Source organism: Mobula birostris, chromosome 4, assembly GCF_030028105.1.
Source record: "Mobula birostris isolate sMobBir1 chromosome 4, sMobBir1.hap1, whole genome shotgun sequence".
Lineage (NCBI taxonomy): Eukaryota > Metazoa > Chordata > Chondrichthyes > Myliobatiformes > Myliobatidae > Mobula > Mobula birostris.
Window position 1 is genome coordinate 181,809,685 of NC_092373.1, and position 72,089 is coordinate 181,881,773.

At 42.6% G+C, this 72,089-nt stretch overlaps 1 long non-coding RNA gene across 1 annotated transcript; it reads left to right on the forward strand.

Annotated features, from left to right (window-relative positions):
* Nucleotides 1–2,161: 2,161 nt before the first annotated feature.
* On the forward strand, nt 2,162–39,794 carry LOC140196087 (uncharacterized). The gene is made up of 3 exons (XR_011885613.1): nt 2,162–2,233; nt 6,809–6,893; nt 39,703–39,794. It is a non-coding gene; the product is annotated as an uncharacterized lncRNA (long non-coding RNA).
* The last annotated feature ends 32,295 nt before the right edge of the window (nt 39,795–72,089 follow it).

Here is a 72,089-nt window from a genome sequence, read left to right on the forward strand (position 1 = left end):
GGCATGAACATTGATTTCTCTAACTACCACTAATGCCCCTCCTCCCCTTCTTACCCCATCCCCTATTTTATTTATTTATTCATTTATTCTCCCCCCCCTTTTTTTTCTCCCTCTCTTTCCCTCTCACAATCACTCTTTGCCTGCTTCCCATCTTCCTCTGGTGCTCCCTCCCCCTTTCTTTCTCCCGTGTCTCCAGCTTTGTTTCCCTTTAGCCAATCAACTTCCCAGCTCTTGGCTCCATCCCTCCTCCTCCTGTCTTCTCCTATCATTTTGGATCTCCCCCTCCCCCTCCCACTTTCAAATCTCTTACTCACTCTTCCTTCAGTTAGTCCTGACAAAGGGTCTCGGCCTGAAACGTCGACTGCACCTCTTCCTACAGATGCTGCCTGGCCTGCTGTGTTCTACCAGCATTTTGTGTGTGTTGCTTTATTATCACTGACATATTTTGTGATATGTGTTGTTTTGAGGCAGCAGTGTAGCCAGATACACAAAAATTGGAAATACACAGTATGTCAAAAACTAAATAAATACTGCAAGATAGTGAGATCGTATTGATGGGTTCATGGACTATTCGGAAATCTGTTGATAGGACTCCAAGCCAGCAATATGATTGACTGCTAACAAGAAATGGTCACCACCAAGTTCAGGGACAAATCAGGTTGGCCAATAAATGCCAACTTTACTTTGAATGGATAAATTAAGCATTTCTGAAGAGCAGTCATGGTTATACAGCAGCAGATGTATTGCTTTTGTGGAGCAAGAAAAGATGATAACTTCTCAAGCCTGATTGGCTCTGCTCTGTGATACAAGTTATCTCATGGACGCATATTTATCTGGGAGTTCCTGATGTCAATCCCCACCCAGTTGCGTGGGAGACTTCTGTCTGTCCTGATGATTTTTCAACCTGAGGAACACTTCCCGTACACTAAAGGAAGTGCTTTTGGCCTCTGCAATGCTGAACCAGAGCTTGAGACGTTGTGGTAAGGCTCGGATCGGCCTAAAGATTTGAAAATGAAAGGATATCCTGCTAATTCACCCAGAATCACAGCATGCAGGAGATCAAGGTCCGTTTGAGAAATAACTTCACATATCCCTGTTTCTGAATTTAGAATTGATTTTTTTCCCAATTCTGTACTCCTGCTTGGTTCCATCATAACACCACTGGTAACACCACTGTCTTGCAGTATACGCTGGTCATATCATCTGAGCTTACTGCAAGACATCACTGATTATTCGCAAATAACTATGAAACTCCTTCTCTAAATATTTCTATCACTTTCCCATGCTTTCCAAAGTGCTAATGTCTAAAAGCTTTTGGCAAGTATCCTAATGCCACCTTACATTGTTGACTGATGGTTGTAGACTGATAATGGTTCTGTGAAGACTATAAGATCGTAAGACGTACGAACAGAATTAGAACATTAGGCAAATCGAGTCTGCTCCTCCAGTTGATTAGGGCTGATTTACCTTACCTTCCAACTTCATTCTCCTGCCTTCTCTTCATAACCATTGATCCCTTACTAATCAGGAACCTATCAACCTCTGCTTTAAATATACCTAATGACTTGCCCTTCACAATTGTCTGTGGTAATGAATCCCATAGGTTCAACACCTTCTGGCTAAAGAAATGTCTCCTCACCTCTGTTCTAAAGTGATGTCCTTCTATTCTGAGGCTGTGCTCCCTGGTCCTAGGCTCTCCGAATACCCCTTTGGAAGTTTTACCACTTGAGAGGAGTGAGTTGTGATTGTTTCACTTGCTTCAATATGTTTTTCATATGTAAATGCTAAACTATGGCCCACCTTCCGGAAACCTTCGGAGGGGTTGGAAGGTAAAGTTATTCATTCTGCAAAGTCCATAACTCAGGATGTTGCTGGAACAAATACAAAGAAACATGCAACAGTTGTATAGCACATGTGATTCAATTTTCATATTGTTTCTTAATCATATTGTAACCTGGGCAAACCAGACTGGTAAAAAGGAATTTGGTGAAGGAGTTTAACAAATACATTTGTGACTGGTTTCTTTCTACATCACATGTAAAAGAACAAACTAGGAAAATAGCCGATTTTAACTTAATGTTGTGTGTTAAGTAGAGATACATACACTTATTTATTTTTTTGTTTGTTTATTTATTTAGTTATCTACCTATCTATCTATCTATCTACCTAAGGGATTCATTCATTTCCCAGAGAAGAAGGATCCTCTGAATAAGAATGAAAACCAATAATGGAGGTACAGAAGAATGAGTTTACTGAAAAACTTCTTAAATATTAGCTTAAAATGTATAGTATCATACAAAATTGAAGGAAGCCCCCTGGCCTATATGTCCTAAAACAATTGTTGATACTGATCCTGCATTCCATATTTCACATCCATAACTCTCTGGTTATGGTAATTCAAGCTCTTATCCAGGAACCTCTTAACCAATAATGGTTGTTTTACATGACTACTCCGACAGGCTGTGAGCTTCAGTCTCCCCAAACTTTAGTGTTTGAAAAAGCTTTTCCCCAACTTCCCTCTAAAAAATCACACCAGGTGTAGGCCAGTCAGCCCTTCCAGCTTTCTTGCTGTCCAATAAGATCATGGTTGATTTGATTTTGGCCACAACTTCACTTGGTGTACTTCAATTCCTAAATGCTTAATCCTTTGTTTATTTTTACTTTCAGTCTGTGCTCCTGGTTATTAAACTTCCTACCTGTTCATTTTACCCAGGATTCTCATAGTTTGATACAACTATAATCTCTCCCCTGTTCCTCTGTTGTAAAGACCCAAAGCCTAACCAATCTTTCCTCCTTACAGAATTATGTGTTTTGTTGGAGAGGGGCATAATTCATTTGAAACTAGAGGTTAAAATTATTTAAAGGTAATTATTGTTGGTGAGAGAGAGAAACGGCCTGAAATAGAATTAAAAAATTAGATTAAAAGATTTGGGAGTAGATAAATAGTTAAAGAAAGTTTCTCAAAAAAACATCCCATTGAGAAATGAAAAAAAATCTCTGGACAACTGATTTTATCAACCTTGGAAGGTTAAGAGAAGCGTTAGATTAAAATAACAGGTTATAACGTTGTCAGGAAAAGCTACAGACTGAGAATTTGACAATTATTAGGAAGTAGCAACAGTTGTCCAAAATAAAGAAGTTCTAAGGGAGAAGATTATGAGTCAATTAGCAACAATATGCAAAAAAAATCTGAAGAAATTCAACACCAAGTAGAAAGCAAAAAATAATTATGGGTCTCTCAGAGACAAAGGCAGAAGTGGTTGTCATAGGAACAAAAAATGGCAAAGCTACTAATAAATAGTTGAATCTGCTTTCACTGCAGAAGACACATTATATCTAACAGAAATTCTGAGAACCAAGGGTCTCATTGCAAAGAGGGACATGGTGCCTTTAATTTCAATGAGGAGGAATTATAGAGTCAAACAGTCCGAAAACTTAGCATTTGGCTCACCATGTTGACATTCATCTTCATTAATCCTGTCTCTGGCTCTTGGTCTGCAGTCTCCAATTCAAAGGCTATTCAAGTGCTCACCTCTCCACTTCTTAAGTGCCATTAGTAAATCTGCTTCCAATGCTTCTTCACTAGTGCATTCCAGGTGCTCACAGCTCCCTGGCTGATATGGTTCCTCCTCAGTTCCTCTCTAAATTTATATCCTCTAGTTCTATTCATATCTGCGAAAGGGAGAAGTTTCCTGCAGTCTACCCTACCCATACCACTCATAATTTTACATACAGTATGTGCTTCAGTCATATTCCTTCTTAACCTCCTTTCCTCCTAACCTCCTTCCCTCCAGGGAATACAGATGCAGCCTCTCCATTCTCTCTAACTGAAATGCTCCATCTCCTTTGGACACTCACCAGTATTATAATACCTTTCCTACAGTATGATGTCAGAACTGCAGGCAATACTCTAGTTGAGGTCATACTAATGCTTTATAAAAGTGGAGCAAAGCGTCCCCTCTATTGTTTTTAATGTCATTCTAATGTCCTTCATATGTGTTGTTAATCATACCATCTGCCTGCTGTCACCTTCAAGGATCATTGGACATGCATGCTAGAATCTCTCTGTCCTCAATGCTCCCTTAGACTTTACCATTAATTGTGAATGTCCGAGTCTTGTTAGTAATTCCATAATGCATCATCTGACATTCATCACAATTAAGCTCCATCTGCCATTTCTCAGCCCATTTCACCAACACATCAAAATTAGCTCGTCACCTCAGACCATACCATCAACAACTCCACCAATCCTCATTGCATCTGCAAACATACTGATCATGTCTCCTAAATCCACATCCAAATGATTCAACTATATTACAAACATCAAGAATTCCAGCACTGATCCTGTCATAGGTGTCCAATTACAAGAACCATCACCCTCTGTTCCTTATTCCCAAGCAAATTTTGGATCCAATTTGCCAACTTGCCCTGGAGCCCATGGATTCCAGCCTGTTGGAAACTGTCTCCCATATCAAGGTCAGAGTCCAGGTAAATTTACTTGCAAAGTATGATATGTTACCATATACTACATTGAGATTCAGTTTCTTGTGGTCATTTACAGGAAAATACAAATACTATAGAATTTATGAAAATAAATAAAGTCTGACAAACAACCAATGTGCAAAAGAAGACAATGGTTGGATGAGAGTAAACAGTTAAAAATGCTTCAGTGCGATTTCCTGGCAATTTATCTGCACCTTATCCCATTCACACGCAAGCCTCTCCATTAACATTGGACCATCCATTCTGTCTGCATTATTTCTTCTCTTCTTCAAATCTCTCCTGAGTATACATCCAAACCTACATTTATCAACGTTACTGTTCTGCTTCCTTCCATACCTCCTCTTTTCCTTCTAAATGTTTTTCATCTTGATTGTTTATTTTCCATTCTTGTCCATGTAACAGTCAGTTGCATCTGTTAATGCCCTGAGGCTCAGATCCTCCCATGAAATAATTGCTTCCAGTTCCACCAGTTACTTCACACACTCTGCACATTTCCATCATTGTTTGCTTTCCTTTTTCATATTATTCCTTTCCCATGAATTTTTGCCTAAATTACCAAATTCCTTTAATTCTGTCTTTGCTTCACTTTTAATTAATGCATCCACTTTTGTTCCTGTATTCCATTGACCTTTTGCTGCATTGAATTGTGATTACGTACTCTCTCTCTCTCTCTTTGACATTATCCAACAGGAAAATGTCATTGTACTTTTCTGATCTTCAATTCTTTTCTATGCAACTGTCTCAACATTTCTCTGTCTAACTGTTACCCTGGATCATTAGCACTCTCCTTCTGTTTCTTTTGTCTCCACTGCCAGAACAGTAATCCAGATGATAAATCTGTTCATCCATTATAAATCTCAGCTGATGTTCAAATCCTTATTTTGGGTAACTTAAGTATCAAATCCTCCAGGTCTGCAATAAAAAGCCACCTATTGATTTCCACACTTAATGTCATCCTTCCCTTTCCAGGTGCTTGGCTGGGGACATTAACCACAGTCAGTGCCATTCAGAATAACAGCCCACTTGATGGCAACCATCAATCACACTAGGCATTCATTTAAGCAGACCATCACTTAGCAATGATTTTGTATTTCTTCAAGAAGGCTTTGAGAAACTACTCCGAACTCCTGCCGAGTACTAACAGATGGTACAGAATTTTTTTTTTAGAACTAGAGCATTGTAATGGGCCCTCCCAGCCCAATGAGTCTATGACACCAAGTACACACCCATGTGCTCAATTAGGATGTGGGAGGAGACCAGAGCACCGAGAAGAAACCCATGAATTGAATCAAATTGAATTGAATTAACTTTATGATATACATGAAGAGTAAAAATCTTTACGTTACGTCTCTGTCTAAACGTAAACGGAGGGAAAGATGTGGGTCCAACATATTATTCTCCGTAACTTCCGCCACCTCCAACGGGATCCCACCACTAAGCACATCTTTCCCTCCCCGCCTCTCTCTGCTTTCCGCAGGGATCGCTCCCTACGTGACTCCCTTGTCCATTCGTCCCCCCCATCCCTCCCTACTGATCTCCCTCCTGGCACTTAACCGTATAAGCGGAACAAGTGCTACACATGCCCTTACACTTCCTCCCTTACCACCATTCAGGGCCCCAAACAGTCCTTCCAGGTGAGGCAACACTTCACCTGTGAGTCGACTGGGGTGATATACTGCGTCCGGTGTTCCCGATGTGGCCTTTTATATATTGGCAAGACCCGACGCAGACTGGGAGACCGCTTTGCTGAACATCTATGCTCTGTCCGCCAGAGAAAGCAGGATCTCCCAGTGGCCATACATTTTAATTCCACATCCCATTCCCATTCTGACATGTCTATCCACGGCCTCCTCTACTGTAAAGATGAAGCCACACTCAGGTTGGAGGAACAACACCTTATATTCCGTCTGGGTAGCCTCCAATCTGATGGCATGAACATCGACTTCTCTAACTTCCGCTAGGCTCCACCTCCCCCTCGTACCCCATCTGTTACTTATATTTATGCACACATTCTTTCTCTCACTCTCCTTTTTCTCCCTCTGTCCCTCTGAATATACCTCTTGCCCATCCTCTGGGTCCACCCCCCCCGTCTTTCTTCCCGGACCTCCTGTCCCATGATCCTCTCGTATCCCCTTTTGCCTATCACCTGTCCAGCTCTTGGCTCTATCCCTCCCCCTCCTGTTTTGTCCTATCATTTTGGATCTCCCCCTCCCTCTCCAACTTTCAAATCCCTTACTCACTCTTCCTTCATTTAGTCCTGACGAAGGGTCTCGGCCTGAAACGTCGACTGTACCTCTTCCTACAGATGCTGCTTGGCCTGCTGCGTTCACCAGCAACTTTGATGTGTGTTTCTCACATAAGCACCTTTCTTCTCCAGATGTGTAAGGACGGTGAGTAGAGCTGTGGCGATTGCGTCATCTGTCGATCGGTTGTGTTGGTAGGTAAATTGTAGGGGGTCTAGTGTGGATGGTTGCATGCTGCAAATGTAGTCCTTGACCAGCCTCTCAAAGCATTTGCTTATTATTGAGGTGAGTGTGACAGGATGCCAGTCACTCAGACACATTACTTTGGTCTTTTTGGGTGCAGGAACAATGGTGAATGTTTTGAGGCGGGAGGACACTCTATACTGGGAGAGGGAGAGATTAAACACACCTGCCAGTAGTGCATACAGTCATGGGGAGAACATACAAACTCCTTAGAGACAGCACTGGAATTGAGCCTGGTTTGCTGGCAGTGAAATTGCGTTACACTAACCACTCCACTACTGTCCCACCCCAGTTTTTCAGTGCTTCACTTTTAGGTTTCCTCTAATGTAGTTGGTTAGTTATTAAGTAGAACTGGTCAAAGTCTTGATAATGTTAAGCCCCTCCCCCATTTGTTTATGCATGGTGATATTAGTTACTTCTTCCTCAACCCCCAATAAAAACAAATTACTATTGAAACATAAAGCCATTTAGAACAAACCCAAAATACAATGATATGCAAAAGACATTTTAACAAAGCCCTTTTGCTGCATTGACTTAAGATCATAAGACGTAGGAGCAACATTAGGCCCTTCAGCCCATCAAGTCTGTTCCAGCTGATCTTGAATCCCACTCAACCCCATACACCTACCTTCTTGCCATAGCCTTTGAATGCTTAGAATGCTTAAGTTAAGTACTATTTTTGGATGAAAATTATCTGTTGAATGGATTTTGTTTTTAATTGGTAAGTGGAGAAGGAGTAATATTGCTGAGTTTTTAAGCATTTAAGTCCAACTGAAATATTTGTTAGCTTCATTTCTGGTCCATCCAATTAAATCTGCCACTTGCTGATATGCCAAGGTGATCAGTGTACTTGCCAGAAGCACATAGTTCAAAAGCAGAATTTTTGATGTGTCTTGCAATTGTATATAAAAAAGTTTCCACAAAATATATTTTTTCCTTGCTACCTTTTCTGTTATTATTAAGTTATTTCCTATTAATTTTAGTTCTGTTTAACTGTTTACTGAGTTTCTGTCAGAGTGGTTTGAGGTGCTTCCACAGATGCTGTACCTACATAACTTACAATAACTCAGCTGCCCTTGTGTAAGGTGAACTACCTTTAATCTTCTACACCCTTCAGTTTCTCTGTCTATCTTTCTGTTGAGATAATCAATGAATTATGTTCGAGCTTTTGGCTTCCTTGGTATCTGCTTTCAGCCTGAAAACAAATCTTTCTCACTGGAGAAACATTTGTTGTGAATGATTTTGGAACTTTGAAAATGAAGTAAATGTCTGCCCAGCTCAACTTGTTGACTCTGGTTATTGTATTCCTTGATTTCAATGTGCTTGACTTTTTGTTTGGATCGTACGGGGCAAAGACACATAAATGTACAATCTGTTTTGCAAATATCTTGAAATATCTTCAAATTGTTGCACTCAGCTACTCAAGGTTCTGCTTCAGAAAAATATTTAAAAGAAAATTCCTAATATTAAAGTGTCCACCAAATTGGCTTGAAATCCTGGTTTGGTCCATTTAATATCTGCAGTGGAGTTGGTTGGGCCACCCGGGCAGCAAAATTCTGGTTTATTTTAGGCTCTTTTTGTATTCTTTCTTTGGTTATTACTCTTCTACAATGTGATATTTTTACTTGATTGTTGTATTAATGCATCAATAACATATTTGTTCCATGTGAGAGATATTAGCTGCATTAGCTGACATAAAAGAGATCAAAAGTTTGGTGGCTAAGAACTAAGGCTAATGCATCCCACCTTTAACTATTGCTTACGGGGACACAATAAGCAAAAATAAAAATATCTTTACGTAATACAATCCATCTATACAAGACAGAAAATGCAGGAAAGGCACTGAGGGATGACAACATCCAGAGCTGCAGATACGTTGGCATCCTTGCACTGCACACCCTTGAAGAATGAATGAGCTATACCTTGAACATTCATTGTCACGTGTGACTGCACGGCCAAGCACCTGAGTAATCTCATTGTCACGTCAGAGGTGGGACTCATCACCAACAATTATAAGATGGCCTACAGAGAAGAGGGAGAAGAGCTCGAGGCCTGGTAAGAGGCAAATAACTTCTTCCTCAATGTCAACAAGACAAAAGCAAAGGTTATTGACATCAGGAGAGCTCGTACCATTCACAACCGTCCTTACACCAGTGATACAGCAGTGGAAACTGTGAGCAGTTTTACCTGCCTTTAGAGTGCATATCTCACACAACCTCTCATGGTCCCAGAACACATCCTACACAAACAAGAACACTCACCAATGTCTCAACTTTCAGAGCAGGCTGAAAAGTGTTGGACAATACACATTAATACTCAAGACCTTCCACAGATGTACAGAAGAGAGCATCCTAACAAGCTACATGAGGTACGGATGCTACAATGCGGTGGCAGAAAGGCTCTACAACAGGTAGTCAAAACTGCCCAAAGCATCACCAGCACCAGCCTACCTGCCATCATGGACATGTATACAAAAAGATGCTGGAAAATGGCCAATGATCCCACCCACCCTGCTCATGGACTGTGTATCCTACTCCCATCAGGGAGGAGGCTATGTAGCATCTACACCACAACCGCAAGCCTCAAAAGCAGTTACTTTCCCCCAAGCCGTCAGGCTGATCAACACTTCTACCCACCACCACTATTTTATCACCTTATGTACAAACACTCCTATGCCTAGCATCACTTTATGGCATACAATCAATATATATAAGTATTTATATTTATTGTTTTTTTTAATTGTTGTGTTCCTTGTCTTTTTGTGTATTTTTTGTGCTGCATCAGATCCAGAGTAACAATTATTTTGCTCTCCTATACATTATTCCTTCTTTTTCCTAATACTGTATTTACTGTATAAACCTAACATGCTGTGAAGCTACCATGGAACCCTATAACTCTGTACTGTCCCCTCCAGTCAGCAGAGAAACTGGTGTTGGATCCTGTTGCTTTTGCAATCCAAAGACCATTTGGAAGAATGAAGCATAAAACCTGTTACTTATGATGTTTTATTAAGAAGAAGAAGCAAAGTGAGAAACATAGGAAAGAGACTAAAAGGTAGTGCGGTCTTCTCATACCAGACTACTGATAACAGGAAATTCCGTTGACAACAGTTAAGCAATAGGGTAGCCAGATTTAAGTAATATGGGAAGTAATGAAGAGTTAATATTTCTGGAGAAGACCCATTTCTGGTGAAAAGGAAGGGGGAAAAGCCTGAATAAGAAGGTGGGGTGGAGGGGAAGGAGTTAAAGCTAGAAGAGGCAATACTTTTCTACGGCTGGATAGTGTGCAGGTTGAAGAGGAACTATTGACATTGCCATTCATGATCTGGAGATCACACTTTTGTGATGAGCAGTGATGAAGTGTGGTGGAGTTGGTGTTGGTTGAGTGGGCTGCATTTGTCTGGATGGTGTTTTGAGCTTAATCAGAGTTGTGGAAATTGCAGTTCTGTATGCAAGTGCTCTATCACACTCCTGACTTAACCTATGTCTTGTTGACGCTCAAAGAGCTTTTGGATTTCAGGAAGTAAGTCAATTCCTGCAGGAAATTCCGACTCTGATCTGCTCTTTATTTTATTTGAGGTTTATTTAGAGATGCAGTGTTGAATGGGCCCTTCCAGTCCAACAGGCCACACTGCCCAGCAACCACCTACTTAACACTAGCCTAGTCACAGGACAATTTACAATGATCTATTCAGTTATTAACTGGTAATTCTCTGGACTGTGGGAGGAAGCTGCAGCACCCAGAGGAAATGGACAGTCAATGTTGCAGGCCAAAACTTTCCATCAGGACAGATGAAGGGTCTCAGCCCAAAATGTTAACTTTTCATTGTCATCCATAAATGCTGCCTGTCTTGCTGAGTTCCTCCAGTAACTTGTGCTTGTAGCTATTGTGTTTGCATTCATGATCTAGCTGAGTTTCTGGTCAATGTCCACACTTAGATATTGTTGGGACAAGAGGTAAGGAACTGTAACAACCATGCCACCAAATGTCACGTGTGAATGTTCCAGTAAGATAACAATGTGCTCAGATGCATTGCTTCTATGGGGCCAACCAATGATGTTACTGTTTTTTTAATGTATTTTTATTAACACAAGACCCTGCTGGACCTTAGGAACTTAATGTACTGTGATCTACCTCATTAGCGAGTTTTTCATTGCTGGAGAAACTGAAGGAGCTGCAATTGGTGCAGATCATGCTGCTGCCTGTGTCAGAGAGACATCAGATTGAGTACACAGGGCGCTGTGCAGTATAATAGGGATTATTTTAGTCACTTTCCTTGTGATTGCAAGACCCTCTTGGACATTGTTAATGTGGAACACTGCAAGTTCAGTTCACTGGTGTATTAGTGAAGGGCAGGGAAGCTGTGTGGCCTCAGTTGTAGCGAGGACTGGGTCTCAAGCTGCCTTGACGCCTGCTTGCAGCGGCCCAGAAGAGGGGCATCGGAGTGTGTGCTCTCTGCAGGAGTGCTGGAGGTGGTGTGGCGCTGCATACATGCTGGAGTTTATTTGGTGGTGTCCTTTATTGCTCACTTGGCAGAGACAAGGTCTATTGTGTTTGACTGCGGACTGCTCCAACATTCATGGACTCAGGGATGGACTATATTTTTTGTGTGATTATATTTTAATATGTTTTCCTCTTTATGTCTTATATGCGCTATATGTGCCTGTGCCTAGTATGACTGTTGGTATTGTCCTTTGCACCTAGAGTAATGGTGTTTCATTTGGTTATATTCATTGGTATTCGTGTATGATTGAATGATAATTTAACTTGAACTTGAAGAAAACCCTCTTTTGAATTTTCGATGCATGAATTTAATTTGCCTTCTACTAGTCCATACCAAAATGTTGCATGAAATCACAGATTGTGTCAGATTCTGAGAAGCTGAGATGATATAAACATTGTACAATTATCACTGAATGTTCCCACTTCTGACCTTATGATGGAAGGATTGCAAAGGTCATTGACTTCCTCACCACAGTAGTGCAAAAAGAGGTAGTGTCCTTTGTCCATTCAGAAATATGATGGTGGAGTGGAAGAAGCTGTTCCTGAATTGTTGAACGTATGGCTTCAGGCTCCTGTAACTCCTCTTGATGGTAGCAATGAGAAGAGAACACAGTCAGTGCAGGTTGGAAATAACATCTACTCCTTGCTGACAATCAAAATTGGTGCACCTCAAGGATGCATGCTTGGTCTACTGCTTTACTCTCTCTACACATGACTGTGTGGCTAGGCATAGCTCAAATGCCATCTATAAATTTGCCGGTGATACAACTTCAGATAGTGACGAGGAGGCATACAGGAGGCAATAGATCAGCTAGTAGAGTGGTATCACAGCAACAACCTTGCACCAAGGAACTGATTGTGGACATCAGGAAGAGGAAGTTGAGGGAAGGCACACCAGTCCTCACTGAGGGATCAGCAGTGGAAATGGTGAGCGGTTTCCAGTCCTGATTGGCTACATCTCTGAAGATCTATCCTGGACCCAACATATTGATGCAATTGCAAGGCAGGCATGTCAGTGGCTATGTTTCATTAGGAGCGTGAGGAGAATTGGCATGTCATCAAAGACACTCAGATGTAACGTGGAGAGCATTCTGACTAGTTGCATCACCGTCTGGTATGGAAGGACCACTGAACAGGACCAGAAAAAGCTGCAGGAAGTTGTAAACTCAGCCAGTTCCATCATGGGTGCTAGCCCCTCCAGCACTGAGGACACTTTCAAAAGTCAATGCCTCAACAAAGGTGGCATCCACCATAAAGGACCTTCTTCATCCAGGATATGTATGCTCTCTTCTCATTGCTACCATCAAGAGCAGTTACAGGAGCCTGAAGACACGCACTCAACATTTCACAAACAGCTTCTTCTCCTCCATCTTCAGATACTGTATCTGAATGGACAATGAACACTTGAACGATACCACACTATTTCTATTCTCTTTTTGCACTACTTACTTAATTTATACACATACTTTATAAATATCTATATGCTTCTTATTGTAATTTATAGTTTTTTATTATTATATATTGCAATCTATTGCAAAACAAAAGATTGAGGTTGAGTTTAAGAGCCGAGAGGTAATGTTGCAGCTGTATAGGACCCTGGTCAGACCCCACTAGGAGTACTGTGCTCAGTTCTGGTCACCTCACTACAGGAAGGATGTTGAAGTCATAGAAAGGGTGCAGAGGATATTTACAAGGATGTTGCCTGGATTGGGGAGCATGCCTTATGAGAATAGGTTGAGTGAACTCGGTCTTTTCTCCTCGGAGTGACAAAGGATGAGAGGTGACCTGATAGAAGTGTACAAGATAATGAGAGGCATTGATCGTGTGGATAGTCAGAGGCTTTTCCCCAGGGCTAAAATGGCTAGCACGAGAGGGCATCATAGTTTTAAGGTGCTTGGAAGTAGGTACAGAGGAGATAACAGGAGTAAGTTTTTTACGCAGAGAGTGGTGAGTGCATGGAATGGGCTGCCAGCGGCGGTGGTGGAGGGGGGAAACGATAGGGTGTTTTAAGAGACTCCTGGACAGGTACATGGAGCTTAGAAAAATAGAGGGCTATGGGTAAAGCCTAGGTAGTTCTAAGGTAGGGTCATGTTCTGCACAGCTTTGTGGGCTGAAGGGCCTGTATTGTGCTATAGGTTTTCTATGTTTCTATTTTTCTATGTCACAATGCATGCCAATGATATTAAACCTGATTCTGATTCTGAAGTTGATTGAGCTTAGGGCAGTGGCAGGGATATTTTGTGGCAGGATCAATTTCCAACAGCCACAACTAGCTTCTATTGTGTGAGGTCTGACTCCAATATTTAGTGTGTTTTCCTCTTAATTCCCATTTCAGTTTGCCTCCAACTACTTAATGCTACATTTGGTCAGATGGTATCTGGATGTCAAGAGCTGTCACTATCACTTGAGAATGAACTCTGGAATTAAGAGCATTGGTCAATGCTTGAATAAAGGTTGAGAAAGGGCCTGGAGAAGAAAAAAAAGTGCTGGTATTGGTGAGCAGGCTAGTGGTGATTAACATTGCTTCAACACACTGACATCAAATTCTAATACGTTGCTGATGATTGCAATTGAACTGACTGGGTAGAACTATTCTTCTTTTGTGGACTTGATATAGCCAAAGCAATATTCCACATTGTGGATTAGATTCTGATATTGTCATGGTACTAGAACAACTTGATTGGAGGCTTGGGTAGTCCCAGAACACAAGTCATCCTTACTATAGGTGTTGTCTGTTCCTAGAGCATTTGCCACATTCAGTGCTGTCAGCCTTTTCTTGGCATCAAGGATGAATTGAGTTGGCAGAAGGTCCACCCATGTGATGCTGGACATCTCAGGAGAAAGCTACGGTGGGTCATTCACTTGACTTTTCTGACCAAGCATGGTTATAACTGCTTGCACCATTGTCAGTAACACTTTCAATATATGCTGAACTCTGTCATTGTTGAGGAGGGGGATTTTCTTGGAAACTATTCCTGTCATTAGTTCTTTAATTGTCTACCACCAATCACAATGGGGTAGCGGTTAGCATAATGCTACTACAGCGCCACTGATCAACGATCAGAGTCCAATATCCACTACTGCACATTTTGTATGTTATCCCTATGATTGCATTGGTTTACTCCAGGTTCTCCGATTTCCTCCCACAGACCAAAGACTTACAATTAAAGTGAGTGAGTTGTGAGCATGCTACATTGGCACTGGAAGTGTGACTACACTTGTGGGCTGCCCAGCACAATCCTCACTGATTTGATTTGGTGCAAATGATGCACTTCAATGTATGCTTCTATGTTTTGATGTACATGCGACAAAGAAAGCTAACCTTTATCTTTACAATTATATGCGGCAATCGTGCAAAACTTTGATTAGCTCTTTGCAGGAACTTTCAGCTCTTGCCAATTGGATACAGTTTTTGTTATTTAGCATGCATGTGGTCCTCCTCTGCAGCTTTGCCAGGCTGGCACCTGATGAATGTGAATTCAACTCTCACCACAACCTGACGCAGATTCAAATTCATAATTAAATACATCTGGAATTCGCAAACTAGTGTGAGTAATGATGACTGTGGAGCTGCAGGAAACCTGTGAAAACCCAGCTGGTTCACAAGTATCTTTAGGGGAAGGAGGTGGCCCAAATTCAGCAGCCTGCATCGCATGAGTCTCCAGAGTTACAGCACTGGCTGATTATTTATATCCTCTCAAATGATCCAACAGTCATTCAGTTCAGGGAGCGAAAAGGATGGGTAATAAATTCGGTCCAAGTCAACAACCTTCTCATCATGTGTATGGATGAATAGATCTTAAAAAGTTATTGTCATTCCTAATTTGACTTTAACTAGATTTTTCATATCCTTTGTACACCATGGTTCTTTTACCCTACCTTCTTTCTCTGCCTCAATGGAACATTCCCTGAACATTTGTCACATTTCTGCCATGCATTTCCCTGAGAACATCTGTTCCCAAGTTTCTGCCTAATAGCATCATATTTTCCCCTACTCCAATTAAATGTTTTCCTAAATTGTCTGCTCCTATCCCTCTCCAGCGCTGTGGTAAAGGAGACAGAGTTGTGATCACTACCTCCAAAAATGCTCTCCTACTGAGAGACCAGGTTCATTTCCCAATACCAGATCAAGTACGGTCTCTCCTCTAGTTGGCTTAACTCCATATTGCATCAGGAAAGCTTCTTGAACACACCAAACAAATCCACCCCATCTAAACCTCTTGCTCTAAGGAGAATATTATGAAAATTAAAATCTCCCATCACAACAACCCTATAATTATTGCACCGTTCCAGAATCTGCCTCAATGTCTCTGTTACTATTGGGGGGGGGGGGTCTATAAAAACATCCAGTAGAGTTATTGCCCCCTTCCTGTTTCTGACTTCCACCCACATTGTGGACAATCCCTCCATGACTTCCTCCTTTTCTGCAGCTGTGATAATATCCCTGATTAACAATGCCACATCCCCACCTATTTTGCTTCCCTCCCTGTCCTTTTTGAAAATTCTAAAGCCCGGCACACTCAGTAGCCATTCCTGCTCCTGAGACATCCAAGTCTTTGTAATGGCCAGAACATCATAGTTCCACGTTTTGGTCCGTGCTCTAAGTTCATCTGCCCTGTTTATGATACCCCTTGCATTAAAATAGACACATCTCAAACTATCTGGCTGAGTGCACCTTTGCTCTTTCATCTGCCTGTCCTTCCTCACAAGCTCCTTACAAGCCATCTCTACTGGTGCACCAACCGCCCCATCCTCTGCCTCTTCACTTCAGTTCCCACCCCCCTGCAAATCTAGTTTAAACCCTCCCTGATAACATTAGCAAACCTACCATTATATACCACAACCTCCAGCTGCTCACCCTCCCCTTCAAGAATATATACATATATTTCTCACTGTAATTCACAGTTTTTGTTATTATATATGGCAATGTACTGCTGCCGTGTAACAACAGATTTCACGACATAGGCCGGTGATATTAATCCTGATTCTGATTCTAACGGTTTCCTCAAAAAAAACATAGGGCCCACTGGCTGTAAAATGCTTGGTTTATTCCTGTCCTGGTTTGTGAGCTAGGATATCACATTTGTAATCCTCTAGTTCTCTGGCACCATGCGTGGGGTGGATCAGAAGACTGCAGCCAGAGCAACTGCTATCCATTTCCATTCCTTTCCCCAGAATCCTAGAAAGCACCCTATCAGGGACACAGCCAATCCTTAAATTCTTTAGTTTTGATCGTCTTTATCAAAAAAATATTCGCGACTGTAGTGGGCATCAGAAGTAGGTTCCCAAAGTAAAGAGCAAGGACTTTCAATAATGTAGACTGTAGAGAAATGTTAGGTTTGTCTGTCCGATTTCTGAATAGCATATCAACTTACATACTGTGCCGTGGTGGTTCTTGCTGATTATTTGATTCTGTACATTAATTTTAATTTGCTTCTGACATATGACAAGGTTGCATTAATTCTCAGCCCTGGCTGGCGTGACTTGCTGTTGAGCTTCGTAAAGTAGCATTGTCAGTGCGGCACTGCTTATCCGTCTCAGTGTTAAAGGCCTCAGGGCAGGAAGCTGCTGCTTAAATGATAACAGAGAATGTTAGAAGCATTTTGATGATGGATCATAGACCTCGAGCATTAACCTAACCTTTCTTCCCGCTGACTTGTTTAATATTTCCAGCACTTTTGTTTTCATTTCTGATCTCGAGCTTGGAGTATTTTGTTTCTTGTTGCTCACCACTAATGTCAGCTTGATAAATTGTCACGGTGGCGTGTTAGAAATCATATCTACCGGAGCCACACTGGATCAGAGACTGAGCTCCCTATGTCAGCTCTTTGTGGATGGGTGAGCTGCTTTGTTCCAGAAAGTGCTGAGCTTTCTGTACCTTCAGGCAATTGGTAACTATTTCACTAATATCCTGGTAAACAAAGCAGAAGACGACATCATAATGGAAAACAAATAAAGCTGCAGATGCTGGAATCTGAAGCAAAAACAGAAACGCCAGAGGAACTCAGCTAGCCATGCAGTATCTGTGGAAAGGAAAACCAGTCAATGGAGTCATAATGACAGGGTCATAGAACACTACAGCACAGAAAGTCGCCCTTTGGCTCACCTAGTCCATGTCGAACTATTAATCTGCCTAATCCCATCCTCCTGCACCCAGACCACAACCCTCAATATATTCCTCCCATCCATGTACCTATCCAAATTTCTCTGAAATGTCCACCACTTCCACTGGCAGCTCATTCCACACTCTCACCACCCTCTGAGTGAAGTTCTCCCTCAAGTTACCCTTAAACATTTCACTAATATCCTGGCTTAACCTCTAGTTCTAGTCTCACCCAGCCTCAGTGGAAAAAGCCTGCTTGCATTTACCATATCTCTACCCCTCATAATTTTGTATACACCTATCAAGTCTTCTTTCATACTACTATGCTCTAAGGTATAAAGTCCTAACCTTTTCAACCTTTCTAGATCCTCAAGTCCTGGCAACGTCTTTGTAAATTTCCTCTGCACTCTTTCAATCTTATTGATATCGTTCCTGTAGACACGTAGGTGACCAAAACTTATTCCTGTACTTATTACTTTGATTAATCAAATCCAATGTGCCAAAAGCTTTCTTTATGACCCTATCAGTCTGTGATGCCACTTTCAAGTTATTATGGATCTGTATTCCCAGATCCCTCTGTTCTACTGCATTCCTCAGTGCCCTACCACTCACTACGTAACACCTACCCTGGTTTATCCTCCCAAAGTGTAATACCACACACTTGCCTGCATTACATTCCATCTGCTATTTTTCAGCCTATTATTCCAGCTGGTACAGATCCCACTGCAAGCCCTCCTCGCTGTCCACTTTGCCCCCAGTCTTGATGTCATCTGCAAATCTGCTAATCCAGTTTACCACATTATCATCCGGATCATTGATATAGATGATACATTGCAAAGCACCCAAATTCCTGTGGCACATCACTTATTGTTTCACTTCAAAGGCCCTTCTAGAGAGCCTTTATTATTTGAGGCAGTAACTTCAAATATTGCATGTTTATTGAACTCTGGTTAAGTCGCATCAGCAGTATTGCATTCAATTTTTGGTCTTTTGGGAAGGATGCCGAGGTTTTAGGGAGATCTCAGAAGAGGTTTTTGTGTGATAAGAGGAAACTGAACAATCTAGGGTCATTCTCTCTGGAGAGGCAGAGACTGACAAGAGTCCTGATAGAGGTTTATGAAATTATGAACATCGCGGATAGAGTAGACAACTGGTATCTGTTATGAGGAAGTAGGCTCACGGGTTTGGTAAGTGGGACAGAAGACACTAATTACGAATATGAAAATGAGTCATTTATTTACAGATAAACAGTAAAACATCTGAACCACCCTAGGTTACACAAGCTACGATGCTAAACATTCAGTAACACTTCAAACTCAATAGGTACCTCATTAAGTCTCCCCAAGTCACACATCTACAAAACTACACATTCAACAGATACCTGGCCAAGAGCACGCCTGGGCCATCCTAGATTTGCAGCATACTTTCCCAATAGCCCTTCAGCACTGGTCACAAATTCAGTGTGAATATGAGTGCCCCAAACACAAAGGAAAGTCCCTGAAATCAGACAACAGCACCATGGCACACAAGGCAACCGATGGGAAAGAGCTGCTGCATCCTTCAAACAGGCCAATCGATGACCAGCACGGTTGAAGTGGCTTTCAAATGACTAACCTTTCACATTACAGCATCTTTCCCCCAACATCAAATAGCCTTATATGAGAGACCATGTATTTAAAGCGAGGGAGAAAGTTCAAAGGAGTTGTGTAGAGCAAGTTTTGTACATAGAGAATAGTTGGCGCTTGGAATGCACAGCCAGAGTGGTGTTTAAGATGAATATGCGGAGAATGGAGGGATACCAGTTAATTAGGTGCCAATAGATTAATTAGTTCAGCACAACATCATGGGCCAAAGGGGCTGTTTCTATGCTGTACTGTTCAAAATTCTGCATTCTATTTTCCAGCTTAACTGCCCATTCAGCGGCTGTCTGTCATTTCACCCTACTACTAACATTCTAATTTGCCTACTTTTGCCCTCCCCCACCTTCTCTGTTATTAGGCCCATTTGTGTTCCCTCTTTTTCTCAGTTCGGATGAAAGGTCTTCAGCCTGAAACATTAAGTGGCTTCTCATTTCACAGTTGCTGCTTGACTGGCCGAGATCCCCCAGCATTTCAGTTTTTGCTGGAGAAGACTTTGTAGCCCCTTCACAGCTCTTGTGACCGCAGCATTGTTCAGGCTGGTGCTGTTAAAGCTTTCCTCCTCATCCCAAGATGCTGGTTGTAGGAGTCTTGCACCAGATATACAGCTGCATGTCACAACCACGGATTCGGCAGCGCAGTAGATACGACAATTGCGCTTGTGAATTTGCACGTGTCAGCTAATTATTATTTAATCGTGATCGTATTTAACTCCATACTTGTTGTTGTAGTGCTTGTCGAGACTTGGACAGAGCACAGCAACACTTCGCTTTTGGTTGCATCCACCTTGCCCGAGAAATTGGACTGTCGAGTCAATTGACTCTGAAGACTCGCGGTATTCATTTAATAATTAGATGTTCTTTTCAGCTGCAGTGTAGGCTTCGTTTCCCATTTGAGAGTTTTAGTTAATGGTCCTGTTGGGACTAGTATTTATTGTTTTATTTTCCCTTGAACACTGTTTGGACTAAAGTTTTGTGAACTATCGACTCTGCACTTGGGTCATATCCGAACCGTGGTGACAGCTGCAGGTCTGACGATGATGGTGTAAGTTTGCTCAAGACTGTCACTGCCCCTCATATAGGAGGCTGGGACCTGTCCAGTCCCAGCTCAGGAATCAACTTTACTCACCATACACATTTACAAGTATTGGACATTTTCTGTGGTGTTTTGGCGTGACGTGCAACAAAAATTAACATTCAACAATTATAAAATGTGCATAAATACAAGCATGTATTTACAATGTAAACAGCATTATAAAAAGTGGTTTAAAGAGTTTACAGTGCAGACACTGAGGTAAAAGATAGAGAGGAGTGGGGACTAACTAGAATGTTTGATCAGATTAACTGCCTGGAGGAAGAAACTTTTAAAACAGCATGAAATCTTTGTTTTAATAGCCCTATCGCGTGCTCCAAGAGGGAGCTTTCAGAAAATGAAGTTTGCTGTGAGGGTACTGCCCACAACAATTTTTCCTGCCTACTTCTTTGTCCTGGACACATAAGTCTAGCAGTGAAGGTAGATTGCCACCAATGACTTTTTCTGCTGACCTGTCAGTACATTGTAGTTGTCATATATTGTGAGAGTATGCTGCACCAAACCAGACAGTAATGGCTGATGTGATAGTGCCTCTATAATGGCAGTATAGAATTGCATCAGTATGTTCTGGAGAAGGTGGATTATTACAAACTGTCACAAGAAGTACAGTACATCCTCTGCGGAGCCCTTTCCCATTCCTGCTTCGTTACCAGTAGGCCTGCGAGCGGAACTGAACTTCATCAGCAAGCAACTCGCAACTTTATAGTGGAAAAAAATGCCACTGAAAATGATCTGCTTTTTTTGAGGAACTGCAGCAGTAATTTCCTGTAGATGCCCACAGCTGTCTTCCTCTGAATTAGAAAGAACTTGTTGTTAGCTTAACTAAGAATTCCTACTGTTTTCTTAATTTAACTGAATCAAAGCTATGAAAAGATCTGGATTTACTCTTGTCTCACTACTGACATCAGGAAGGGTAGACAGGAGCCTGAAGTCCACACCAGCAGGTTCAGGAACAGTGATTACCATTCAATCATTAGGCTCCTGAATCAGCATGGGTAACTTCACTCACCTCAAATCTAAACAGATTCCACAACCTACAGATTCTCTTTGAACTACTCCACAACTCATGTTACTCACAAACAAGAGAAGATCTGCGGGTGCTGGAAATCCGAGCAACACACACCAAATGCTGGAGGAACTCAGCGGGCCAGGCAGCATCTATGGTAAAGAATACAGTCAATGTTTCAGGCGGAGACCCTTCATCAGAACTGAGAGAAAGGAAGTCAGAGTAAGAAGGTAGGGGGAGATGAGGAAGAAATACAAAGTAGTAGATGATAGGTGAAACCGGGAGAACGGGAGGGGTGAAGTAAAGAACTGGGAAGTCGATTGGTGAAAGAGATAAAGGGCTGGAGAAGGGGAAATCTGATAGGAGAGGACAGAAGGCCATGGAAGAAAGGGGAGGGGGAGGAGTACCAGAGGGAGGTAATGGGCAGGTAAGGAGATAAGGTGAGACAAGGAAATGGGAATGGGGAATGATGTGGGGGGGGTGTGGTTACAAAGGTTCCTGCATTTTTGTCAGCTACGTGGTATCCTTCCCCAACTTTTCCTACGCTACATCAACAACTACATTGGTGCTGCTTCCTGCACCCATGCCCAGCTTGTCGACTTCATCAACTTTGCCTCCAACATCCACCCTGCCCTCAAATTTACCTAGTCCATTTCTTCACCTCCCTCTGCTTTCCCAATCTCTGTCTCTATCTCTGGAGACAGTTGAACTACGGATATCTTTTATAAACCCACTGACTTTCATAGCTAACTGGACTAAACCTCTTCAAACCCTGTTACTTGTAAAAACGTCATCACCTTCTCTCAATTCCTCTGTCTCACTGCACTTATTCTCAGGATGAGGCTTTTCATTCCAGAACAAAGGAGGTGTCCTCCTTTTTCTAGGAAAGGGGCTTCCCTTCCTCCACCATCAATGCTGCACTCAACTGCATCTCTTCCATTTTACACACCTCTGCTCTTACCCCATCCTCCCATCATCCCACCGGGGACAAGGGTCCACTTGTCCTTACCTACCATCCCACCAACATCCGTGTCCAGCACGTAATTCTCCAAAACTTCTTCCATCTCTAGTGCATGGATTGGGCTGCCGGTGACAGTGGTAGAGTCGGATACGATAGGGTCTTTTAAGAGGCCCCTGAATAGGTACATAGAGCTTAGAAAAATAGAGGGTTATGGGTAACCCTAGGTAATTTCTGAAGTAGGTACATGTTTGGCACAGCATTGTGAGCCGAAGGGCATGTATTGTGCATATCTTTCCCTCCACCACCACAAACCCACCCCCACCTGGCTTTCCACAGGGATAGTTCCCTATTTGACTCTCTTGTCCATTTGGCTCATTCAACTGATCTCCCTCCTGGTGTTTACCCTTGCAAGCAGAACAAGCGCTACACCTGTCTCTACACCTCCTCCCTCACTACCACTCAAGGCCCCAAACAGTCCTCCCAGGTGAGGAGACACTTCACCCGTGAGTCTGTTGGGATCACCTACTGTATCCAGCGCTCCCGCTGTGGCCTCCTGTGTGTCGGTGAGATCCAACGTAGATTGGGAGACCGCTTCGCTGAGCACCTACGCCTCATCCGGCAGAAAAAGTGGGATCTCCCAGTGGCCACCCATCTTAATTCCACTTCCCATTCCCATTCCAATGTCTATTATCATGATGAGACCACACTCAGGTTGGAGGAAGAACACCTTATATTCTGTCTGGGTAGCCTCCAACCTGATGGCATGAAAATCGATTTCTCAAACTTCCAGTAATGCCCCTTCCCCTCTCCCTCACCATTCCTCATTCCTATTTCCTTCTCTCACCTGCCTATCACCTCCCTCTGGTGTTCTTCCTCCTTCCCTTTCTTCCATGGCCTTCCGTCCTCTCCTATCAGACTCCCCCTTCTCCAGCCACATATCTCTTCCACCAATCAACTTCCCAGCTCTTTATTTCACCCTTCCTCCCTCCCAGTTTCACTATCACCTACTACCTTGTATTTCTTCCTCCCCTCCCCTACCTTCTTAATGTGAATGCCTGCAAGAGATTAATCTCAAGGTAGTATATGGTGGTCAATACGCACTTTGATAATAAATTTACTTTGGCTTTTGAACATTGAGCACACCTGCTGACTGGAACTCGGTGTCACTAGTGAGTATACTAGGGAGTGAGCTTGCATTTATTGCTCATTGAATAATTCCTCCCTTTATCTACGTTTTGGTGTGACAGTCACTACAAGATCTTCAGATCTGGGGTGGGAGTAAGTTATCCTTGACACTGGGGGGATTGACACAATGTCTCAAAAAACTGTGGGTCAATTGTTTAAGAAAAATAGCAAGATGGCTTGAGTCACAAAACTAGAGTGCGTGTGTGTGTGTGCGTGTGTGTGTATGTGTGTGTGTTTGTGTGTGTGTGTGTGTGTGTGTGTGTGTGTGTTTGTGTGTGTGTGTGTATTCATGTGTGTTCACTGGCAGGTATTAAACGATGATGCTCTGAAAGTGTCCATTCTACTTTAGTTGGAAATACAGCACAGAACAGGCTCTTCTGGCCCAACGAACCGTATGGCCAAGTTATTCAACACTGGCCTAGTCACAGGACAATTTACAACAACCAGTTAACCTACTAACCAGTATATCTTTAGACTGTGGGAGGAAATCAGAGCACTCGGAGGAAACCCATGCAGTCACGAGGAGAGTGGACAAACTCCTTCCAGACAGCACCAGAACTGAACTCTGAACTCTGAACTCTGTTGCCCTGAACTAACCACTGCACCACCACGGAAGCCTGTAGAGAAACTGCCCCCTGCTTTCTCTAAACCTGCAGAACACTCGAGCCTCTGTAGAATGATTGTTACAGTGTCAGCAACTGCTCCGCTTGTATCAAAGTTATGCTTGGACACTGTTTGCAATTTGTTCCTCCCAACTCAGTTATTCAGCCTTCAATTTAATCCAGCCAAAAACAATGTGGCTTTTGAAGATTTGTTACTGGTGTATGAAATGTGGCAGCCAATTTCTGTGTTGCCAGTTTACATAAACAACAGGGTTTTGACCCAAAACATCAACAATTCCTTTCCTCCCTGGATGCTTCCTCAGCCCGCTGAGCTCCTGCAGCTGATTGTGTGTTGCTCCATGTTCCAGCATCTGCAGTCTCTTGTGTCAGCAGTGAAATAATGTTTAGTGGCGTTGACTGTGGGATAGATTTAAGCCAGAACATTAGGGACAGTGCTCCTGCTCTTCTTCAAGGTAGTGCAGTGTTGATGTCCACTGCACCATAGACACCCCCTTGTTCAAAGTTCAAAGTACATTATATGGCCAAATCCATCTTAATAATAAACCTTCAATAATAAAGTTATTGCTTATTATTACCTGTGAAATAAATAAAGAGTTTGGACCTGCTCTAACTGTCAATAAGAGACATAAATATAAAAGCAATAGAGGGATAACATGCAGGAGGAGGACATTTAATGATGGTATAAAGATCGGCAGAACATTGTGTGCAGAAAGGCCTACCCAATACTGTACTGCTCTGTCTTCTATGTTTTAAGAACAAGATGGAAATGGTGGGGTTGGAACACGAGTAGCACGATATACACTCCTCGTTGAATCATTATGCCATCTTTAATCTATTGGGCGATGTGTGGAAAGCTTCACTGGGCAAGATAGGACCTTATTAGGATTTGTTCATGTCTCTTACATGGATCCTATGTCCATGACTCTCTGTTGTATCCAATACAAGCTAGAATGAAAAATATGAAAATCTGGACTGCTTCTTCAGGCCCTGCAAGGACTTACTGGACCATCCTACCCTTGAGCTGGCCCCTTCCTCAACCCTGTTCCCTGCTCTTCCCCCCCACCAATCGCCTTCCCCAACACTTTAGTGCACTGTCCTGATTTTAGGAACCAAACCCCTTGCACTCTTTCAGCAGTTTCTTGGTGCAGACCTTCTTGTCAGGATCCCAGGAAAGCTAACTCTGTCCAGCTTGCCTGCTGCAAGGTTTCTAACCTCAAATGGCAAATCCATTTCTCTCTTCACAGATGCTGTCGGACCTGCTGAGTGATGCCTGCATTTTAGTGGAGGCACAAGTGACTGTAGATAGTGCAACCTAGAATTTTCCAGTTTCAGGTAATGGGCTTACCCCATGTTCTTTCCTCTCTCCTCTGATCCATCTAGGTTCTCTAAGCATCCCCCATTTTCTGCCCCCTGTTACCCAATTTCATCCTCTTACCTCACATGGATTCATCTACCATCTTCCTTACTTATCAAATTCCAGCATCTGCGATTTTTGGTGTCTTCACTTACCACTTTCCACTCTGTCTCCACCTTCACCCTCTGCCACCTTCAGAAGCTCCATCTGCCCCTTTTTACCCTCTTATCTGTCTTTACCTACCACTCACCAGCCACCATCCCCCAGCTCCAATTCTCCCCTTCTCCCACCTGGGTTTATCCACCCATTTTACCCCTCGTCACTTGGTTCCAGCTATCACCCACCAGCCCAAGCACTTCCCCTGGTCCTCCTGGCTCTATCTGCTCATCATCTTCTTCCTCACTTTCGTCCACCCTATCATCTACCAGCACATAGCTTCACCCCTCCCCCTCACCTCTTTGGCAATGCACACAAAGTGCCGGAAGAACCCAGCAGGTCAGGTGGCATCCATTGGAAAAGATCAAGACCCTTCATCAGGAACCCCAGCTCCTCATTCTAACTGCTCCCCCCTACGCGCTCAGAACTGGTGCAGGGCCTTGAGCTGAAACATTGGTCATCCTACTGTATCCACAGCCGATAAGTTGCTCCAGCAGTTGTTTCTTTTCTTCTTGTCTGTGTTTTCTTTTAGTTTTCCAGTATCTGTATTTTTTAATTTTCTTGGCTTGTCCAATCTAGGTTGAAGTCAGGTTTGTTGGATGTGACCACGTGCTGAGTGCAATGTGATACACCAATCAAAATACTTGGAGTAGAACAGCAGCAGAAATCCTTCAACTAAGAAAGGTCAAAGGAAAGATTATAAACTACCACTAACCTCAGCTGTCATCCGTGGCCACGGAAACCAGGCACCTTTGCTATGTGACCTGTTTTTCCAGCTGACTGTGCTCTTCAGCTCTTTTATATCACAAGCCAAGTCATCAAAATCTGACATTCTTAGAGTCAAGACATCAATGTGACCCAGAGCTGGAGGCAACAATTCAGAAATGAAAACACATGGCTCAGGGTGGTGCGAAGACATGGTTGTTTAAAACCAAAAAATTGCAGGTGATGTTTACATAAAATAAAAACAAAAAAATGTTCTAAATACTCAGCAATTCAGGCAGCATCTATGGCAAAAGAAATAGAGTTGATGTTTTGGGCTGATTACCTCTTTTCCTCAGTGGATGGAAGGAAGTTCAGTCTTTAAATATTTTTATTTTGATTTATAGGAGTATGAAAGACAGGAAAGGGCAGCTGAGGTTATTATCAGGTCAGCCATGACCTTATTGTATGGTAGAGCAGGTTCGAGGGCCAAAGAGGGGCCCTTACTCCTAATGAGCATGTTTGTGGGACCTTATAAGACAACTCTAAATTTTTTGTGTGTCTTTGTCTATTTAAGATGCTGCTTAACTGTCTGGTCATCAGTCCAAATGACCTCCTCCCTCGCCTGGAGTCAGTTTTTGCTTGATTGCGCATTGCCATTGTTCACTACGTAAAGGCACTACATATCCTGCACCCCAGGGGAGTTGGCACAGAGCTGGCATGGGGGCTGCAGCAAACATTAAATTTATTCAGACTTATTTGTCACATATACATCGAAATATACAGTGAAATACAGTGCATTGTTTGGCAACATACCTAAGGATGTGCTGGGGGCAGCCCGCAAGTGTTGCCACGCGTTCCAGTGCCAACATAGCATGCCCACAATGCCTGGCAGAACAAAATGGAACACAACGGGCAGCAAAGAAGCAACAACAAAATAAGCCTCTTTCCTCCCTTGCAGCCACACAGACCAACAGTCCCCTAACTCCAGGTTAGGCCTCAAGCCCTTCCAGCAGTTTCTTTCATTCTGCTGTTCCCTGCAGTTCATGATCTGAAGACCATGCACCCTCTTGCCTGTCTGAACCTCATTAAGGCTGCTGATTCAATGAGAAATATATATATATTTAAATTAGTACAATGGTGCCCATTTGGAATGAGACCAATGAAAGCGGTGCTTGTAAACAGTTTGCAGATCAGATTTTTGTTATGTTACAAGCACTTACTGAGGAAGTATTTTTTTTTATTCAAGTGTTTTTCCACTGCTCCTAAACTTTTAATAAACTATGTTTGGCAACCACTTGTCTCAATCCTAGGGACAAGTAAAATGCTTCAATTTTCATCAGAGAGATGGTCCAAGATACATACCAGAGAGAGGATTATGAGCCAAGCTACTCTGCAGGTCTTGGCACACTCACTTACCACTGAGCCGACTGTCCCAATCCACTTCATGTCACCAAATCAAAGACAATTGCAACATATTTGAAATATAAAAAGTAGTTGGCCAGATTGCCATTGTCCTTATTTGTTATGCCTTGAGATATTGTCTGACCAACAAGAACACAAGAAAGTAGGAAAAGGAGTAAGTGACCAAGCCTCTCAATCCTGCCCTGTCATTCAATATGATCATGGCTAATCTATCCCAAGTCTCACAACTTCTTCTGTACTAGTTCCCAATAACTCTCAATTTCTTGATAATTCAAATCTTTATCTACACTCAGTGGCCATTTGTACACCTGCCCATTAATACAAATCATGTCAATCATGTGGCATCAACTCAATGCATGAAAGCATACAGACGTGGCCGAGAGGTTCAGGTGTTGTTCGGGCCAAACATCAGAATTGGGAAAAATTCTTTGACCATGGAATAATTGTTGGTGCCAGATGAGATGGTTTGAGTATCTCAGAAACTGCTGATCTCCTGGGATTTTCATGCACAACAGTCTCCAGAGTTTAGAGGGAATGGTGTGGAAAAAAAAATCCAGTCCTGTTCGTGAAAATGCCTTGTTAATGAGAGAGGTCAGAGGAGAATGGCGGGACTATTTCAAGCTGACAGGAAGGCAACATTAAATCAAATAACCACGCGTTACAACAGTGATGTTCAGAAGAGCATCTCTGAATGCACAACACGTCGAATCTTGAAGTGGATTGGCTACAACAGCAGAAGACCATGAACACGCTCTCAGTGGCCACTTTATTAGGTACAGGAAGTAAGCTAATAAAGCAGTCACTGAGTGTACCTCCACCTTAAATATATCTAATGCTCCACCGTCCTTAGAGGCAGAGGATTCCAGAAATTTACTTCCTTCTCTGAGAGGAAATTTCTATGTAACTCAATTTTAAATGATTTATTTTTCTCTCCCCTTGTTTCTGACTCACACAACAGTGAAAGCATTTCACCTGTTAAACCCCTAAGAGCTTGTATGTTTGAATAAGATTACCACTCATTTTTCTAAACTTCATGGAAATACAGACACAAATATGTAGCTTTTTTCATAAATATGATGACAATTTTATTAATGTTATTTATTTAGTTATACATACAAGAACAATTCCAAATTCACATATACCCAACAATCAGGGTATATGTTGGGTATATGTGAATCTAGCTTTTTTTTGGTAGGGCGACCCTCTCATCCTAGGAATTAATATGGTGAATCTCCTTTGAGATACAACCAATGTTACTAGGTTCTTTTTTAGATGAGACGAAAAGGCAGTAAAGCCATGGGAGGCAGAGAGGTCATAAAGGTCATAGTTTAAGCTGAAAGGTGAAATATTTAAGGGGAAACTGAGGGGGAGCTTCTTCTCTCAGAGGGTGATGCGAATAATTTCCAGCAGAAGTGGTAGATGTGAGTTGAATTGTAACATTTAAGAAAAATTGGATAGGTACATGGATAAAAGGTTTATGGAGAGCTAGGGTCGAGGGGCTCATAGATAGGACTAGGCAGAAGACTAGGTCAGCACAAGCTAGATGGCGGAAGGGTCTGTTTCTGTGCTGTTGTGCTCTATGATTCTATGATTCTGTGAATAGGATAAATAGAAGGAATCCTCCCTGTGGCAGAGACACTTAAAATGTAGAAGACATAAGCTTAGAGTAAGGAAGAGCAGGGTTAAGGAGAAAGGAGTAAGACATTTAGTTGGGATCATCAGGAAATCTTTTTCACATAAGGTGGCTTCAAACTAGAAGGCACTGCCTGAGTGTGGTGAAGTCAGATGTTCTCACAACAGGAAGAGTAAGACGAAGGAACACACACCAATCCTCAGACAGAGATCTGAAGTGGAGAGAGTGAGCAGCTTCAAGTTCCTGGGTGTCAAGATCTCTGAGGATCCAACCTGGTCCCAACATATCAATGTAGTTATAAAGAAGGCAAGACAGCAGCTATACTTTATTAGGAGTTTGAAGAGATTTGGCATGTCAACAAATAAACTCAAAAACTTCTATAGTTGTACTGTGGAGAGCATTCTGACAGGCTGCATCACTGTCTGGTACGGAGGGGCTACTGCACAGGACCGAAAGAAGCTGCAGAGGGTTGTAAATTTAGTCAGCTCCATCTTTGGCACTAGCCTACAAAGTACCCAGGACATCTTTAGGGAGCGGTGTCTCAGAAAGGCAACATCAATTATTAAAGACCTCCAGCACCCAGGGCATGCCCTTTTCTCACTGTTACCATCAGGTAGGAGGTACAGAAGCCTGAAGGCACACACTCAGCAATTCAGGAACAGCTTCTTCCCCTCCGCCGTCCAATTCCTGAATGGACTTTGAAGTTTTGGACACTACCTCACTTTTTTTTTAATATACAGTATTTCTGTTTTTGCACTTTTTAAAAGTCTATTCAATATACAGAATTGATTTACTTGTTTATTTTCTCTCTCTGCTAGATTATGTATTGCATTTAACTGCTGCTGCTAAGTTAACAAATTTCACGTCACATGCCGGTGATAATAAACCTGGTTCTGATTCTGAGTTAACAATGAGTAGTAAGATGATCATTTAAATTGCCAAGTCATAGAAAGCAATAGACAAAGTGCTAGGAAATGTTATGAGTATAGAATCAAAGACAGCCAACGAGAGATCAATGATCTGAAATAATACTATTATTTCCACCTCTGAGCATTCTGCCTAATCTGCTTGCAGTTTTATTAACGAGATTTTGTTGTGCAGTATATCTCAATGTCTCTATTCCAATAATAGGAGCTATCCTCAGATATCATCCTGACCCAGAATCTGTTTAGCAGGGGATTCTGCAGTTGCAACTATTTTCCTGGGGCCTCCAGTTTTATTATAGCACCCAGCAGACAAGTGTAGGTGGGTTCAGAGATGGTTTATGATCTATCTTGTGCTCCTTCCTCAGAATTGCAATCTCAATTGATCAGTGTCAGATATCACTACGGGGGAGGGAGAGGTGAGATGATCAGAGCCAGTGCTCACTCATCATCATGGCTTGGCTTCGCGAACGAAGATTTAGGAAGGGGGCTGCCCACGTCTGCTGCTGGCTCACTGGTGGCTGACGAGGCCAATATGGGACAGGCAGGTCCAGCCACAGCGGCTGCAAGGGAAATTCTGTTCTGGGTTTGGTGCTGCTGTGTCACGGTTCTTCCTCCTTCACCTTTTGTCCTCAATGCCAGCCCTGCATGCGGTCTTGGAGGAGGAGACAGACTGGTGAATGGTGTATCGCCAGGCCTCGCGATCGGAGGCTAGGTTAGACCACTGGCGATGGTCAATGTGACAGGCACCAGAGAGTCCTTGTACCTCTTCTTCAGTGCTCGTTCTCTGTCACGGTGGCCAGTGGAGAGTTCACCATACAGCACAACCTTGGGCAGGCGATGATCCTCCATCCTGGAGACGTGCCCTGCCCAGCGCAGCTGCATCTTCAACAGCATGGCCTCGACGCTGGTGACCTCCGCCTGTTCGAGGACTTCGATATTGGTGACAAAGTCACTCCAGTGGATGTTGAGGATGGTGTGAAGGCAGCACTGGTGGAAACGCTCAAGGAATCGTAGGTGGTGACGGTAGGTGACCCACGACTCGGAGCCGTACAGGAGGGTGGTCAGTACAACAGCTCTGTACACGCTGATCTTTGTGCCTTTCTTCAAATGCTTGTTGTTCCAGACTCTTTTGTACAGCCTGCCGAATGCGTTGTTTGCCTTTGCCAGGCTGTTGTCATTCTATTTGTCGATCTTGGCATCTGACGGGATGGTCCACCCCAGGTAGCTGTACTGGTGGACTGTCTTCAGCTCTACCTCACCGATGGTGATGCGGGGAGGGTGGTAATCTTCCTGAGGTGTGGGCTGATGGAGAACTTCTGTCTTCTTCAAGCTGACTTCCAATCCAAAGAGCTCGGCAGCCTCTGCGAAGCAGGATGTTATATGCTGCAGGGTTGTCTCCATGTGGGCAACAAGGGCAGCATCGTCGGTGAAGAGTAGCTCTTGGATGAGTTGCTCCAGTGTCTTGGTGTGAGACTGTAATCGCCTCAGGTTGAACAGGCTGCCATCGTTGTGGTATTGGATGTAAACACCGTCCTTGTCATCAAGGTCTTCTGTGGCCCTTTCCAGCATCATGCTGAAGAAGATGGTGAAGAGAGTCAGCGCGAGGACACAGCCTTGCCTATTGGGAAGGGTTCTGAGAGGTCGTTGTTGTGTCTGACTTGGCCACGCTGACCTTCGTGTAGCTGGGTGACCTTGCTGAGGAACTTTGGGGGCATCCCAGTCGTTCCACGATTTGTCACAGACCTTCCCTCCTCACAGTGTCGAACGCTTTGGTAAGGCAGACAAACGTCACGATGATCAGAGTCAGTGCTCATTACAAGAATGTAAATAAACTGTGATCTCTTGACCTCACAATCTACCTTGTTATCAACCATGACTGAATGTCAGAACGGATTCAATGGGTCAAATAGCCTAATTCTGCTCCTGTGCCTTATGGTCTTATGTCCACCTGCACTGCACTTTCTCTATAACAGTAACACTTCATTCTGCAATCTGTCATTGCTTTTTCCTTGTACTGTTGTGTATTCATCTGTATGAATGGCATGCAGAATTAGTTGTTCACTGTAGCTTAGTAACATTTGATAACAATGGGGTGGCAGGGTAGTGTAGTGGTTAGCACAACAGTTTACAGTGCAGGCGACCCGGGTTCAATTCCCGCTGCTGACTGTATGAGTTTGCACGTTCTCCCTGTGACCGCGTGGGTTTCCTGCGGGCGCTCCTGTTTCCTCCCACAGTCCGAAGACCTACTGGTTGTTAGGTTAATTATCCCATGATTAGGCTCGTGTTAAATCAGGGGATTGCTGGGCAGTGTGGCTCAAAGGGCCAAAAGGGCCTACTCTGCACTATACCGCAATAAATGAATAAAGTAAGTCAATAAACCAATGATCAATTAGCAGTACAAACAGGTATATTATGGGTGTATCAGAAGGTGCTTAGTTGTCTGTACACTGAAATGTCCAGATAACTGGAAATCAGGAAAATGCCTGAGAGAGAAAAGAACAAATACTTCTACTTGGCAAGAATAATTATGTTTTATGTGTGGCTGGCAAGAACAGCATCCTTCTTTGGCCCTGAGATGAGGTGCTGAGGTAGCTAATAATTTTAAAGTTCAGTGAAGATCCATTCATACTCCTGAAAAAGGGGGCAGAAGGAAGCTCCTCTTCATTTTCTCTTCTCAGTTGCGGCATTTTGCTGCACTATCTGTGCCTCTGACATTTCACTGGTGCAAAACTGTTCTTTGAACAACGGACCAAGCTATAGTCTTGCCTTTTGACGGGCCAGTCACATCACAGAAGCTTAAAACGACAGCCTCCTTGACAGTATTGGCAACGCTGGAGCACACAAAGACAAAAGAGATTCTGCAGATGTTAGAGGTCCAGAGCAACACACACAAGGCGCTAGAGAAATTCTGCAAGTCAAGCAGTATCTATGGAAATGAATAAACAGTCAACATTTCAGCTCAAACCATAAACTGTTTGTTCCTCACCATAGATGCTGCCTGACCTGTTGAGCTCCTCCAGCTTTTCGTGTGTTGCAATCTCCCACCATTTGCGTTCAGTACTCCATCTACCAGCCCGCTGAATAACCTCCTTCAACCAGTGGTGGCGACATCCTGTGGAGCCACCTAGGTTTCCAAGCACCCCCACTGCAGCAGGTTCCTGTTGGCAGGCTTAGCCAGTGTGAGATCTGGCTCAAAACCCCCATTGTAAATGTTTTTGGCAAGGCCAGGGATTGCCAATTTGTGCAAGTGAAAAGCGTTTGAGACAAAGTAGGTGTCACAACCACGTCTCTACGTCGAGTGAAATTCATCCCTGTTTCCTGCTCAATGTAGTCACAATACCACACTCACTGAAATTAATTTAATCCACAAGCTGGGTTGGAGTCGTCTCTGTGTTGATTGCCACCATGTGTTTACCTTGGTCACAGTTACATTTCTATTCTGTTCTACACACAAGAGGGGGTTAGTAAAAACATGTTTTACTGCAGCAGAACTATAAAAGCTTAACTTCTATTGCTTCACTTTAAATATAGTTTAATTTTCCCGAATGAACCACAGGAAGCACGTTTCCTCTTTTGCATTGCTTGGCTGTATCCAATCAGCTTGATTAGAAATGACATGGCACAGAATTCATCATTTCATAAAGCTTCAGATTTAATATTCATTTCTAATTTATCCAAGGGAGATGTGAATTCTTTTTCCATCCTGTTTCACTTGATGGATCTGCCATCGATAAGCAGGCAATGATTTCTATTGGGCAAAACGGAAGCCATCAAAGAAACACACACAAAATGCTGGAGGAAATTAGACTCGTCAGATAAATTAGATTGCCTCATGAATGGAAAATGTTGACATAGACAGGTAGATATCTATCTCCACTGTGCAGGTGGATCCCAATTTTTATGCTTGGCTGAAAGAAGGATTTTCATATCCTCAGGGTGTTACAAAGACTTTTCCTGTCAATGAAATATGTTTGCAGTGCTGTCACCATTGCAATGAAGGGCAAATGATAAACTCAAGAGATTCAGCAGATGCTGGAAACCCAGAGCAACACATACAGAGTGCTGGAGGAACTCAGCAGGTTAGGCAGCATCTGAGGAGAGGAATAAACAGTCTCCATAGGTTTCTATTCCCCTCCGTAGATGCTGCCTGGCCTGCTGAGTTCCTCCAGCATTTTGTGTGTGTTGCGATCAATATGGCTACAGCAAGCTCCACATTCACAAGTTATTTTTTTTCATTAGGACACCTTCAAGTGATGGTGCCTGATCATGAAGGCACCTCACCATCTATGTCATCCCATTTTCTTGTTGCTTGCCTTGGGGAGAAGCTACAGGAACCTGAAGACCCACTGTCAGTTCTCCTGTTTACTCCAGAACCAACTATTCATTAAAATAGAGAAGAATGAGTTCCATGTCTCCATTGTCTCCTTCCACAGGTTTATTGTCTCAAAGGAGAACCTGCAGATGGACCTGAGCAAGACTCAGGCCATCAGGGATTGGCCACAACCCACCACAATCAAGCAGCTCCAGAAGTTTTGGGGCTTCACAAATTTAAACCTGGAGGTTCATCTGGGTTCAGCTCCATCACAACATCCCTCACTGCTCTGACTAAAGGAACAACCGGCCCATTTCACTGGACCCCGGAACTGAGGCAGCTTTTCATAACGGCTCATGTCCTTGCTCTCTCTGGCCCAGAGCTGTCATTCATTATTCAAGTAGATGTCTCAGATGTTGGAGTTGTGACTGTTCTTTCACAAGGACCTCTGTCTGACCAGAAACTCCAGCCCTGTACTTTCTTCTCCCAGCGGCTCTCTCCTGTGGAGACAAATTATGACATAGGGAATAGAGAATCTACTGTGCGAGTCCTGGAGTCAAGGCCCAAAATGTTTGGCAGTCAAGGATCCAGAGGTCGAGTCAGTCAAGGCCAGAAGGTCAAATCTTTGACTGGCAAGTCCTATGGTCAAGGGCCGAAAGTCAGACCTATGATTGGCCATTTCTGGGATCAATATCCAGACTTTGACAAAATCCAGAGGGCAAAGCCGAAGGTCGAAGTCCAGTACCCGAAGAGTCTGAAGCCTGAAAAGTGGAAGACAGAAATTGACATGTCCGGAGGTAGATGTCAGGCCAGTGGCTGGAGGTCAGCGGCCCGATGTTTGTGAAATTGAGTGTCCAAGGCCTAGGACTGGAGTCCCATGGGTGAGTTGGAGGGGGTTTGGGACGGCACTTGTTTTGCTGTTGTTTCTTGTTTTTTGATGTTGTTGTGTTGCCGCTCGTTTTGTTCTCTGTTGTGTTATTTTTGTTGTGTTCAATATTGTGAACATGCTACGTGGATGCCAGAATATACATATGCCAACACTTGTGGGTTGCCTCCAGCACATCCTTGTGTGTGCTGATCATTAGTGTAAATGACACATTTCACTGTATGTTTCAATGTGCACGTCATAAATAAATAAACCTGAATCTGAATTCTGCAAAGTGTCCAAATCAACCTGGAGCATGTCCTCATCGCCCTCAACGCCCTTTCTCCCACTAAATTTGCATCATCTGCAAACTCAGAGATGCTATATTTAATATTCTCATCAGCATCACAATACATAGATGTTGCAAATAGCTCTGGTCCCAGAACTGCTTGTTACAACTTTTGTTTTCGCTGGTAGAGGGAGATGTGTCCTGTAGGCAGCAGATCAGACAATTCCAGGATGTAGGGCTACCTGGTAATATTCCATTGGAATTATTTTTCCAGGGTTCCTCCAACAGCTAGCCAGAGTGACAGTCTGGACGAGCAGGGGGAGAGATGTATTCAAACAGCAATGAGCTGCATTAGGGTCTGTCGGAAAGTGGTAATGCCCTAAAGCTAAGCAGATTCTGTAAACAAAGCTTTATAAATGTGGCGATATTGCGCCATATAAACTGCTTTTGGATGTTGAAGTTTGTTTAAAAAATTATTAACCCAGAGGCAATTATTTTAAATATCGGTTTACAGGAAATGGCAGACCTGACTGGTAGTTCTTAATGTAGACCTAATCTTAGTTTGAATGCAACATTTGGACAAGAGTTTTATAAGGGGTACTGCTGGGGCCCCACTGAAACAATATCCTAGAGGGACCTCATCCAATATATTCTGCCAAATGGAGATGCCTCCCCTAACAAAAATGGAAGTTCATGAGTTTAATAAGATGACAACAAACTCCTTGGCCTGACAAATCTCTTTCGTCTGGTTCATTTTCCCTCTAACTAAGGTAGCTCCATGGGGACTACCTCCTCATTGCCAACGAGGAGCTCTTGTGACCCGCTAAATAAAGAGCTTATTGCAGAAAGGAATAACAGAAGTGTGTTTGAAAGGCCGACTCTGTTTAACATGTGGCAGGCTTTCATGAGCCAGAAAAGAATTCAGAACCACTCCTGAAACACCCCCTCCCTCGTTCCTTCACTTTCTTGATCAATCCCTTCCCTGTTGCAGTTACAGTACTCAAAATGCGGGGGGCTCAAAACGGTCCAAATCTCCTCATGGACCGATACCCCTCCCCTCACTTCATAATCCTTGGGGTCCACGCCGATGAAAATTGACTCCATTGTGATAGCTTATTAACCAATCATCTTCAAGAATCCAGCCAAACCTTTGAATCTGCAGCATCGTTTGGGTTTGTGTCCTTTGCACATTAAATAGCTCGATGCTGTGAGAATGAGTCTGGATAAATTGCTTGTAGCGACACAGATACTGCACCCGATTCAAATGATGTCAATCAGGAAATCAGACTTTTGTGCCGACAAAACACTTGCACATTAATAGATGCCGAAATTGGAGAAGTCTCCGGTAACAGGATTTGGGACCGATTCCAAATTCACATAGGTACGTGAAATTAACTTCAGCCTAGTGCATTGTTCAAGGGAAGTTTTCTCAACAATGAGGAGTCTGTACAGGAATCAGATTCGCAGACTTCACAACTCAAAGCCAGAAGCTGAAGTAGAAAATCCAGGGCACATTTGCTATTTAAAAAAAATATTTCAGCCAGGCTATTTCAGCTGGGATGCTTTGTAACAAAGGTGCCAGCAGAGCGAACACAATAAGCTCTGTAAGTACAACAGGCGAAGTACATCAGAGGAAAACCTCGAGCATTCACAGGACCTAAAAATACCGCGCTGCGACAGTTCATTTACATTAATCAGGAATGTTTATCTTCAGTAGAAGATCGGGAGAGCAGCTGCTCACGTCCTATTTCCATAGACACTACATTCTAAGCAGTATCCCTCCTGAGATTTGCCAAATCCGGGAGTAAACTTGTGGGCCCATTGAGCCGAGGAACCGGTGGGTGTAAAATGGTTGTGTCTTTGCCTTGCAGTTCAGTCCAGCACTTGGTTCACGGCTAGATAATTATTTTGAAACGACAACGTTGGGGCTGTCTTACAACGTGTTCAGCATCACTTGTGATATAGTAAGTCGGTGAGAGACGGCATTCAATCTGTCTGGCAGCCTTCAATTTACACACATCAAAGTTGCTGGCGAACGCAAGCCTTCAACCTGTTTCTTCTCCTTCTGCCATCAGCTAGGCGACACTTGGAGTGCAGCGCGCTCTGAAAGCAACCACACCGTGGAAAGAATACAGCGGCATTGAAACGAGTGCAGAATATGTTTCAAAAGCAATGAATAATCTGTTAGAGGAAATCAGTGAGAGGAAAGAATTTTGTCGATAGAAACCCTACATCAAGACTGAGTAGAGGAGACTGTGAAGACGGGAGGCCTTTTTCCTTCTCAACCAACACACAAAATGCTGGAGGAACTCAGCAGGCCAGGCAGCATCCATGGGGAAAAAGTACTGTCGACATTTCAGGCCCAGACTCTTTGGCAGGACTGGAGAAAACAACGCTGAGGAGTAGATTTAAAAGGTGGGGGGGGGGGAGCGGCGGAGAGAGAAATGCAAGATGATAGGTGAAACTGGGGAGGGATGAAGTAAAGAGCTGGGAAGTTGATTGGTGAAGGAGATCCAGGGCTGGAGAAGGAGGGAGTCTGGTAGAAGAGGACAGAAAGGATATGGAAGAAAGAAAAGGGGTGAGGAGTAGAGGGAGGCAACGGGTGGGTAAGGAGATAAGATGAGAGAGGGAAAAAGGGATAGTCATACTTTATTGATCCCCGGGGAAATTGGTTTTCATTACAGTTGCACCATAAATAAATAGTAATAAAACCATAAATAATTAAATAGTAATATGTAAATTATGCCAGGAAATAAATCCAGGACCAGCCTATTGCCTCAGGGTCTCTCACCCTCCAAGGGAGGAGTTGTAAAGTTTGATGGCCACAGGCAGGAATGACTTCCTATGACGCTCAGTGTTGCATCTGGGTGGAATGAGTCTCTGGCTGAATGTACTCCTGTGCCCACCCAGTACATTATGTAGTGGATGGGAGACATTGTCCAAGATGGCGTGCAACTTAGACAGCATCCTCTTTTCAGACAGCACCGTGAGAGAGTCCAGTTCCATCCCCACAACATCACTGGCCTTACGAATGAGTTTGTTGATTCTGTTGGTGTCTGCTACCCTCAGCCTGCTGCCCCAGCACACAACAGCAAACATGATCGCACTGATCGGGGGAGGGGCATTACTGGAAGTAATGCTTCTGTTGTTTTTTTTTCTCCTTTCTCTTCCTACCTCTGTCTATCATTCATCTGCCACAGTCTTCCAACTCCAGGCCCGCTCACCGCCCCACCTGGCATTACTTACCTGATGCTGACACCACCCCCACCCCCTCAGACCACCAGTCACATCAAATTCCTTTCTTCCCACTCTCCTTCTCCTCTCTGTGCTGTCCACCTCAACTCTTCACTCCTACTCTTGACAAGGGATTTTGAGCTGAAATAGTGACGATTTCTTTCCTTCCACAGATGTTGCTCAACCTGCCGAGTTCTTCCAGCAGATTATTTGTTGCTTCAGAATCCAGCACCTGTAGTCCCTTGGGCTTCAAATGTTTTAAATGATGTTTCAAGTACTAAGCAAACGAGCTGAAGGAAACCTTTTTCCCACATGAGTGCCTGCGTTTGACCGGGCTCTCCCTTTCGCTTGCCGCCACTGGAGGAAGATGCAGGAGTCTTGGCTCTTGGGCAAGGTTTAATCAGCCTGGTTTGTGGATTGGACTCATTTTTAGAGGACTCTGTTGTCCATGTTATTTGTGTTCCTGGTTTCTGGTTACTCCTTTTTTATTGCTACTTTGCACGATTTTGATCAAGGCAGACTGCCATTGCAGCCTGCAGTCAATGAACGACACAGTGCTAAACTGAACTGAACTGAACACTCCTGGGCTGCTTCAAAGCCCTGCGGTTTGATGTTGAATATTCTGTGTGTTAGGCATGTTTTTTGCCATTTGTGCGATTTGTTCTTTTTTTTTCCACGCTGAGTGACTGATGTTTTTCTTTGAACAGGTCCCATGATGTTTTTTTTTGTTTTGTGGCTGGCTGTGGGAAGACGAGTCTCAGGAATGTATACTGTGCGCATACTTTTATAATAAATGTACTTTGAGTCTTTGAATCCCAAAACTAGAAATCTAGATGTTTATTCAGCTAAAGCTTTACCCAAACACAAGTTGGTGATGACTATCCTGGACCCAGGCCATCCTGATTTCTATTGCACATTCATTAGCTGAAATATTAAAAATGATTAACATCCAAGGATAAACATCGTATTGAAAGGACGGGTGGAGGCAGGGGCGGGTGGGGTCTCTGTTGGTTTAAGCAAAATGAAATTAAATTCTTAGAAAGAGGTGACATAGGATCGGAAGGTGTAGAATCCTTGTGGTAGAATTAAGACACTGCAAAGGTCAAAAGACCCTGATAGGAGTTGTATACCGGCCTCTGAGCAGTAGCCAGGATGTGGGGTACAAATTACAACAGGAGATGGAAAAAGTATGTAAAAAGGACAATGTTATGAACATGGGGGATTTCATTATGTGGGTAAGCTTGGAAAATCAGGTTGGTGCGGGATTCCAAGTGAGGGAATTTGTAGAATGCCTACAGGATGGCTTTATAGAGCATCTTGCGGTTGAGCCCACTAAGGAAAAGGGAATTCTTGGTTGGATGTTGTGTAATGAAGCAAATTTGAATATGGAGCTTAAGGTAAAGGAACCCTTAGGAGGCAGTGATCGTAATACAATAGGATTCACCCTGCAGTTCGAGAAAGAGAAGCTAAAGTCAGACATATAAGTATTTCAATGGGGTAAAAGAAATTACAGAGGCATGAGTGAGGAGCTGGACAAAGTTAATTGGAAAGGGGCACAAGTTCAAGTTTAATTATCATTCAACTATACACGAGTACCCATAGAATGAAACAGTGCTCCTCCGGGGCCAAGGTGAAAAATACAGCAGCAACAATCAACATGGCACATAGAGCACATATAAGATAGCAAGTAAACATACAGTCACAAAGCAAAATATAAAGATGTACAGCCGAAGTCCCTGTGTGACACGTCCTGAAAATCGATGATGCAATGGTGTTATCAGCAAGAATAAGCAGTTCTCAGTAGTCTGCAGGCGAACATACACATGCACACGATCCAGCTTGTCATTCCACCGATTGAAAAAACAAAAGAATTGGTCGTGGAACACAGGAGGAATGGAGACAGGCTAGCCTCTTTTGACATCAATGAGACTGTAGTTGAGAGAGTGAGTAGTTTCAAGTTCCTCGGTACTCAAATTCCAGGTGAGACCCTCATTCATCACTGAGGGTCTCACCTGGACTGTACATACCAGCTGTGAGGTGAGAAAAAGCACAATAGCCCATCGTTCACTTCAGATGGCTGAAGAGGATTGGCATGAGTCCCCAAATTCTCAGGACATTCTTCTGGGGCACCATCAAGAGCATCCTGACCAGCTGTGTTACTGCCTGGTACAGGAACTGTATTACCCTCTATCGCAGGGCACTGCAGAGAGTGGTGCAGACAGCCCAGTGCATCTGTGGATGTGAACTTTACTCCGTTCAGGACACTTACAGCAGCAGGTGCATAAAAGGGGCCCAGAGGATCATCGGGGCTCCAATCACAGACTGTTTCAGCTGCTTCCATCTGGCAAATGGTACCGCAGCATGAAGGCTGGGACCATCAGCCTCTGGGACAGTTTATTTCACCAGGCTATCAGATTTATCAATACACATTGATCTGATTGCATATCTGACAGTACATACATGTATACAATCTTAGTGTTGGGCAATATCCTCCCACATTTCCCATCCTTATTGCTTGTACATAGTGACGGAGATGCAACATAAAGATTCTTACTCCCTTATATTGTAAGATGAATGTAAGAAATAAAATTCGAAGTCTAAATCTAAGCTTTAATCAATCACTGGAGGGCACCACTGACAGCAAGCTCCAGTCCCCAGTCCAGCATGGACGCCAACTACAGCATCTCCAGTGTCTCCTCCCCCAGACCGCTGCAGCAGGCAAACCCATGGCTCGAGGTTTAGTCTTCACTACATCCAAGGCCACGCAGCTCCCTCACAGTCCACCTCAATAAACAAGGGAAATGGACTTGCAGCATTTTGCATCATCAATGTCCAACAGGGTCATGCAATCACAAGAGAAACATTCAAGGCAATCACTCAGAGTTAGACTGCACACCGCCTTTGCGTACTGGCTCCGATGCCTTTCTGCAGCAGGCAGTAACATGATCTAGACAAAGTCCAGCTCCTCCCCCAATGAGCAGCTCACTGATGGGGTAGACTTGCAGTACGTGAAGTTCTTAAAGTCCACCATTGTCCTGCAATTGTAAAAAAAACATTTTAAAAAGACAAAAACCTCTTTTATTGGTCTCAGGGATGCCTTTGCACCCAAATGCACCATCTTACTGGAAGAAGATACTATCAAGGATGACGGCAGAACAGCAATGGCTATCGTTTCTGGGGGCAACTTGGATGGCACAGGATAGATACATCCCAAAGATGAAGAAGTGTTCTAAAGGGAGAATGAGGCAACTGTGGCTGACAAGGGAAGTCAAGGGCAGCATAAAAGCAAAAGAGAGAACATATAATATAATAAAAATTATTGGGAAGTTAGAGAATTGGGAAGCTTTAAAGGATCAACAGAAGGCAACTGATAAAAAAACAATAAGGCGGGAAAAGATGAAATATGAAGGTAAGCTAGCCTATAATTTCAAAAAGAATTCCAATATTTTTCAGATATATAGAGTAAAAGGGAGCTGACAGTGGATATGGTGGATGAACTTAAGACTTTTGAATCAGTTTTCACAAGAATTGTAATTGCCAGAAACTGAGGAGTGTCAGGATGCGGAAGTGGGTGTATCACAAACACAAGAAAATCTGCAGAGGCTGTAAATCTAAAGCAACACACACAGAATGCTGGAGGAACTCAGCAGGCCAGGCAGCATCAATAGAAAAGAGTCAGCAGTCGATGTTTTGGGTTTAGACACTTAGTTGCTATGACCAGGAGAAGATTCTTGGGAAGCTGAAAAGTCTCAAGATAGATAAATCACCTCGAACAGATAGACTACAGTCCTTGGTTCTGAGTCAGCTGAAGAGATGGTGGAGACATTATTAGTGACCTTTCAAGATCACTAGTGATTCTGGAATGGTTCCAGAGGACTGAAAAATTGCAAATGTCACTCCACATTAAGAAGGGAAGAAGGCAGAAGAAAGGAAATTATAGGACAGCTAGCCTGACTTCAGTGATTGGGAAGATGCTGAACTCTAATATTAAGGATAAGGTTTCAGGGCTGTACTGTACATGATAAAATAGACCATAGTTAGTATGGTTTTCTTAAGGGGAAATCTTGCCTGACAGATTTTGGAATTCTTTGAGGATATAACAGGGAGGATAAACGAAGGAGCTTCAGTGGATGATGTTTACTTGGATTTTCAGAAGGCCTTTGACACGGTCCCACATATGAGGCTGCTTAATAAATTAAGAACCTAATGTATTATAGAAAAGATACTAGCATGGATATAAGATGGACTGACTGGTAGGTGTGAAAGAGTGGGAATAAAGGGAGCCTTTTCTGGTTGGCTGCCATTGACTTGTGGTGTCCTGTAGGGGTCAGTGTTAGGACTGCTCCTCTTCACATCATTAGTCAATATTATGGATGATGTAATTGATGGCTATGTGGATAATTCAAAGATAGGTGGAAGGGCAGGTAATGTTGAGGAAGCAGGGAGTCTCCAGAAGGACTTGGGCAGATTAGGAGAAAGGGCAAAGAACAAAGAAGGGCAAAGGTGAGAGAAAGGGCAACGTTACAACTGGAATTGGGAGTCCTAGTGCTGGATTCACTGAAGGTTAACTTGCAGGTTGAGTTCTTGGTAAGGAAGGCAAATGCAATGTTGCCATTCATTTTGAGAGGACCTGAATATAAAAGCAAGGATGTAATGCTGAGGTTTTATAAGCCATTGCTTAGACTGTACCTGGAATATTGTGAGCAGTTTTGGGCGCCTTATCTAACTAACAAAAGATGTGCTGGCATTGGAGAGGCTCCTGAGTATATTCATGAGAATGATTCCAGGAATGAAAGGGTTAATGTATGAGAAACATTTGATGGGTCTGGGCCTGGTATGCACATAGAGTTTAGAAGAATGAGGGGGGATCTCATTGAAACTTATTGAATGTTGAAAGGCTTAGAAATGCCTCATGATGGAATGGCAGAGCAGACTTGATGGGCTGAATGGCTTAATTCTACTCCTATATCTTACGGTCTTAAACAAGTTCATCACGTGCATGTAATTCCAAACAAATCGTACTGATCTAAGGAAAGAACTGAATGTGACCAGCAGGGCCCAACATGACTGGAATGGTTACACATCTACTGTGACGAAGTGCTTTGAGAGGTTGGTCACGGCCAGAATCAACTTCTGCCTAAGCAAGGACCCGGACCCACTGCAATTTGCCTGTTGCCACAATGGGTCTACAGTGGATACAATCTTACTTGCTCTCCACTCATCCATAAATCACCTGACAATAGCAATATCTATTTCAAGCTTCTGTTTATTGATTACAACTCATCGTTCAACACCATCATGTCCTCAGTACTAATCAACAAGCTTCAAAACCTGGATTCTGTACCTTTCTCTGCAACTAGATCCTCATTGCCAGAGCACAGTCAGTTCACATCAGAAATAACATGCCCTCCTTGCTGACAATCAACACTGGTGCACCTCAAGCATGTGTGCTTAGCCCACTGATCTACTCTCTGAACATATACGACCACCTGGCTAGGCACACCTTAAATGACATCTATAAATTTGCCAATGACACAACTATTGCTGTCAGCACTCCAGATGGTGATGAGGAGGTGTACAGGAGTGAGATAGATCAGCTAGTTGAGTGGCGTTGCAACAACAAACCTTGCACACAATATCAGTAAGACCAAGGAATAGTGTGTGAATGTCAGGACGGGGAAGTAAAGAGAACACACACCAGTCCTCATCAAGGGGTCATCAGTGGAAAGGGTGAGCGGTCTCAAGTTCCTGCATGTCAACATCTTTGAAGATCTATCCTGGGTCTATTGATGCAATTACAAAGAGGGCATGACAGCGGCTATATTTCATTTGGAGTTTGAAGAGATTTGCTATGTCACCAGAGACCCTTGCAAGATTCTACAGATGTACTTTGGAGAGCATTCTAACTGGTTGCATCACCTTCTGGTATGGAGGGGCCACTGCACAGGATCAGAAAAAAGCTGCCGCAAGTTGTATGCCCAGCCAGCTGCATCATGGTCACCAGCCTCCCCAGCATCGAGGGCATCTTCAAAAAGCGATGCATCAAAGAGGTGGCATCCATCACTTTGGACCCCATCACCTAGGACGGTGGTCCCCAACCTCCGGGCCGTGGACTGATACCGGGCCGCGAAGCATGCAGGGGTGCAGTGGTAGCCGGAGCGCACCCAGCACATCTTTAAGAAAAAAGCCAAAATAAACACGCTAATTAATTAGGTGCAGCCCGGCACGTAAATGTCGGTCCAGGTCAGGGGCGATTGCCAATTTCACTTGCTCTACGCGATGTTCACTCCTCTTTCCAGGGCGCTGGAGCCTTTAGCTGTTCCATTGTTTGGTCAATTTAAACGCCAGCCCAGACAGGCTGAAAAGACAGGGCTGTCAGGATCAAGGTGGCATGTTGAATCTACACAAACTTCTAATAAAGTATAGGCGCTGCCGTGCTTTCTTTGTAATGACAGTTACGTGCTGGTCCCAGGACAGATCCTCTGACACTTTTCAAAGAGAGAAACATCGATCTTTAATGCTGAAGAATTTAAAGTTATTGACCCTCTCCACTTCAGTTCCTCTAATGAAGACTGGCATCTGGGTGGCACCTAATTAATTAGCTTGTTTGTTTTGGCTTTTATCTTAAAGATGCGCTGGGTGAGCTCCGGCTACCGCTGCACCCCTGCATGCTTCACGGCTCGGTATCGGCCCGCGGCCTAGAGGTTGGGGACCACTGACCTAGGACATGCTCTCTTCTCATCACTACCATCAAGGAAGAGGAGGTACAGGAGACTGAGGATTCTACTCAACATTTTAAGAGCAGTTTCTTCCCCTCCACCATCAGATTTCTGAAAAGACAATGAACCCATGAACACTACCTCACTACTTTTTGCTTTCTTTTTGCACTAGCTATTTAGTTTCATATATATACTGTATTTATTGTAATTTATAGTTTTTTAGAAGTTATTATGCATTGCAATGTACTGTTGCCATAAAACAATATATTTCACAACATATAGGGTTTGAGGGTCGGCACAACACTGTGGGCCGAAGGGCCTGTACTGTGCTGTACTATTCTATGTTCCGTTTGCCAGTGATATTAAACCTGATTCTGGAAGCCTATTGTAATATTAGTATAAATATTAGGATCTCATTGGGTTGGGGTCAAGAAGGTAAGCTAACCACATGACTATAAGGATCAGATAAAGTGGTCTACCTGAATGTTTGCTAGATATGTTGATGTGAGAGAAAGGGACCCGAAAGATGCTCTAATATAGTGAGTACATCTTTTTGCACTGCTTCAGATTCTACTGCTGGGTTTGCACTATTTTCTTATTTTGCACTGTATTATTATTATCAAATATACTATTTACTCTGTAAGCTTCAGGCAAACAAGGAATTTCATTGCACCTTGGAGTATATGACAATTAATTCATCTGAATCAGAATCTAAAAGGGCTTGGGATAAGATTGCAAACTACATATCATTACAGGATTTCTATTGTCCTACCTTGTACTCAAACTAAAATGAGCGTGTTTGGGCTGCTCTTGAGTTGAATGACTCCATCGCAATCACCAAAGCCTAGAATTTGTGGTCAGCAACGAAAACTATCAGTTTGTTGCTGAAATCTAAGTTAATGAAAACTTACCTTGGAACAAGAAGGTTTGAGAACTAAGGAGTCCTTTCTGATGAGCCAATGGAAGCTCTGCTCACAACAAGTTCTTCCCAGACAGTGTCCCTTATTTTTAAAACACAGTGCTGGCAATACTAGGTTGGAAGGAAGCTGATATGGAGCATAAGTCCTGGCGTGGGCCTGTCCCGCAGAAAGGCCTGCTTCATAGAATATAAAGCATAGAGCATCACAGGCCCTTCAGCTATCAGAATTGTGCTGACCTTTTAATCTATTCCAAGACCATTCTAGTGCCAATCACTAATATACGCATGGTATCTGCCTCTATAACCATCCCTGGCAGCTCATTCCATGCATCTGCTACTCTCTACGTCACAAATCCTACCCATGCATCCCCCCATAGTTTCCTCCAATCACCTTCAAATTATGCTTTCCCATAGTCATAGTCATATTTTATTGATCCCGAGGGAAATTGGTTTTCGTTACAGTTGCACCACAAATAATTAAATAGTAATAAAACAATGAATAATTAAATAGTAATATGTAAATTATGCCAGGAAGTAAGTCCAGGACCAGCCCATTGCCTCAGGGTGTCTGACCCTCCAAGGGAGGCGTTGTAAAGTTTGATGGCCACAGGCAGGAATGACTTCCTATGACGCTCTGTGCTGCATCTCGGTGGAATGAGTCTCTGGCTGAATGTACTCCTGTGCCCAACCAGTTCATTATGTAGTGGATGAGAGACATTGTCCAAGATGGCATGCAACTTGGACAGCATCCTCTTTTTAGACACCACCGTCAGAGAGTCCAGTTCCACCAGTTCCATCCCCACAACATCACTGACCTTACGAATGAGTTTGTTGATTCTGTTGGTGTCTGCTACCCTCAGTCTACTGCCCCAGCACACAACAGCAAACATGATAGCACTGGCCACCACAGACTCGTAAAACAACCTCAGCATCGTCCAGCAGATGTTAAAGGACCTCAGTCTCCTCAGGAAATAGAGACAGCTCTGACTCTTCTCGTATTGTCCATTTCCACCATGGGATAGAGTGGCTGTCCACTCTATCTAAACCTTTTATCATGTTGTATACTTCTAGCAAGTCATCTCTCATCCTCTTTTCTCCAAAGAGAAAAGCCCTAGCTCGTGCAGCCTTTTCTCATAAAACATGGCCTTTAATCCACACAGCATCCTGTTAAATCTATGCACCTATAAGACTGTGAGACCAGAAGACATTGGAGCAGAATTAGGGCATTCAACCTTCTCTAAGCATCCATGTCCTTCCTGTGACCAGAACTAAGCACAATGCTGTAAATTTTTGTCACTCTGGACCTTTCAGACTTAGCACCATGCAGGACCAACAGAATAATTCAATTCCATTGGCACACAGTTGGATTAGGAACGAGCTTCAAACTAACAGTGGCTGATTGCTGAGGTTAATTTGCAGAGAAGTCACGAAGAGTGAAATGGAACTGCACAGACATACATAAATAACAGGGAAGGAGTCTGTAGTAGACTGAAGAAATGTAACATGTCAAGGCAAAGTCACTGTTAGTCTAGAAAATGATAGATTGTAAAACAAAATTTCAAGTGCAGGACAGTTACCCAGTAAAGTATGCCTTACTTCAGCAGTAACACATGCCACTGTGAGACTAAACAACACTGTAATGCTTAAATTGTGCTATAATAACCCATCATTGTGTCAGCATAACTAATAAAGTATTAATATGGCCAAACATATGAATCAGTTTAATGAATCAGTGTTTTTGCTATAAAGTTTCTAAAACTATTTAAAGTGTCATTGATTATTTCGAATTACAACCAGACAGCTTTCAAAATGTCAACAATAATTTCCTCCCACACAGCCCAGGTTATTTTTACCTGCTCCAAAAAAAAAAATGACTTAATTGATTTTGGAATGAAGGCACCAATCACAAAACTATGTTGGTGAAACGGCAGGTCTGTATGCACTTTGTTTTAAAAGTTGATTTGCATCAGCGTGACATCCTGAATGAGCGGGATTTTCTGAAAGTAATTATTTCTTGGGCATTTGACTAACTTACTACCTCTAATGTTTATTTGCATTTTGAAGAACAAAAGGTGATCTTACTGATCTTATTAGATTCTGACAGGATGAATGATGAAAAGGTGGTTGCCCTCCTGAGGAAATCTAGAACTAGTAGCATAGTTTCAGAAAAAAGGTCACACTTTTAAAAGGAAGATGAGGTATTTTACCTCTCAGGAGTCACGACTTGGAATTCTGTAATTCTGAGGAATGTGTTAACTGGCTCAGGATGTATGTTCAAGATCAAGACGTATTTTGGGGCTATTAGACATAGGAGCAGATTGGGCCATTCGGCCCATCGAGTTTGCTTTAGCATTCTATCATGACTGATTTATCTTCCTTCTCAACCCCATTCTTCTACCTTTTCCCCATAACCCTTGACACCCTGACTAATCAAGAACCTATCAATCTCCATTTAAAATATACCCAATTACTTGGCCTCTATATCCGTCTGTGCCAATGAAGTTCACATATTCACCACCATCCTCATCCCTTTTCTAAGGGGACATCCTTTTATTCTGAGGCCTTGCCCTCTGGTCCTACACTCCCCCACTATATGAGTCATCCTCTTCACGTCCACTCTACCGAGGTTTTTCAAGTTGGAGGGTTGGGAAACTGAATGGTGATTTCACTTTTTGAAAAACATTAACACGTTCTGGGAAATGTAAAAGAGAGCAAGCACTGATTTGCTAAATAAAACCTTATTTGATCCTACCTGACAGAAAATTTTCAGGAGTCGGGAGAGAAGGCTGATGAAAGGAATTCCACCTGCATTGATTTTCAGAAGGTATTTGATGGAACACAAAATGCAGGAGGAGCTCAACAAGTCAGGCAGCATCTATAGAGGGGAATAAACAGTCAGTGTTTCAGTTCATCAGGATTGTACTGGAGTTTAAAAAAACATGTATATGTATGCCCATTTATACCGTGTGTATATATGTATGCCTATGACAACAATAAACTGGCAATGGAGCAGGGCAGCACAGTAGTATAGCAGTTAGCACAATCACTTTACACCACCACGATTGGAAAATCAGGGTCGATTCCCATTGTGGTCTGTAAGGAGTTTGTATGTTCTCCCTGTGACCACATGGGTTTCCTTCAGGTTCTTTAGTTTTCTCCCATATTCCGAAGACCTTTAGTTAGGGTTAGGATAAGAGAAGAGCGAGCAGGCTATGTCGGCACCAGAAGGGTGGCAGAACTTGCAGGCTGCCCCCAACGCATTCTCACTGACTTGATTTGATGCAAACGACATATTTCTCTGTATGCTTCTATGTACGAGTGACCAATAAAGCTAATCTTTCATCTTTTTCTTCCACTTAAATTTGGATGGCCGATTCCCTTCCCTGAATAGCATTAATAAATCTGGTGAATTCTTAACACAATCTCACCAGTTACCTTCACAAAGACTATTTTTAAATGATGATTGATGTTTGCCATTACTAATTCTCACTTTATATTCCAAACATTATTTAATTACTTGAATTTAAATTCACCAGCTGCTGCTTCTGGGACTTGAAATAATGGCTGTGGATACTAGTCCAGTATTTTAATCACAATTCCACCAAGTTCTCTCATGCTTATAGTCAGTTTTTAATTCATTACTAAGCAGAAGAATATGTATATAGATTGATTGGGTCCTGAAACATCAGCTGGGAGTGGAAGAAGCTGAAATGGGCCTTTTCCATGATCACATTCATAAATCACAATTATTACAAAGGATTCTGCCATTTTACAGTGATCTGAGAGCCCAGTTACATCCTTGCAAGCTGCAGCAATCCAGGAAATAGTCTATATACTGCTTCAAAGAGTCTTCCTACACACTGTTTTCTTGCACTTCTTTGAGCCATTTCCCCACCCAGAGTTATGGACAGAACAATGAAGGTTCACAGATTGAAATCTGTGTTTGCATCACACTCCAAGAACTCCCGGCTTAACTCTGGTTTAAAGTTCTGCCATCTCTTTGTTCTATGGTGCACAGATAGAAAAAGTCATAACTATTTGGATTGAAATGGTTGAGTCACAGATTGTACCATTGGCTTCAAGTAACCAAGCAAATAAGAACTAATGCAAGTAAATGACCAAAGCAAGTTTTGTTCCATTGCAGAACTTTAATTGTACTGCTGATAATTTTGACTTATTTCAATCTCGTTACATATAGTGCATCATTATTAACAAGGCACAGAGGCCAAATACATTAGAATTAAAAAATATGTAACTGCACCTACATTGTTTAATTAAATACTGTATATTGCCCCTGTGAATTTATGAAATTAATGTTTGATTGTATTTTTTGAAATGTTTGAAAGTCAATTAGTGGACTGCAGATATTCTCTCTTCTCCCTTCACCATTCAAGTAGCAGATACAAAAGCCTGAAAACAAGTACCACTCAAGGACAATCAAGGGCTTCTCTCCTGTCCGGACTTCTGGTACACACTAACTGCTCGTACAGCCAAGCGCCAACTGCTTCCAAGGTTTCACGTGACCCCGATTAGGGGGCTACACCTTGCCCAAGGCTGACCTGTAGGCTAGTGGAGGGAAGGAGCGCCCTACACCTCCTTTGGTAGAGATGGATCTCCACTCCACCGGCCCGCCTGCTGTAATAAGATTGTTAGGTAGTTAATATGGATTTTTGAGATTACAGGGAACAATCACAAAATACTGGAGGAACTCAGCAAGTCAGGCAGCATCTATGGAGGGGAATACAATGCTGACACTTCTGGGCAAGACCCTTCGCAGGACTGGAAAGGAAGGGGGGCAAAGCTTGAACAAGAAGGTGAGGGGAGGGGAAGGAAAGGAGTATAAGCTGGAAGGTGATGGGTGGGACCAGGTGAGGGGTTAGTGGTTGGGTGGCAGAGGAGGTTGGAGTAGGAATGGGGGGTGATAGGTGGAAGCGGTAAAGGTATGAAGAAGAAGGAATCTCAGTGGGCCATGGAAACAAGGGAAGGAGGAGGAGAACCAGAAGGCGGTGACAGGCAGTTGAAGGGGAGAGAGGACAACCAGAATAAAAAAAAAGAAGGGCTGAGGTGTGAGTGATTACTGTAAGGTACAGAAATTGGTGTTCGTGCCATCAGGTTGGAAGCTACTCAGAGGGAATATGAGGTGTTGTAACTCGAACTGAATTTTCCTCATTATGACCATGGAGGACGGATTTTATCTCTTTTGCTCCCTGCCCCTCATCCCTCCTTACTTGTAAAGAGTAAAAATAAGGCCAAAACGTTGATAAGTGTGAGTAAAATGGCATGACAGCTCACAGTGAAATTCAGAGGAAAATACAAAAGGGGAAAACCCAGAATCTAATTTAATCCCAATCCAGAACGATCTCACAGGGAGCAGGTTGCACTGAGTTATTGAAGGTTATCAATTGTAAATTTATTAGGGCATTGGAACAAATTTTGGTTTATGATCATTGTAAAATGGTCCATATTAGACTGATGGCACATTTTGTGATCTCTCCCAAGTGAAGCATATGGAAATAAAACCCAAGTACTCCAAAACTAAAATGCCAACTCACTATTGCCTGTTCTACACAATCAAAATCTGCTCTGGATCTCTTTCAAACTGAAGCTAGCTACCATTTGAAAAAAATAATTTGTGCAATTGCTATTTATAAGAAAATATTTTTAGCAATTGAGAGCGGACATTTGAACAGATTACATAAACTTTACAAATAGTTCAAGGTCTCCAAATTCAATAGGAGCCTTTGATCTGGTAGATTTCTGTGTCTGTGGCAATTAGATTCAAAATCAGAGGATTCATGTGATAAGTCCCTTAAAAGACAAGTAGTGTAATTTACAGCCACGTTTCATGCGTCACTTAGGAGTCGTGGACAAGTTGCTGAATGTGTTTGTGCAGTAACATTATTATTGTGGCACAATGTCCCCATTTAAACTGGACTCAGAGTCTCATACAATAAACCCCAATCAAATTAGTTCACAACTCATCTTGCACAATGAACTTTTGTAGAAATACAGCCAAAAGATATATTTTAAAACATTATTCATCACAGGAACAGTAGAATAAACTCACTGCTACAATTATAATGAGTTTACTATGAATTGACTTTTCATAATCCGTAGTGGCCTTAATTATGACCCCACTGATAGAATCTATTGCTGGAATTTTCAAGCGTACTACCAACCATTGTGTAGCTACCCAGCAGCTTTAGGTATAGCACATCTATATAATGAAATAATGGTCAGCATACCTCATCTACATTATGCTTAATATTCCCAAATGAATAACATAAGGGCCAATGGCCTGATCCATGGGAAAAAGCCTTAAGTTAGGCATTGACTACCTTCTTCCACAATTAACAGTGGCTTTTCAGTATCATGTTCAATGGTAAAACACATGTGAATTATGTGTTATGAACACAGTTTGTTGCCTTTTGAACACAGGTTGTCCCTCCTGGTTGGTGCAGTCTTACATTGATTCTTATATGGTTTTTTGATTTATTGAGTATGCCCACAAGAAAATTAATCTCAGTGTTGTACATGGGAGTGAGTGAGGCCTCCGTCGGTCAGGGTCGACCATGGATGTTACGTTCTGGTCGTCTAGATATGCAAGCCCAGGCAGTACGATATGGAGACCAAGTTGTTGCCCATGTAGCAAGCTCACACTCTCCATGCATCTGATGAACCCAAAGGAACGGCAGAGACTGATACAGTTTGGTACCAGCTGCGTCGCAGGAGTTGCTAGTCAGCGTTGAACTCAATGTGGGACTGCTTTAGGGACTCCAGCTCTGGATTTTTCCCTCGGGGTTTACTCCTGAAGCTTCCCCCATGGGTGGGTATAGCCGCAAGGTAGCGGAGGTTTAAGATCAGAGTTTTCCTTCTCCTAGATGAACTGCCAACCATGGCTGGCGAGCCCCATCTGCCCGAAAATATAGGTATACTTTGATGACAAGTTTACTTTGAACTTTGAACTCTTTCCTCTTCTGCTGTTCATATTTTCTTTCCTCAAACCTCAAATCCCATTCATTAAACAGGACGATTGTTCTCACCATATTCTCTGGGGACTCGTTACAATTACCATGCTATTATCAGCTCACCCATCAAGCAGATTGCAGAGAAGAGAATTATTAAGTTGAAGGTTGGAGGGAGTGTCTAATCAATAGTGTAAAGATTCTGGTCCAGGAAGATTCATTTTATTTCTGTAGTCATCTGCACATTTCATTTACTATGCTGTTTTTTATGGAGTAGAGGGTGGAATTGTGCATGCAATGTGTTTTACAGTCCACTGAAATCATTGTATTGCTCTCTGTTCTTGGAACAAAGAAATTGGACACATATCTGCTCTGCCTTGGAATCCCAATGGCAACATCTCAGTATTACTCTCATTCTGAAGGTCTAGATATTGTTGATGTTCTGCCTTACAGTAGCAGAATTCATTATTTTCTAAAAGAGAACTCAAAGGAGAAATAATAAACATTGAAGGAATAATGTCACTACTGATTTCATCATACTCTGCGTTTCTCACTGCTACTGTATTACCATTTCCCTTGAGAAAATGAAAATTGCTCATGAATTAAATGGAATTTCACACCAGTGAGGTTGAATGTGTCAACAAATTACAAATGAGCTCTGCAAACAGAGCATGTACTTATTAGGAGCTGAAACAGACCACAGGATCCCTCAAGCTTGCTCTGCCAGTCAAAGAGATTATGGCTAATCTTGCTGTAACTACAGCTCTACATTCACCTCTACCCAAAGTAACAGTTCACCTCCTTACTTATTAGGTATTTATCTACATCCATCTTTAAAAATATTAAGGTTTTACTTCCACTGTGCTTTGGTGAAGAATGCTTCAGAGTCTTAAGTGAACCAACCCCTTATTTTTAAACAATAAACACTAATTTCCAGGTTCTAGTCCTTTCTCTCGTAATCCCACTTGTTCTCAAAGCAGGCATAGATTTGACTGATATTCGTTCAACTCACTCATGGATATTATTGACATTCTCTCCAAATGCCCCAGTTGGCTCGCTTGCTTATTTATTTATTTATTGATACAGCTCAGAGCGGGCTCTTCTGACCCTTTGAGCCGCGCCACTCCAGCAACCCCTGGCAAACATGATTAAACTTAGCCTAATCAGGGGACAATTTGCAATGACCAATTAACCTACCTGGCACATCTTTGCACTGTGGGAGGAAACAGGAGCTCCAGTGGAAAACACACACGTTCCACGGAGAGGACATGTGGAGACACCTTTGCTGGAATTGAACCCCAAACTCCAGAGCGCCCCGAGCTGTAAGAACATCACGCTGACTGCTATGCTACCATGGTGTCCATTAATTTGCTTTCTACTGTTCATTAAAATGATAAAATTAATTCCAAATTACATTAATGTAATTAATCAAATTCAAAGAGTTATGCAAATGGGGGACTAACACACACAAAATACTGGAAGAATTCAGCAGGTCAGGCGGAATCTATGGAAATGAATAAACAGTCAACATTTCAGGCCAAGACCATTCTTCAGACATTTTAAGTTCCTTCAAGTCCTAATGACTTTCTAAGGGGCACAATTAGGAGCAATCTGACTGGCTACATCACTGCCTAGTATTGGGGTCTATACTTCCCCCAGTCTGTGGATGGTATGCACTACTACTAATGTGCATTGCTGATGGAATGAGTGAATGGTTGTGGATGGGTGTCTGTCAAGTGGGCTGCTCTGCCTCAATTGAAACTGGGCTTCTTGAGTGTTGTTCAAGATGCGCTCACCCAGCCAAGTGAGAATATTCCACCACTCTCCTGACTAGAGTGTTCTAAATCGTAGAAGGGCTTTGGGAGTTAGGAGGCAAGTTACTTACCTCATGTTCTCTTGTGGTCACATCGTGTCCAGGCCACTCCATTTCAGTCTCTAAAGATTAAAGATTGGCTTTATTTGCTTCACGTATATCGAAACATTGAAACAAAAGTGAAAAGTGCCGTTTTTGCAGCTTGCTGGGGGCAGCGCACAAGTGTTACTCTGCTTCCGGCACCTACATAGTACTCTCATAAAATGGCTACCACAAAATAGCTTTCACAAGTGCCTTACTGGCATTTGCACGGTGTGGCGCTGTGTGGTAAACCATGTATATATGTTGTAACTCGGTTACCTCTCTGGACACACCCCTCTGCTGACTGCCCCTGTGGCTCCTCCCACAGAGTCCTGTATAAAGGTGTTCGCCTTGCCCCTCCCCCTCAGTCCGGGGGCAGACACTCACTGTGGAGGTCGTATTGTATAGCGAATAAAAGCCTTTCAGTATTTTACCAAACCTCAGTCTTTTGGAGTAATTGAAGGTGCTTCACGCTGACACAGAACAGCAAAGTTCTGCCACTGAACAGCCGCGATCTTATTAAATGGGGACAGGCTCAAGACAGTGGAATCCTACCCCATTGTCTTTGCTTCCACATTCAATTTGCTATTAGCTGAAGCTCAGCCAGCGTAGGTGAAGAAACGTTACAAATGGCTTCAACTTCTCTCAAACTATGAAGGAAGGAAGTTCAGCCACAGGCTACAGTGATGTCTGAGCCTGTCTCAGCAAATGCTAAAGCAGTTCTAACGATAAGGTCTCAAAGATTTGGAAGGTAAGTTCAAGATAGTAAAAAGTCATGGCAGTACAGACATTTTCATTGATGTGTAGCATAAAGAAAAGATGGTGTTACATTAACATAAGCAACAAGTAGATGGAAGACGAGGGTTGAGAATCAAGTTTATGCGACAATTTTGCTCTTTATGTCAACCTGTTAATCTTCAGGCCATGTCACTCAGGATCTTGTGCTAATATTTTGTGACTGTATGTGCTGAATTGTAACTATATATGCAGTGTGTGACAATGTGTACTGAGTTTTGCACCTTGGCCTCAGAAGAACATTGTTTCATTTAGCTGTATACATGTGTATGGCTGAATGTCAATAAACATGAACTTCAACTCGAATTTGAAATTGAAGTTTAAAAGGAAGATTCAGAACAAAGGCTAAAGAAGTACCTTTTACACAACATGTGTGGAGGTTGCATAAATAAACAAATGTGTAAAGATATTTCTTCATTATAACTTCAGTATACAGTGGATTCTGGGTAATTAAGACACACTGGGATGAGTACATGTTGGCCCAATTTAGCAGCTGCTACAGTTAGCCAAAATTCCATAGAAATAGTTTAAAAAGTATTAAAAATGAAAGCCACTGTTTAACTGAATAACGAATTATAGAAACATAGAAAACATAGAAAATAGGTGCAGGGGTAGGCCATTTGGCCCTTTGAGCCTGCACCGCCATTTATTATGATCATGGCTGATCATCCAACTCAGAACCCCGCCCCAGCCTTCCCTCCATACCCCCTGACCCCGTAGCCACAAGGGCCATATCTAACTCCCTCTTAAATATAGCCAATGAACTGGCCTCAACTGTTTCCTGTGGCAGAGAATTCCACAGATTCACCACTCTCTGAGTGAAGAAGTTTTTCCTAATCTCGGTCCTAAAAGGCTTCCCCTCTATCCTCAAACTGTGGCCCCTCGTTCTGGACTTCCCCAACATCGGGAACAATCTTCCTGCATCTAGCCTGTCCAATCCCTTTAGGATCTTATACGTTTCAATCAGATCCCCCCTCAATCTTCTAAATTCCAAAGAGTACAAGCCCAGTTCATCCAGTCTTTCTTCATATGAAAGTCCTGCCATCCCAGGAATCAATCTGGTGAACCTTCTTTGTACTCCCTCTATGGCAAGGATGTCTTTCCTCAGATTAGGGGACCAAAACTGCACACAATACTCCAGGTGTGGAATCACCAAGGCCTTGTACAACTGCAGTAGTACCTCCCTGCTCCTGTACTCGAATCCTCTCGCTATAAATGCCAGCATACCATTCGCCTTTTTCACCGCCTGCTGTACCTGCATGCCCACTTTCAATGACTGGTGTATAATGACACCCAGGTCTCGTTGCACCTCCCCTTTTCCTAATCGGCCACCATTCAGATAATAATCTGTTTTCCTATTTTTGCTACCAAAGTGGACAACTTCACATTTATCCACATTAAATTGCATCTGCCATGAATTTGCCCATTCACCCAACCTATCCAAGTCACCCTGCATCCTCTTAGCATCCTCCTCACAGCTAACACTGCCACCCAGCTTCGTGTATGTATTCAAGTGAAATACAGAATAAATTAGGACACCATCAAAACTACTACAGTATTATAGAACTGTAGCTATTAATTCCTAATAGTTACCACTGGAAGAATTCATCTAATGCACACTGCTTGTCCTTTTGAATGACTGTAAATGAAGAGAGTCAGTGCTTCCTTCATACAATGCTTTTTTTCAGTTGTATTCTCCAAATCTTCATTTTCATTGTAACATTCAAGATGATTGTCGATACCTTCAAATTCTTCGTAGTACCTAACTTGTTGAAGTAATGAACTTCTTTCATTTTCACTCCCAGCCATTTTTGGCATCTCCAAGCCAAATGCTTGAAACCGCAGTGAGCAAAGGAGTTCTGAGTTATCCAGCTGCTTATTTCTTACCAACTATCAATGACAAAAATCGCTGCTTTTTGAACACACACGCATGCAACTGATGCTACTTAGAAACCATTCGCTCGAAGCAACACGTGCATGCCACTGACGTTAGTTAGAAACTCTTCGGCAGCAGTCTCCTGTCCCAGTGAAGTGGCATGGTGTCCAAAAAAAATGAAGGGGATCCCGTTTATTTTCTTAATTAGTTTTTGTTCTTTTAGAGTTGTCCCAAATAAGCAGCTGATCTGATTAACCGATGGCTCGATGAATCGGAATCCACTGTGTTTCTGCTTGCTTCCTTATAACGTCAATATATTTCTACCTGCTGTAGTACCTTGGTGTAGTTAGTAAGGCTTCTGTCTCTCAGCTCCAGTGACCCAGGGTCAATCCTGACCTCCAGTGGAGTTTGGAGATACAAGAGGATACAGATGCTGTAGCTGCAATCTGCCAGAAGAAGTCAAACCACATCTGATGTGGGGAGAAGGAACTGGAGTGGAGTTTGACCACTGCCTGTGTGTGTTTCCACCAGATGCTCTAGTTCTGTAGGTGAATGGTAAAATTGGTTTGAAATTGATAGGAATGTGCAGAGAATAAATTTGAGTAAGATTTGTGTAAGTATGCGCTTGATAAGACCATAAGACATAAGAGCAGAATTAGGCCATCAGTCCCATTGAGTCTGCTCCGCCATTCAATCATGGCTGATCCTTTATTCTATTTCCTCCTCAACCGCCTTCTCCCCGTAACCCTTGATGCCATGTCCAATCAAGAACCTATCAATCTCTGCCTTAAATCTCTGCCATTGACCTGGCCTCCACAGCTGTATATGGCAACAAATTCCACAAGTTCACCACCCTTTGGCTAAAGAAATTTCTCTGCATCTCTGTTTTGAAAGGGCGTCCTTCTATCCTGAGACTGTGCCCTCTTCTCCTAGACTCCCCCACCATGGGAAACATCCTTTCCACATCTACTCTGTCTAGTCCTTTCAACATTCAAAAGGTTTCAATGAGATCCCCCCTCATCCTTCTGAATTCCAGAGAGTACAGACCCAGAGCCATCAAACGTTCCTCGCATGATAACCCTTTCATTTCTGGAATCATCCTTATTAGCCTCCTCTAGACCCTCTCCAATGCTAGCACATCTTTTCTAAGATGAGGAGCCCAAAACTGTTCATAATACTCAAGCTGAAGCCTCACCAGTGCCTTATAAAGCTTCAGCATCACATCCTTGCTCTTGTATTCTAGACCTCTTGAAATGAATGCTAACATTGCATTCGCCTTCCTCACCACTGACTTTACCTGCAAGTTACCCTTCAGGGTGTTCTGCACAAGGACTCCCAAGTCACTCTGCATCTCAGATTCCTGGATTTTCTCCACGTTTAGAAAATAGTCCTCACGTTTATTTCTACTACCAAAGTGCATGACCATGCATTTTCCAACATTGTATTTCATTTGCCGCTTTCTTGCCCATTCTCCTAATCCTGTCAAAGTCCTTCTGCATCCTACCTGTTTCCTCAACACTACCTGCCCCTCCACCAATCTTCGTATCATCTGCAAACTTGGCAACAAAGCCATTTATTCCAACATCTAAATCATTTATATACAGCATAAAAAGAAGTGGTCCCAGCACCGACCCCTGCGGAACAAGGGCTGATGGTCAGAACAGTCTTAGTGGCCTGAAGATCTCACTTCTGCGTTGCATGTCTCCTTGCCACAAAGTATTCTTCTAGTTTTACTGACAGAATATATTGCAATAGGAATTGTTTCCTCATGTGTTGATCAATGTAAATTAGTGGTTGATTCAAAAACTTAATAACTAAATAAGGAATATAAATTGTTTTGGGGAAAGCAACAAAATAAGATTATTTTATAAAAAAACATAAATACTAAAGACAAAGTGGAGTTTACCATCATATGCACAGTCTGAATGCACAGATGCATTAAATATTATGTTGAGATTTGTGACAAATATGATTATATGATATATATGTACAGTATTTGAAATACATCTTATGGAAATGTTTGTTTGATGATGAAATTCAATAAAAAATAAATTACAAAAAAAAACTTACTTGCAGCAGCATCAGAGACACATAAGCATGATATAAACGGCATTCACAAAAAATTATACACAATTTTTTACAAGAAAAACACAAGTGGAACAAAGAAAACAAAGACCATTTTAGTGTGAAATGGTCGGTGTGTTGATGGGGGATTCGAGAACCGAATGATTGAAGGGATGTAGCTGTTCTTGAATCTGGTGGTGTAAAATGCCCCAGTTTAATGCCAGACTGCTAGATGCTTCCTGTACCTACATTCAGTAGCTACCTTATTAGGTTCCTCATGTACCTAATAAAGTAGCCACTGAGTGTGTGTTCATGGTTCTCTACTGGTATAGCCTATTCACTTCTAAGTTTGATGTGTTGTGGGTTTAGTGATGCTCTTCTGCATACCACTGTTGTAATACGTGGTCATTTGAGTTACTATCGCCTCCTTGTCAGCTGGTACCAGTCTGTTCATTCTCCCCTGACCTCTCTCATTAACATTTTTGCATACAGAACTGCCTCTCATTGGATGCTTTTTTTTTTGCTTTTTGCACCATTCGCTGTAAGCTCTAGAAACCGTTGTGCATGAAAATCCCAGGAGATCAGCAGTTTCTGAGACACTGAAACCATCCCATCTGGCACCAACCATCATTCCACAGTCAAAGTCACTTGGATCACATTTCTTCCCCATTCTGATGTTTGGTCTGAACTACAACTAAACCTCTCGACCATGTCTGCTTGCGTTTATGCATTGAGGTGCTGCCACACGATTGTCTGGTTAGATATTTGCATTAATGAATAGGTGGCCCTAATAAAGTGGCTGCAGAACGTAGGTACTGTGCGAATTAGATGAGGAGGGAATCCTTCACAACCCAACACAATTCACTGAAGTTAAAAGCAATATTCCATAAGGCAAAGGAACAGAAGTCGGCCATTCGGCCCATTGAGTCTGCCCTGCCATTCTACCATGAGCTAATCTAATCTCCCATTTAGTCCCACTCCCCCGCCTTCTCACCATAACCTTTGATGCCCTGGTTACTCAGGTACCTATCAATTTCTGCCTTAAATACACCCAATGACTTGGCCTCCACTGCCGCCCGTGGCAACAAGTTCCACAGATTCACCACCCTCTGGCTGAAAAAAATTCCTTGCATCTCTGTTCTGAATGGGCGCCCTTCAATCCTTAAGTCATGCCCTCTCGTACTGGACTCCCCCAACATGGGAAACAACTTTGCCACATCCACTCTGTCCATGACTTTCAACATTCGAAATGTTTCTATGATGTCTCCCCTCATTCTTTTAAACTGCAAGGAGAACAGTCTAAGAGCAGTCAAATGTTCCTCATATGTTAACCCTCTCATTCCTGGAATCATTCTAGTGAATCTTCTCTGAACCCTCTCCAACGTCAGCACATCCTTGCCTAAGGAGCCCAAAACTGCACACAGTACTCCAAGTGAGGTCTTACCAGTGCCTTATCCAGCCTCAACATCACATCCCTGCTCCTATACTCTATTCCTCTAGAAACGAACGCCAACATTGCATTCGCCTTCTTCACCACCGACTCAACCTGGAGGTTAACCTGAAGGGTATCCTGCATGAGAACTCCCAAGTCCCGTTACATCTCAGAACTTTGAATTCTCTCTCCACTTAAATAATAGTCTGCCCGTTTATTTCTTATACCAAAGTGCATAACTATACACTTTCCAACATTGTACTTCAATATTCATGAAGGGTTCTTAGCATCTGTTGAATTTATTTCACAAATCATCTTCAGGAAAGGAGAGAAGTAGAGATCATCAAAGATAAGAAAAGAGATCAAAAGATATCTCAGATATATTAAATTTTGCTTTTGTAATTTAAACAGTATATTTTAAATTTAGTTGTTGTTGAAAAATGGTTGTTAATGTGACAACATTACCATAATTCTGCAGCAATTGGTTGTGCTTTATTACTTCATTAATCTCCTGTACAGTAACTGCTTTCAGCCGAGACCAATAAAGAGTTCCAGGACAGCTGTAAATGAGGAAGTCATGTGAAAAGCTTCTTGGGAGTTACAATAGTTTCAGTGTCCTGACCTCAACCAGCTTAGAAGGGAATTATGTACTTTTTCCCTCTCATATGCCATGGAACAGAAAGTGCAGTATTTAACACCTGACAGGAAATTCTCCTTGTTATTGATCATGTATTGGACGTTGGAATTTCTTAGAAATGCGGAATGAAATAGTGCGGTAAGAGCCTTATAATCTTTTCACTGGCTCTTCAAAGACTAGGTTTATTTGTCACATTTACATCGAAACATCAAACCATACAGTGAAATGTGTTTGTGTCAATGACCAGTTCAGACTGAGCAAGTGCAGATGGTAACCCGCTAATGTCTCTATGCCTCAGGCACCAACATAGGATGCTCAGAACTTACTAAACCTAACCCATGCGTTTTTGGAATGAGGAAGGAAACCAGAGGACCCAAAGGAAACTCACGTGGTCATGAGGAAAACATACAAGCTTCTTACAGACAGTGGCACGAGTGCACTGTCAGGCATTATGTAAACTATTACACTACTGTGCTGCTGCAGATATTTAATAAAAAAAGAACCATCTATTTCATCTCTTTCCATTTAATCCTGTGAATGTTTTCTTTTGAGTGTGTATCTTGTTACGTTTGGCAAGTTAGCGTTGAATTTACTTCCATCGCAGGGGTATAGGTAGGGAAAATGCAAGCAGACTTTTCCCAATGAGGATGGGTGAGACAGGAACGAAAGGTCAAAGGTTAAGGGTGAAAGATGGAACATTTAAGGGGAGCATGAGGGGGATCTTCTTCACTCAGAGGGTGGTGAGAGTGTGGAACCAGATACCAGCAGAACCGGCAGATTTCAACATTTGAGGTACATTGGATAGGTACTTTTGAGGGGTATGGATGTCTACAATGGGTCTAGACAGATTAATAGCACGGCAAGGACTAGATGAGTCAAATAACTTATTTTTGTGCTGTGGTAGTCCATTACTTTATGATTCTATTCCAAAGAAGACCAATGCAGCAACGTTTTAACAAAAAAAAAATAGATTTTCTCATCTCCTTTCTTTCGTATTCTGTCTTACACATGTGACTTCTACTGTCTCTTGAAACAGTTACTTTTTACCTTTTCTGACAGATTAATGACAGATGAGCCTGTACCCAGTCAAAAGGAGCCATAAAAAATAGCTTTAGATGCTTTGGGGGGGTGGGTGGTGGTACTTTTTCCCCCCTTTCTATATTTACTGTCTTCACTATTGTATTCAGTCTCGTTTTCCGCTTGCTGAAGTGAGGAGAACAAAGGTGTTCGCTTGGAATTCATTCCCTTCTTTTCTTCAAGAACCATTATATTTAAACCAATGACTTCCCTTCACCTGCACTTTAATCAGCATCTTCCAACCCCCCTTGCAGCCGAGCCCATTATTGTGTAACCTGATTTACGTGATTAGCCAATTGTGAGCTAATGAAGGGGATAAAAGGATTGCTGGTATGCAGGCATAATCAAGAAATACCAGGCCAGCATCTGGAGGCCATCCAAAAACAAGCCCATAATCCTGCAAGTTGAAGTGTAATGTTGGAAGCTGCGAACAGTAAATTTAAAATGAAACAAATGACCTCATACTCATCAGTCTGCAAAAAGGTGTTGAAATAGTAGTCACCGAAAGGCGTGATTTTATTAAGAAAGGGTTGTCTGATTGATTGTTTGCAGGGATATTACTTTGAATTTCTTGTCAGAGGTTGGCACCAGATGAGCTTCCATGTTTTTGAGTAGATGGTGTAGCAATATAGTAGGGCTATGCCTCAGATTTAATGATCCAACTAACATTCCACTGCAAGTGCTTTGAGATTGCGCAGGAACGCAAATAAATCTAAATGTTTTTGACACTATTAATCTGCTCCACTCCTGCTAAGTTCAGTTGACATTCTCTGGCAATTACTTTAAACGGAGTTGCTCTCGAAGTTCCCGTTGCTCTTTTTGATCCCAGGAAAGGTAGCAGAAATGAGATTTCACTTTGGAAAAATTTCATAAATCTTCTCCCTTGCCTGTGTTATTTTTCCTCCCTGTGCAGGACGTGTCATTAATATTGCCGGGTGCTGGAGGCAGAAAGCTGGGCGTTCTGTATAGTACCCAGGTATTGCAATACTTTTTTCTGTAATGCAAAAAAAAAACAAATGAAGTGACAGATAGAAATAGCTAATTTAAAAGATACAGAGATAAGTTTCATTTATAATTAAACACATATGAAATCAGCAAACAATAAATACTTACATGTTAATTATGGTGAAGTAGTTTGTTCTGACCCATTCATGTATTACAGCATCAAATGTTTGAGAGGGATGTTGAGCAAGACCAGATGTCTAACCAGATGCCTGCTTCTAATAAGCCAGGTTTGATTTTCCGAGGAATGTTAATGAGAGTTGCGTTCAAGGCTGGGTCATATACAGTGTCTTACATCAAAATGTATATAAAGGCCAAAGGAAAAAAAACCCACCTATTTGGGATGTCCAGCCTGTGTCAACATTCATCATGAGAGAGCAGTTTTAATCATGTTTTCTTACTGAGTTCTTATATCGTTCAATCTGCTTTTCAGCTATTTCAATTTTACCTGGAATCTTAATGATATTCTTGCCTCGGCCACTCAGCCTGGGATGTTCTCTATCAAGGTAGTATCTCTCTTTATTCCTCATGACTTTGTGATTTTCTATTCTCAACTACAGTACTTGCAAAAAAACCTCAGCAAGCATTGATACTCTGTTGGTGGACAGGAGTAGTTTTGGCGCTGTTGAGCATGCCATTTAGAAGTCAGAAAATTCCTCTGTGTAGGAATTGACTTACAATGTTGGTGACCTCATTAATCAGACTGGGCATTAAACATGGGCACTGCCTGCCTGATGTGATGATACAACCGGTAGAGTGGTTAATATTTAAAGAACCATGAACCATGAATCAAGCTATGGTGATCCTCAAATGAATTGAAGATCAAGGGTAGTGTCTGCCTGAATTTCTAATCTCTGCATTCCGCTGACAGGAAAGATTTCTTCGACCAGTAAGATTGTTCCAATTAACGTGATTCATCTTGTTTCCTGTGAGTGGGTTATTCTTTTGGCATCGGTGTAAATATGAGCAACCTTTGAAAGTGACAATTTTTTTTGGTTTATCTTTCCTAAGCACTGCAAACAGACATTATTCAATATTTCTTTTGACACAAAATGTTACCATGCATTCAAGCAGTATCCTCCTTTGTGCTCACACAGACATTTTTTTGCGCAGATTGTCAATAACGGAGTTAGCTCTGCAACAACATTTCAGAGTTCATGCTGTCATCCTACGCTCTAGAGCAGTAGAGAGGGAATGCCACATTGTCAGAAGTTCTGGCTTCTAGACGTCAAGTTAAATTGTGGCATGTAGTTTCCTGTCTTCTCTCTCCATTGAGAAGACAGGAAACTACATGCTACTTGGTGGCCACTTTATGTGGTTCACCTGTACACCTGCTAATTAATGCAAATATCTAATCGTCCAATCATGTGGCAGCAACTCAATGCATAAAAGCACACAGACGTGGTAGAGATTCAGGTGTTCTTCAGACCAGACATCAGAATGGGGAAGATATGTCATCTAAGTGACTTTGAACATGGATTGTTTGTTGGTGCCAGAAAGGGTGACTTGAATATCTCAGAAACTATTGACAGCATTCTCTAGAGTTTACAGAGACTGGTGCGAAAACGAAAAGACATCCAGTGAGCGACAGTTTTGTGGGCAAAAGCACTTTGGCAATAAGAGGTCAGAGGACAATGGTCAGACTGGTTCTAGCTAACAGGAAGGCAACAGTAACCACGAGTTACAACAGTGGTGTGCAGAAGGGCATCTCTGAATGCACAGCACATCTAACCCAAAGTCAAAGTTCAAGTATATTTATTATCAAAGTACATATATGTCACCCTGAGATTTATTTTCTTGTGGGCATTCACAGTAGATACAAAGAAACACCAGAGAATCGATGAAAAACCACACACAAGACAAACAATCCATGTGCAAAAGACAACAAAACTGTGCAAATACAAAAAGAAAATAATAAATAAATAAGAAAAACGCACTATAGAGGACAAGGGATGAAGCATGCTTGAAAGTGAGTCCATAAGTTGTGGAAACAGTTCAGTGATGGGGGTGAGTGAAGTTATCCCCTCTGGTTCAAAAGCCTGATGGTTGAAGGGTAATAACTGTTCCTAAACCTGGTGGTGTGGGTCCCGAGGCTCCTGTTCCTCCTTCCTGATGGCAGCAGTGAGAAGAGAGCACGACCTGCATGGTGGGGACATTGATGATGCATGCTGCTCCTTGTAGGTGTGCTCAATGGTGTGGAGGGCTTAACCCATGATGGACTGGGCCATAACCAATACTTTTTGTAGGCTTTTCCATTCAACGGTATTGGAGTTTCCATACTAGCCTGTGATGCAACCAATCAGTATACTCTCCAGCACACATCTACAGAAGGTTATCAAAGTTTTAGATGACGTGTCAAATCTAAGCAAACTTCTAAGAAAGGTAGGGGTGCTGCCATGCTTTCTTTGTGCTGTACCTGGGACAAATCCTCTGAAATGATAACACCAAGGAATTGAAAGTTGCTGACCCTCAACACCTCTGATCCCCAGATGAAGACTGCCTTATGAACCTCTGGACCGCTGGCTTCCTCGTCCTGTAGTCAATAATCAGTTCCTTGGTCTCGCTGACAATGAGTGAGAGGCTGCTATTGTGGCACCTCTCAGCCAGATTTTCATTCTCCCTTCTATATGCTGATTCATCACCAACTTTGATTCAGCTAATGACTGTGGTGTTGTCAGTAAATTTAAATATGACTCTGGAGCTGTGCTAAGCCTCACAGTCATAAATATAAAGTATGTATAGCAGGGAGATAAGCACACAGCCTTGTGGTGCACCTGTGCTGAGGGAAAGTACGGAGGAGATATTGTTGCCAATTCAAACCTACTGGGGTCTGCAAGTGGAGAAATGGAGGATCCAATTGCACAAGGAGGTATTGATGCCTAGGTCTTGGAGCTTACTGACTAATTTTAAGGGGATGACAGTCAATGAAGAGCATCCTGAAATATGCATCTTCACTCTCCAGGGATGAGTGAAGAGCCAATGATACAGCATCTGCTCTTGACCCGTTGTGATAGTAGGCAAACTAGAGCAGAAACCAGTTGCTCCTCAGGCAGGAATTGATATGTTTTATCACCAAAATCTCAAAGAACTTCATCACAATGGACGTAAGCGCTACTGGGTGATAGTCATTGAGGCAGGTTACCATGTTCTTCTTGGGCACGGGTATAATTGAAGCTTACTTGAAGCAGGTGGGCACCTCAGACTGCCGATGCAAGAAGTTAAAGATATTAGTGAGCACTCCAGCTAGTTGATCTGCACAGGTCTTCAGTACTCGCCTATCTACCCTGTCTGGGCCAGACGCTCTCCGTGCGTTCACCCTCCTGAAGGATGCTCTCACATCTGCCTCAGAGACTGAAATCTCAGGGTCATCAGGAGCTGCTGGGGTTCTTGAAGGTGCCTCCATATTTTGTTGGTCAAAGCAAGCATAAAAGGCATTGAGCTCCTCTGGGAGCAAAACGTCGTTGTCCAATATTACCACTTTGCATGTGAGACGGCTTACCAGAGGTCATATCTGGATGTCTTGTACTTTATTTGCTTGCCAGTCCTGAACACCATGGAAGTGGCTCTCAGCAATTGTGAATCTCTTGATTCAAGGGCATCTTGTTAGGGAGGACGCTAAATGATTTTGTGTGAACACTATGAAGTCCATGACAACCATGGTATATCCACTCAGACCTTCTGATGAACCCTTGAACATTCCATGGTGCCCGGACTTGAAGCCGTCCGATTGCCGCAATTCTACCTCCTGTGATCACCTAACCATTATCCTTACTTGTCAAGCCTTGCCTTTAGCCTCTGCCTGTATGCAGACAGGAGGAGGACAGCAAGATGGTCAGATTTCCTAAAATGTGGTCTAGGGATTGAATGGTTGGCATTCCTTTTGGTAGTATTGCAGTGGTCAAATGTGTTGGGGCCTCTGGTGCTGCAGTTGATGTGCTGATGATAATTGGGCAGAGATTTCTTCAAGCAAGCCTGGTTGAAGTCCCAGCAATGATGTGAAAGGCACCAGGGTAGGCAGTTTCTTGCCTGCTTATCGCTGCACTCAATACCTTGAATGTGCGCTTAACTTTGATGGTATGTAAACTGTGGCCTTGATTACTTTGGAGAACTCTCTTGGTAAGTAGAATAGATGGTACTTAATCATTAGATGTTCCAGGTCAGGGGGAACAAGAGTGAGACAGCTACGTCCAAGCACCACAAAGAGTTTATCATGAAATCCAAACCCCTATATTTTGCCTATTCCAAATCAGCAGTCCAGACCATCTAATGTATCAAGAAGCTCCTGGTCTTACCGATGTATCTGGTGTGCATGAGGTCAGCCATGAAGTGGATAGATTACAGCAGCAGAAGGCCACGAATATACAGAATTGCACTCAGTGACCGGTCATTGGGTACCTCCTGCACCCAATAGAGTGGCCAGTGAGTGTCGAAGGCACTATAGCACTAGTTCAAAGAGGTGAAAGTTGTTTTCATACCTTACCAAATATTTGTCCTGCATGTGTACATAATAAAGAACTTCATTTCCCAGTGGGCAATGCAGGTGGTTCAACCAGAGCCAGAAATGATATGGGTGAACTTGTCGCATGTGCTCAGAGCTGGTGCAAAAGTCGTTGCTGTAAATCTGTAAATAAAATAGTTCTGGTGTTTTTGCCCACGCTGTTTGCCTTTACAAGGAACAAACATAACATGGTGTCAGAAGTCTGCGTGAGGTCTTAATAAGGAGCGTAAATGAATACAGCAAGTGACTAAGAAAGAGATATTAGGTACAATGGGGGATAAAAAGACACAGCATGTAATGGAGAAGCTGGCCAGCGAGGCGAAAGTCCACAGCGAGGCAAAGCAGCACATTTTGTCCGGAAGACTACCAAGAGATTCAAGTGAGAGAAGCATGAAAAATCCGCAATGGATAACCTCCTGCACCTATGCAGCTTACTGGCAACCTAACTGATAACTGGAAGTGCTTCAAACCGCGATTCAAAATATATTTAACCGTGAGCAGAACTGGAAGCATAGATGAAAAATTGAAAGCGTCTATCTTTCGACAAGTATTGGCGAAGATGCTTTGGATGTCTATAAACAGCTTTAAAATTGATGAGATAGCCTTTACATTGGATACCCTGATGACAAAATTTGAGGAGTATTTTGTCCCAAGTAAAAACTTTGAGTGATATAAGTTCTTTTCCTGGGAACAGAAACAAGGTATTAGCTTTGACCTATACTTGGCTGAGTTTCTCACACTGAGTAAGTCCTGTGTGTTTGGAGATTTGAGAGACTCACTAGTCAGAGACAAAATAGTTTTTGGAATCCAAGATAATGGGCTCAGAGAAAAAGATTTGATGTTAGAAAAGGCTGTGAATATGTGTAGGGCAGTGGAGACTACACGAGCACAAGCTAAGAAGCTGCACAGAGCAGAAACAACAGTGCATGCTGTGAAAACAGAGGGGCAGCGCACAACGTATTTCCTAAAGTAACAGCATAGCAAAGAGGTCGGCTCCATCAGCACATGCAGCAAATGTAGAGGTAGGCACAATCCAGACATGTCCTGCTTATGGAAAGCCCTGCAATAAGAGTGGGAAGAAGAAACATTTTGCAAAGCATTGCAAAGTAGGGGCTACCAAGAGGAAAGTGAACACGGTTGCTGAGAAAATGAAGGAAGTCTTTGTCGTTTCTCTACAGACTGCTGGTGTTGGTAAGACAGAATGGATCATTCCAGTGACTGTGAATGAGACAGTTAATCTATTCAAGCTTGATGCCAGAGCCCAGGTGAATCTGTTATTTGTGGATGATTACAAAACTTTCAAAGTAAAGAGCAAAATTTACCCAATGAAGTTAAAAGTGACAGGCTCTACTGGAGAGAATGTTCTAGTAAAAGGGGGCTATATAGTGAGCTTTTTCTTTTAGATTTTTTTTGGATTATGAGGACACCCTCAAACACAAGGAGCAGCACCTAAAGGCACAACTACTGGTTGTAGAAAAGAAAGTACAGCCAATATTAGGTCTAAGTGCATGTGAAAAGCTCAACCTGTTGAAAAGAGTTTTCATAGTGACTTCACAGATCAAAGGTGACCACACTTTATTCTTGGAAGTGTACACAGATATATTTAACGGGCTTGAATGCTTACCTCGTGTATATAAAATCCATGTAGATGAGACAGAAGCCCCTGTTGTCCATGCACGCAGGACAGTTCTGTTTGCACTTAGAGCCAAACTCAAATCAAGAACTAGCACACATGGAGTGAATACAGAAAACTGAAGAACCAACAGATTGGATGAGCTCACTGGTCATTGTGCAAAAGAGAAATGGAGCATTGTAGGTATGTCTACCCAAGACATCTCAATAAAGCCACCAAGAGAGAACATTTTAAATTGCTAACATGAGAAGAGAACATGTCCCGGTTTGCAGATGCAAGTGACTTAGCAAACTCAATGCATCACATCCTCTGCGTTTTGGCAGATGAAGCTGAATGATGCAGGTTTGAGACTGTGTACTTTTAAGGCATCACAGGGAAGATATTGCTTTCTTTGGCTACCGTACGGTATTCTGTCCGGACCAGAAGCCTACCATAAAACTACCCACATAATCTTTGAGGGCATACCTGGTGTCAAGACCATGATGTCTGGAGACATCATTGTCTGGGGGTCTACCTAGGCACGACTGTGACATGGAATGTAAATCTGAAATTAAATAAAGAGAAATGTGAGTTTGGTGCTAAGGCACTAACTTTCATAAGAGATGTCATATCAGAAGATGGAGTGAAGCCTGACCCAAGAATGACATCAGCTATTGAAAACATGGAGGGGCTCCTAAACAAGGAGGAGGTGAGACCTTTCCTGGGGATGGTGACTTCCCTGGCAAAGTTCATCCCTCAATTTTCGACTGTGTCACACCTTGAGCAGCAAAATGAGTGGATTTGGTATCACAAGCAAGCAGAGTGTTTCCAGATGCTGTAAGGAGTCTAACTGAAGAGTCTGAGCTGAGGTTTTGTGGTCCGGAAAGGTGTACTAGGATCTCAGCTGATGCATCCCAGCACAGCCTTGGAGCAGTACTACTGCAGCAGCATGATGACATGTGGCAGCCCGTGGCCTATCCATCTAGGGGTTTAACAAGTGCAGAGGCCAACTATGCACAGATAATAGAGAAAGAACTTCGCACTAACACATATGCATGTGAAACCTTCCATCAGTACATTACAGACAAGCTTTTGAAGTGGAGACAAGCCATAAAACATTGTTCTCAATTATGTCCAAACCACTGAATAACTGTCCCACAAGGATACAGCGCACATCAATGAGATTGTAGAAAAATGATATGAAGATAATCTCCCTACACCAGGAAAATATGTTTGCTGCTGAGGCACTGTCTCGAGCAGCCGACAATAAAGAAAAGAGTGCCCAACAGGTTAATGCAGATATACAAGCCTATGGTGACATGATTGTCACCTACATTCCAGTATCTCCTGATGGAACAGCACAGGTTAGGAAAGAAGCAGGGTTAGATAAAACAATGAAAGTACTCAAAGAGACAATACAGAAAGGATGGCCAGCAGCTAAGAATGACCGTCCAATGTGTATTCGGGATTATTGGACATGCAGAGCTGAACTGTTACTAGTAGAAGATATAGTCTTCAAAGGGAACAGGGTTGTGACTCCAGTGTCACTATGCAAGGAAATGCTCCAGAAGATACATGAAGGACATCTTGGTGAAGAAAAATAT